Here is a 72,089-nt window from a genome sequence, read left to right on the forward strand (position 1 = left end):
AAACTCACAAAAAACCAACTTAAACACACTTCTGTCTACAAAAGTGTGTTTAAGTTGGTTTTTGTGAGTCTTTTGTTCGCTTAAGGGATCATAAAATTTTGCTTGTCTGACCTGTAACCTTTGTAAAAAAATATATTTACACCTTTATGGTAAAAAGGGTATTTGAGATAAAATCACAACAGATCATTACAAGCCCCATGTGATTAAAAAGAAAAGACACACACAATTTGCATAAAAATATGTTTATATTAAAAAAACAAATAATGTGAACATTTTTACAGTGCATTTTTAACAAAACCAGGAAAACATCTACCCAAGATACATTATCACAATATGCGAGCATATTTAGCATAATAAATTAAAATAAATAACATTCTCCTCTTAGGGCTACCATAGGTAAAATGGGAGGAAGGGTATGAACCATGATATATACAGTTTCAGTTAGTGAGGGGTGATAAAATTAATAATAATTGTTTTTAACTGTATTGGTGGTACCGGATTTATAAAATGACGCCATTAAGGAATCCTTCATCCTATATTTTCCTGGAATAGCCCTTTACACATATTTACACCTATGAACAAAGGAACATATTGCTCAGCACTTCACAGTTTATAATTCTCCCCGCAGTACATGACACAAAGCCTCCTCAAGGCCAATCTCATGATCTCTTCCACTGTTGATATGGGCAGGGCAAACTTTTTGGAGATGACATCTGAAATGTATATGAACAATCAATGCAGGATTTTACTGTACATTACATTATTCAAAAAACATGTAGAAGTTTATTCCACCCAAATCAAGTCTGATCTGAATGACTTGATTTTGGTGGAATAAACTTTTACATCAATATCATCAGTTCAGATATCTCATTTTAACATCATCTACATTAGAAGGATTTCAAAAGAGGTTTTTGAAACAAGAAGGCAATTTACTGTTGCTTTAATTTTTTATATCGTTCAAAATGAGAGCTTGATCGTTAACTTTATACTGAGGTTATTTTTGTCTGCCTATGTGTTAAATTCTCAAAACTTTTTTATACACAAACACAATTTTTAGTAACTCTTATATTTGAGCAGTAGTATTAAATTAACGCGAGACAGATTATGTGCTGGAGTCAAATTTGAATTAATTGCATTATGTTTGTTTCAAAATGAATATGGAGGCAGTAGAACACCTATATATTTAAATCCCCTTTTTCCCTTAAAAAAAGAATCATACCAACCATGGCGTAGTGTTCAGCAATCAGGAGACCCTCTCGAATCTCCCCCTTAGGGTAGGTTGAACAACACTTCATAGAGCAGTCACCAGCTGATCAGGTCTGAAAACTATACTGTCATGGCCTTTGCGAGGTGCGTCTTGTGCATGATCTCATTTGAGATCAGGTCCTGAAAGATATTTTATAATGTAAGTGATAAATATTGCTGTTATGGTATATCTTGTTACTATAAATATTATTAATTTAAATCAAAACAAGTTTGTTTGCTTGTTGTTTTTGTTTGTTTATTTTTGCAATTTAAATCGTGTGATCACATGTGACTTAACGCTTGTCATAAATATTTAAAAGAAATTACGTGTGGTAGAAAATACTGTTTGAAAATGTACCAAGATATGTGATCTCATTTGGCTGTGTGGACTGGTCGGAAGTGTGACGCCTTTCAAATGCTAAAACCTGTTTAGTTTTACCTCTCAACAAATCCAACTTTTCTTGATCAAGGACAGGGCTCGGTTTTCTCACTCCTGATCTCCTCAAGTTGGCCTGCTCGTGCAGGGTAAAATCTGGTGTCAAAATCCATACATCAGTTAGTCCCCCTTCTGCTGTCTTTTGGCAGGAATATTCTATCCAAAGAATCTTCCACTTCCAATCAATGTAAATTTCACCTTGGGAGTTTAACCTTCAAATTTAAAATATGAAAATTTTCATTGAATATGTGGGAAAGAAATCTGTTCATTCATGACCAGAAATAGGTATAAATAATATTTAAGATGACAATAATCATAAAATACAGCCATAATTATTCAAATGGTGTTGTTTTTCCTTATAATTGCATTACATTTATACTTATCCATTTACATTTCCCAGTGACAATACATAAATATGATAATGATAATAATTAATTCAATATAAAACTAAATAAAAAAGTGATGTAAAAATGAAAATACAAACCTAAAACAACTGTTCTTCAGTATTCCAAGATAACAGGCAGTTGATGAATTATGAGACCATATCACTTTAACCATCCACTTTGAATCTCCTTTGCAACAAACTTATTGTTGATTTACACATTGTAGTAAATACACATTGTTTTCACCACACAATACTTCATGCTAAAAGTTATTCATGACATTTTAAACTAGAATTATAAGTCTTAATGTTACTCAATTATAACTAAAAGCTCAAAGTCAGTTGATGAAAACCCCCTTTGTTTTCAAAACATAACTTCCTGTCTCCAGCCAATCAAAGTCGCTTGTTTTCAAATAGATGGTGGCTCAGCCAATCAAAAGTCTATCAACACCCCTTTGTTAGGCCTATAGATGGAGCACTGATACAGTGATAAGGATGAATGTTTATGATTTAATGGGGGGGGGGGGGGGAGGGCTAATCTCTTATGTGTGTCAGCCAATTACTAAATCTGAGAAATATCTACTGATTTCAACACCAACATATATGTATTTATTGAATAATACACAGCACCCTTAGCATATTATATTCAATTGTGAATATTTCAATATAACATGCTGAATGGTGTTAGCAAATAATAATTTATAAATATTATTTATTTTTATTGCCTTTTAAATTGTATGTTAAAGGTCAATGTGGTAGACATTAATTGTATTGGGGTTAAATATCAGTATAAGAAAGTTAAAATAGTTATTGTTTTTGTGTTGAGGAGATATAATTGATGCTGGCAAGCCCACATAAGTTTCCATATATTAATCAACACTTTCACACTGAAACTAGTTTTATTTATTATAGAAACAGTGTCACCCTCCCCCTCAAAAAAATGAATAAAAAAACACACTGTAAGTCTATTGAATTCTCCAAAGAACATGAATTAAATGGAAGTATTCACATTTTTATAGATGTGTGATTGTTCTCATAATATATTTAATATTTATGTATTGATTCAAAGTGAAAGACAAACAATTTCATATCCAGGTATAAAACTAAGTTTGAACATTTTAACATTTTTATAGTATCTGTGAACCTGTGATGTTCTGAAAGAGCAATTTTTATCCAATATTTCCTTAAAATTATGGGGAACCCACAAATGTACAACAGGTGCAATGGCAAACAAGCTGTAAAAAAGCCCCTTTACAATTCACCTTGATAATATATGGCTATAAACATGAAACAAAGACCTAGTTGAAGAATTATTGTTTTATTGTTGAGTTATGTTAATAAACAAAAGACCAACTTATTGAAAAGTGTGTTAAAGTGAGTCTTTTAGCCTTGTTGCAGCTTTCAAATTATTTATAAAAAGACCAACTTAAACTCGCTTAAACCCACTTCTGTTTATAAAAAGACCCACTTCTGTTGAAAAAGACTCGCTTATGAAACAAAAAGACACACTTAAACACACATAAACCAACTCATAAATAAAAAGACTCACTTTTGTCACATAAAAAACCAACTTCTTACAGCAAAAAAACTCGCTTTAACACACATCTACTTTAAAAAACCAACTTTAAACTCAGTTAAGCACAGTTTAGCTCACATAAAACTCGCTTTTATTAGCAAAAACCAACTTCCGCTCAGAAAAACTTAGAAAAAACACAGTTTTATGTTGGTTTAAGTGTGTTTTGGTATGAAAGTGGGTTAACTTTTTGCAAGGGAAATACATAGAGCCAATTGAGCACATTTTATCAACAGAGCCTGAGGTGTGATAAATTTACTTGCATTCCTTGCAGAACAAATCCTGCAGTATGAAAACATTATGTAAAGTTGATAGAACATCATATTTCGGCTAAATAATAACTCATTTTTGAAAAATACATTAAAGATGTATTTCTGATTTACAAAACTGATCAAATATTTAAAAAATGAATTCCATTCGCTTTTTCATGACATTTTGAAAGTCAAAACTTTGGTTTCGTCTGTAGAAATTCAATTAAATGAACTGATTTAAACTGACCTAACTTGGTAAAGGTACCGGCAAAATGGTTAAAATGTTGATATAAAAATAGTTATACAGTTTAATATATGGAAAAAATGTTTTGTTTAAAGTTAATGAAGAATAATAAGCATGTTTATTTGCTTAGAAAAATAATTAAAACTTTCTTGTGACTTTGACGGACATACGGACATCTGGACCCAATCTAATTTTCTTCAGAAGCTGTGTTGAATACTTTTCTTTTAAATAAACAATATATATGGGTGGGTGGAGAATGGGATTATTGATGCAAGTACCTGCAGTTCAGTCCTCATGTTCATTATAAAGAAACGTGAAGTAGTACTTCTTGGACATTTTCGGGATGTTGATTTTTATCTAAAAAGAAATGTTTTATAAAAACATTACAGGATCTACATTTTAATAAATACGCACATTTATTAAACCTTCCCAAATCATTTAAACACACCGAAAGTAATCGATGGTGACACCTCTGCAAAAACTCTAATTATTTTTAATTTCGTATCACATAATATGGGCATGATATCAACAATGGTGTTCTGAAGATTAACTTTTCTAATTGAAATTGTTTCTGCTCCGTTTTTAATTCATGTGATTTTACAATATGCTACATTCGTCTCGTTGTTGTTAATGTCCGTCATTTCGGAAATGTAATATGAAAATCATTTGTTAAATACTCACCTATTGGCTAATAGCGTTTGGTATTGGCTGCAATAGCCAATGAAAATCGCTGACGCTTTACAAGTCGACTTGGCACAACGAAACAACCCGTATTATAAACACATTTTGAACAACACTTTCGGCAATCTCCGCAAATTCTAGTTTTGGATAAAATACCAGGTCGGCGGGTGAAATATAAATTTAAAAAAACGAAAGTGACTTTTATTTTTATTTCTATTTGTAGAAAAATAGGGTCGGGCGCTCCCGTAAAACAAATAATTAAAAAAAATGCTAGAAGCACATAGTAGTATATATATATATATGAGGTAGAGCAATAACCAAGACCAGCCTAGCAAAATAAGCAACACAAAGCAAAAGATAAAGCAAAATGATAAGCAAATAATAGTAATAAATAATAACTGAGACATTTGCGCTTATCTAAACCGTAAGCTCACAAATTAATGAAGACAATTAAAGACATAAAATAAGCATGGCAAAGTGGTTATTAAGCACATGGTAGTATACAAATATATGACAGAGCAATAACCAAGACCAGCCTAGCCAAATAAGCAGAACAAAACAAAACAAAAACATTGATCATTATCTTCATACAATGATACACTATTAATTATCAAAATTAATTATTATCTATCTATCCAAATTGCAAACTTACGATATGTTCCCATAATTAGCTATTTCATTTGATTACACATTCAACATAAACATGCACGAAACTTTCAATGTGTTTGTAGATTAACACTTGCTTTTCGTCACCATTTCGGCCTTTGTTTACATTTTAGCGGAGTGATGCTATCTGCGTAAATGGGCATGAAAATTGTTCTCATAATTGTTATTAAATATCTCGATAAATTAACAATATATGCAGTTTTTGAAGGTTATTACTTAAAATATTATGCTTGGTGTCCTAAAAACCTAGATATATATTTCCATGAAAGAGCGTAAAATTACTTTGATGTGTTTCGCCAAGATTTCTGGAATTGAGCCCGCTGCAGAGATGTTGTATGTTGAGGCACGAACGACAACTCTGCTAGGAGAATGTCTTTCTAGATCAAATGTTTTATGCTTCCCAAAAAGAGTTAATTTAATAAGTGAGTGCCTTATTTGTCTGTTTGCTTTAAGATTCTGATATCATTTCAGTCGGTTAATATTAATGCTTTTTACTGATAATGATTTAATCGCGTGAAATTAAATTGCTTGGATTATTTTTAATGAATATTTTCGATGAGTGTCTCCTTATTTTTTGTTATTCATATATATAGTAAAACCATCAATAGAGATACAATTAAAATTAGGAATAATTGTGGTAAAAGTGGAAAATTCTAAAAATGAGCTATATCTCTGTATCCCATAATTTTTAGAAATGTCTGAAAAATTGTGTAATTAGATATATGCTCATTTATAATGAACCAAAAAAGTTTACAACAGTTTCTTTTACAGATACCTGAAGTGTTTCATTTTGACATCAAAGAAATACACATATAAATTCATATGGGCACAGTAACCATAAAAACTATTTTCATATTATTCTTCAAGTCTTTGTTGGTTCATTATATAAACACATGGCCAATTTTTTAGTTTCAATCAATTGGGAAATAAATATGGACTGTTGTGATAAATGTATCAATCTATACTTATATGGCCTGTGATATATGTGATTTGAAAGTATATGTTACTGTCACATGTGAATGTACATAGCATTCAAAGAACAACAATACAATGAAAAGATACAACTCATTCAAAATTAACAAATGTTTTATTTATCAATACAGTACTTGCAATGAAGAGTTGTTTTTTTCATTTTGTTGCATCACAATTCAGATAATTTGTTTATTATGTCATTTAAACTCATCAACTGGTCAACTTTTTTTACGCCCTTCTCAATCTTAACAGTTTTCAGTTTTTCAGAACATAACTCGTAGGCACCAAATTCAATCGATGTCAGAAACAAAGAATTAAAAATAACGAAAGTTGGCAAGCCAGTAAAAAACATGATTTTATCGTCTGAGGCATTAACATATTTGATGGCTATTTCTGATTTTTAGCACCCTTGGCCAAAGGCCAGCGGGGCTTATGTCATGATCCTGTGTCCGTGCATGTGCGTCCATCCGTGCGCTAACTTTTCCTTTAAACATCTTATTCTCCTAAACTACTGGTCCAATTCTGATGAAATTTCTCAGGAATGTTCCTGGGGTAAACCTCTTTCAAATTTTTTCAAATTATGCCCCTGGGGTAAAATTTGACCCTGCCCCGGGGGTCAAAAATTTAAAAAAATCTTATATAAGGCCTATTTTGTAAAAACTTTCAAAAACTTCTCATCCATAACTATCTGGCATAGGGCTATCAAATTCAGTATGTAGAGATATCTAATAGTCCTCTACCAAATTTGTTCAAACTATGCCCCTGGGGACAAATTTGACCCTTCCCCTGGGGTCACAACATTGAACATATGCTTATATAGGGTCTATCTTGTGAAAACTTTACAAATCTTCTCGTCCATAATCATTGGGCCTATAGGGCTACCAAATTTGGTATGTAGTGGCATCTTATAGTACTCTACCAAGTTTGTTCAAATTATGCCCCTGGGGTCAAGTTTGACCCTGCTCCGTGGGTCACAAAATTGAACATATGCTAATATAAGGCCTATTGTGGTATTTTTTTTAAATCTTCTTGTCCATAACCGTATGGCATAGGGCTACCAAATTTGGTATGTAGTGACATATAATAGTTCTCTTCTTAGTTTGTTCAATATGTCCCTGGGGTCAAATATAAAACTGCCCCGGGGGTCACAAAATTGAATATATATGCTTATAAAGGGCTTGTCCAAAACCATTGGGCCTAGGGCTACCAAATTTGGTATGTAGTGACATCTTAAAGTCCTCTACCAAGTTTGTTTATATTATGCCCCTGGGGTCAAATTTCACTCTGGGGGTCACAAAATTGAACATATGCTTATATGGAGCCTATTTTGTGAAAACTTTAAAAATCTTCTTGTCCTTAAACATGGAGCCTAGGGCTATTTAATTTGGTATGTAGTGACATCTTATAGTTGTCTACCAAGTATGTTCAAATTTGATCCCTTGGGTCAAATTTGACCCTGCCCCGGGGTCACAAAGTTGAACATATGCTTATATAAGGTCTATTTTGTGAAAACTTAAAAAATCTTCTTGTCCATAACCATCCGGTCTAGGGCTGTCAAATTTGATATGTATTGACATCTAATAGTCCTCTACAAAATCTGTTCAAATTTTATCCCTGGGGTCAAATTTGATCTTGCCCCGGGTGTCAAATTGAACAAATGCTTATATAATGCCTGTTTTGTGAAAACTTAAAAAAAAAAATTGTCCATTACCATTAGGCCTAGAGCTACACAACTTGGTATGTAGTGACAAAGTCCTTTATTTAGTTTGTTGAAATTATGCCCTAGGGGTCAAATTTGACCCTGCCCTGGGGGCCACAAAATCGATTACATGCTTATATAGTGCCTATTTTGTGAACGCTTTAAAAATTGTCTTGTCCTTTAACCATAAGGCTGTGGCACTTCTACCCTTATGTGAATATATTAGTGTTCAATGGTTCGTTTAAGTCGCGTTGTGTAATTTTTTGTTTTGACTTAAATGTTCCAGGTTTGTTAAATTACTCATCAGTTTGCGAAAGAAAGCAACAAGTCTTTTTATAGCATATATAGTCTTTTATTCTTGTTTAAAATGTTTGTATATGTTGTATTGTAAATGTATGTAATTCTTATTAAGAAATTGAACAAGATCAAAACAAGAAAGAAACAAGATACTCCAACACAAAAATAATCCGTCCAGAAAGTAAATGTCCCTCTCTCCTGCCTTACCGTAAAGCCGTAAAATTATAATGTTTACTGTTCGAGTTGCTATCAATAATGGCTCGATTTGTTTTAAAAATACCCCTCTTTTATACTAATGCTTATATAAAAGCTTATATAAACAGTCATGTTCCAGAAACGTGATCTCAGCAAGTAAACAAAACTTTCCATCACCCTGTCAAATTGAAGTATTTTTTTTCTAACCCCAGTAAACAGGCAGTTTGTGACTCTTTTAACATCGGTCTGACTGCCAAATAACCAAGGCTTAAGAGCATCCCTACATGTATGATAGTTCGAATTGAGTTCAGTCAGCTTACTAGGACAAAAGTGTTACAAGGCATAGGGCTACCAAATTCGGTATGTAGTGACATCTAATCTAACATATGCTTATATAGGGTCTATTTTGTGAAAACTTTACATATCTTCTCGTCCATAACCATTGGGCCTATAGGGCTACCAAATTCAGTATGTAGTGGCATCTTATAGTTCTCTACCAAGTTTGTTCAAATTATGCCCCTTGGGTCAAATTTGACCCTGCGCAGGGGTCACAAAACTGAACATACACTAATGGGGCCTATTTTGTCAAAACTTAAAAAATCTTCTTGTCCATAACCATTGTGCCTAGGGCTACCAACATTGTGCCTAGGGCTACCAAATTTGGTATGTATAGACATCTAATAAACTTCTACCACATTTTTTCAAATAATGCCTCTGGGTCAACTTTGACCCTGCACCTGGGGATCACAAAATTGAATAAACGCTTATAAATCGCCTATTTTGTGAAATCTTTAAAAAAAATCTTCTTGTCAAAAACCATTCGGACTATTGCTACCAAATTTGATATGCAGTAACATCATTCTTATAGTCCTCTTATACCAAGTTTGTTCAAATTATGCCCTTTGGGTCAAATTTGACCCGCGGGTCACAAAATTGAATATTATATACGCTCATATCTTGCTTATTTTGTTAAAACTTTAAAAATATTCTTGTCCTTAACTCTAGGACCTAGGGCTACCACATTTTGTATGTAGTGAGATATAGTAGTTATCTTCAAAGTTTTCTCAAATTATGTCCCTGAGGTTAAATTTGACCCAGCCCAGAGGGTCACAAAAGTGTACATGTGCTTAAATAGGGCCTATATTTAAGTATTTACACATGCCAAGAATATTTGTTTCAGCCTTTCCTTCAGCAGTGGAGTGATACAGGGCTATCATGGCCCTCTTGTTTGTTATTTGTGGAGATTTCATGCTCGTCAGGAGATGCCTGCCCACCGACACTTTCAGAGCTGCCATCACCGACACTGGTGTCATTAGCATGTGACCTGACATAAATGAAATATATAAATCTTATACATATTTATTTATTTATTTATATATTGTATAGTTTAATGATCTTGTTGTGGCATTGTAGATATGGTGCCTGCCGAGCCATTGGAAGGCCACACGTTTGATCCCTACTTGGGGAGGGTTCTCATGATCTTTACAAAAACACTATGTACTGGTTCTTCCCAGAAAACAGACTTGAGAGTATCTCAATAAGCCTGGATGCTAAAATGAATAAGTTTATTATTATACATACATTAATCTTAATGTTTATTTGAATGGTTTTCAATAAAGTTAATATTAATTTCCTAGTCCTACCACATAAAGTATGTTATGTTTTGTTCTCACAAAAACAATTCACGTCCATATTAAAAAAGTGTTTGTTAATCTTAAGAATCTTTTAACTAGTGGCATGTTACTGTTTAGTTAAAATTATATCTACATAAATATATACATAAACAAGCTTTCGCAGCCGAGCGTTGGCACCTGTTATGCTGTGCTCTTGTTTTAAATCCATACAATCACAAATTGGAAAAATTTTATCGACTTAATGAACCGAATTGGGATTTATTTTTTTAATCAACAAATATTGACCCATTAGGCCTTTATCTTGTTATTTTGAAAAAATAATATAAATTATAGTTACATACTTTGTGAGATGATAATAAAATAAAATTCAGATGTAATAGCAAAAAACCTGCTGATGTATTATAAAAAAATTGTTCTATAATTCATATGTGCCCTTTGAATGCTACAGTACATTGTAGCCAAAACAAGATTCAGAAATATTGATTTATAAACATGAGTAATGAAATATTTTGACAGTAACTACATGACATGTCTATAAATAGAAACTGTGTTCCTGGGAGAGAGACACTTTCTGACCTGGTCTTAATTTTGTGGTTGTAAAATGATTGTACATGTACAATATGTTTACCTGTTGATAGAACTGTGCAATTGTTTCAGTATGTGTAATTCAGTTTCCATCTGTGTACTTGTTTTGCTTCAATTCATATCTTACTCAACAGTCGCATTTCAACATGTCAAACGTTAACTAAATAGCTCTGCTACTGAAGTTTATTGTCACGCTTAACTATTAAATTATTGAAATGTATGCATATATTTTAGATGTGTAAAGGCCTCTTTATAGCAACATATGCGTAATACAATATCACTGCAGTATGTTTAATAAGATTATTTAACATTGACAGTAATTCAATATCTTGATGTTACTCTGTTTTGCAGTATGGAAGTGTGCTGTGAGTCCCACAGGAGACAGGCTGTACATCAGCAGCTGGTACAAGCACAAGCTTCTCACCCTGGCCAGGGATGGCACACTCCTGGCTACATACACAGACCCAGCACTACTTAGCCCACATGGTCTACATGTGACCCCTGCAGGCCAGGTGCTGGTCTGTGGATGGCTGTCCAGCACTGTACTACAGGTGGGCTGGGAGGGGCAGAGTAAGCTGGCTACGCTGGCTACTATGGAGGATGGAGTGAGGTGGCCACGGTCAGTCTGCTACAGCAGCACCACATCATCCATCATTGTGGGACAGTGGGAGGACGACACCATCCTGGTGTTCAGAGTGGAATAGTGTGTACATGTATGTATTAGTTGTTGTAATTAGTGATTAGTATTTCAATGACAATGTGTTGTTTAGCATACAAACATAGTAGTGTGTGATGTTACAATACAACATTAAGTGTGTAGTTAAAGATACAAATAATTTATGTACACATATTGTTATCTGCTTATACAATGTGAGGGTTTTTGTTAGAACATTAGATCTAATGCATATTATGTTATGGTGTCTTAACATTTGTGTCATTTTGGTCCTAACATTTAGTTCTTGTAAACTGTGCATGAAAAAACAAAGCATTTTAACTGAAAATTTCATATTTGTACATAGATGCTCATGTACATAGCAATTGAGGCTATTTTTAGACTTTCATTTCTATAAACACCATGCCATGTAAGAAATGTATATGGATGAATATTTTTTAAATAAAATATTGTTAAAGTAATCTTTGGAGGAGCATATATTGATATTTTACGCAATGTTAACAGAAAGGTAACACTTGATGTGAGATTTATTAATTTGCCATATTTTATGCTGTTGAACATCTGTTATTGATTTTCATTACATTTATATAAATTTGTGTGAGTCCTAAATATACATACAAGAAAAACATCAAGCTATTCTACTGCTCCAGTAGCTGCTGAGTCAGGACAAGGATGCTGAGGATATGGTGGACAAGGATGACCTGAATACACAGAAGGTAACAAAGATGTTTTAATTATCAGGCCTTTTCATGGCCAATTTGGGAAAAAATGCTATTTTGGGATTTTTATTTTTTTCGTGCGAAAAGTACATTGATTTCAGAAAAACAAATTTAATATAACTATTTCTAATACTTAAAATTAAAAGAATAAAATCATATTATGCTAGTAATATACTTTTTTTTAGATCTTATTGAAATATAATTGAGACATATTAATCATAAGGCACTTATTATGCCCCCCTTTTGAAGAAGAGGGGGTATATTGTTTTGCACATGTCGGCCTGTCGGTCCTTATGTCCGTCCACCAGATAGTGTCCTGATGATAACTAAAGAACGCTAAGGCCTAGGATCATGAAACTTTATTGGTACATTGATCACGACTGGCAGATAACCCCGATTGATTTTCAGATCACTAGGTCAAAGGTCAAGGTCACAGTGACTCGAAATAGTAAAATGATTTCCGGATGATAACTCAAGAATGCTTACGCCTAAGATCATGAAACTTCATAGGAACAATTATCATGACTGGCAGATGACCCCTATTTATTTTCAGGTCAAAGGTCAAGGTCACAGTGACTCGAAATAGTAAAATGGTTTCCAGATGATCACTCAAGCATGCTTATGCCTAAGATTATGAAACTTCATAGGTACATTGATCATGACTGGCAGATGACTCCTTTAATTTTTCAGGTCACTAGGTGAAAGGTCAAGGTCACAGTGACTCGAAACAGTAAAATGGTTTCCTGATGTTAACTCAAGAATAATTAGGCCTAGGATCATGAAACTTCATAGGTATATTGATCATGACTGGCAGATGACCCCTATTTATTTTTAGGTCACTAGGTCAAAGGTCAAGGTCACGGTGACCCGAAACAGTAAAATGGTTTCCGGATGATAACTCAAGAATGCTTATGCCTAGGATCATGAAACTTCATAGGTACATTGATCATGACTCACAGATGACCCCTATTGACTTTCAGGTCACTAGGTTAAAGGTCAAGGTCACGGTGACTCGGACACAGAAAAAATGGTTTAGGGATGATAACTCAAGACTGCTTACTCCTAGGATCATGAAACTTCATAGGTACATTGATCATGACTCGCAGATGACCCCTACTGATTTTCAGGTCACAAGGTCAAAGGTCACGGTGACTGGACACAGTAAAATTGTTTTGGAATGATGTCTCAAGAATACTCCTAGGCCTAGGATCATCAAACTTCATAGATACCTTGATCATGACTGGCAGATGATCCCTATTGATTTTCAGGTCACTCGGTCAAAGGTCAAGGTCACAGTGACAAAAAACGTATTAACACCATGGCTGCCACTACAACTGACAGCCCATATTTGGGGCATGCATGTTTTACAAACAGCCCTTGTTAAAGAAAGAAAAACGCTTTGCGTATGGGTCAGTTTCACATACCCATAAATACGCCAGGAAAAGACCTGCTTAATGTATTAAGAATGCAAAAAAGATGAGGTGGAAAAGAAAAGTATGAATTTACTTAAGATAAAATATCCTCTTTACTTGTTTGTATAGTGTAAACTCATATATATATTCATCCGAAATTTCGTGGTCAAAAAGACTTACCGACACATTAGTTTATTTTGTGGATTTTTCAGTTCAGAAAAATAAATGATGAATTTGTGTCAGTTATTTTTCTGTGTGTGATAACTTTGTGGATCAGTGAACCCTTAAAATCAACAAAAATAATGTCCCTCAAATAATAATGGTTTACAGTGTAACCTGTGTATTAAGAATGTTAAAGATGAAATTGACAAGAATGATATGATTTAACAAAACATAAAATGGCGTCTTTTATTGTGTATATCATGTTTACAGCAGGACTTGTTTTACTTGAGGATCAATAACTCAAACCCTTCTTCAGCTCGATGCTTTCCAACTTATCAAACAGGAACCTCAGTTACACAACACCCCGAGAATTTCTGTCATCCTCAATAGGCCTTGAGTTTTTATAAAGTTGTGTGATATTTAATTAAGCTTATAAATATGATTCCATGGAATGCATTTGTTCTCAATAAGAAGGACCCCCGCCTCATTCCCAGAACAGTGTAATAAAAGCTTTAGAGTTAGTTTTCATACATGCAATGGCAACAATGTAAGGATGCATGGGAAAACAGGACTTAATGCATGTGTGTAAAGTGTTGTTCCAGATTAGCCAGTGCAGTTTGCATAGACAAATCAGGGACAACACATTTCCCTTTATGGATTTTTTAATTTAAATGAAGTTTCTTCTAAATAAAAAATCCATCAATGCAGAAATTCCATGATAAGCCTGTGTGGCTGCACATGCTAATCTAGGAAGACACTTAGGGCAACATTTATTAAGCCCTGTTTTCTCAGAGCAAGACAGTCTACAATCTTTAAAAGAGTTGTACAAGGTGATATATTGTGAGCATCATTTTGGGAAAATGGGGCTTAATGCATTGTTAGTGCAATCCACTGGTAAGCCTAAGCAGTGTGCACACAGACTAATCAAGTATGATAGTTTACGCTTTTAGGAAATTTTCGTTTAAAGGGATTTCTTCTGAACAAAAATCAAGTCTTGATGGAAAGCGTCGTCCCAGGTAAGCCTGTGAGGACTGCACGGGCTAATTTGGGACAACACTATACACATGCATTAAGCCCAGTTTTGCCAGAACAGGGCTTAAGTTAAGTCTGCTTCAAATCTGTTGTTGAGGGGTATTTATAAATTCTGATGAGAACAAATATGAGACAATGATGTACATGTACATGCAAATTAAAAATAATTGTTGAACGATACTTATCTTAGGAATGTATGAGATTTTTATTACTTGCTGTAAATGGGTAGTCAAGCTTGTAAACATAGTCTTATTAGATTGCGAAATCTTAATTTATTTAAATAAAGAAAGAAGAAAAAATGCAAGAATACAATAAAAACGTATGTAGAGAAGCTATTGATGTATAGTAGAAATAAAATTAAATAAAGCATTGCAAACTCTTTATAAACTGTAAAATCGTTATTATTTGTGGGACATTAATTATTGTTGAATTTGTGGGTTTACTGATGCATGAATTCAATTCAAACACATAACACCAGAATCAGAAAACCTTGAATTATTGTGTCCACAAAAAAGTTTGAAAACTCCAAAATGTTATGTCAACATATATCTGATTGATGGGGACCCAATTTTTTGTGTCAGTCAGCATGTTTTTTAATAGTTTCCTGTCTGGAAGGGACATGATCATTTAGAGCTTTTTTTCTTTCTTACGTAATGGCTGTTTTTCACAAATTTGAGAATTTGGTGACTCAAATGTTCACAATTTAAAAAAAATTGTGACTCAAATTTTCACAATTGTAAAAAGTTTGCGACTCATTTTTTGACAATTTTGAACCATTCATGACTCATTTGCTCATAATTTTGACAAGTTTGCGACTCATTTTTTGACAATTTTGAACAGTTTGTGACTCATTTGTTCACAATTTTGAAAAGTTTGCAACTCATTTTTTCACATACTGAGGGGGCCACAGCCTCTTCACAAGGATGAGACAAAACAAGCCCTGTTATTTGATTTGTGTTTGTGGGAGTTTGGTTATTTTTAAACTGAAACGTTTATTTTTCCTCAACTGAACATATCAAACCAAATTAATGTTTGCAAATTACTTGGAAAAAACGGTGCCATGGGATTAGTTACTGTGAAAATGTGGAGTTTTGGGCATCTTCACAGTACGGGCAAACTAGTTGTGTTAGCTGGTAGTTGTTCATGTTAAGTGGCCTTTTACTTAGAATTTTACTCCCAGGTGTATGTGAACAGTCATGTGTTTTCTTCTTTTTAAAGTACACGTAAAAGGCACCTTTTTATATGCTATTGGACTAATAAAATGAGCACTGAAATTGAACATTTCACTAAAAACACATGTAAAAGAATATGTTGATGGATTTTTGAAATTAAGTTCCATGAAATTAAAAAGACCCATAATTCCCAATTTGAAGATTATTTCACACTGCAAATTGTCCAGTTGTCAGGAATTATCACGCTTATTATTCCCAATTGGTGTGGTTCAGGTACTTTAAACAATTGGGAAAAAATATTGCTGGTGTATTACTAACGTTCTAGTTCAAAAGACTAACTGGGCTTCCATATTCCATATTGGTTTGCTCCATGTTACAGCTACTGCTCAGCAAAGAATACAACTGTCTGGTGAAAGGCTCGACCGTATCAAAGTCCAGTGATGTCGGGGTATGTGACCGTTCCATGTCTGGGGATTGCATTTTAGCTGACACTAACAAGGGAGAGAACTGAAGATCTGCACCTGCAGTGAGTTGTTCCCCTTTAATTGCTGTTTAATTAATTTAACGGACAATAAAAAGGAAGAAAACTGAAGATTTGCACCAGCAGTGAGTTGTTTCCTTAAGTTGCTTTTTATTTATTTAGCCTACAATAACAAAGGAAGTAACTGAAGATTTGCATCAGCAGTGAGTTGTTTCTCTTTAGTTGCGGTCTAATTTTGTCTTCAACTTTCGTTACATATTAATTTACTTTTGAATGTTTTTCTTTTGTGAATTTAATCAGATTTTAACAATCAAGGATCTGGCATGGTAAAATTTTGTTTGTGTTTTTTTAACTTTGAGAAGACATTAATGCTAACTTTTTGCCTCCAATTTATTGAAACATAAATGTACAGTAAAACATCAGTGAGGGCATTATAAAAGAAAAGTTCTTAATAGAACGAGTACCTTTTAAACATATTAGAGTTTTAACAAGTTGATGATCCCTGATATTTTTATTGTTATGCAGGAAAGAAGTGGCTAAAAAGCTAAATAAGCCGCGCTCTGAGAAAATAGGGCTAAACACATGTGCTTAAATTGTTGTCCCAGATTAGCCTGTGCAGTCCGCTCAGGATAATCAGGGACAAAACTTTCCTCTTTAAAGTTATCTTTCTTTGAAAGGAAGTCTCCTCTTTATGAAAATCCAGTCTAGTCGGACATTGTCCTCCCTGATCATGTGGACTTGCTAATCTGGGAAAACACCTTATAATATTAATGAGATGCATATTGGTTTTTAAAATTACATCTGCAATCTGCAAGTTAAAAATATAAATTATGAATTGACAGGTTAATATAGTATTGACCAACAATTTAGATGTTTGAGTACCAAATGGTTTGACTGAATCAAATGTCATGCTATTTCGGACAAGGAACCAGTGAAATTCCAGATTCAAAACTCATGAGACTGAAGTTTTGCCGCTGAAATCCTTCACATCCTATCAAGAGGCATATTTTGTTATAGATTGTGATATAAAACTGTTTTACTAGTTCATATTACCCATGTTTTCAGAAGAGCACCAGCCTTGATATAGAGTTGGTACGGCAACGACACAAGTAGGGCCCGCTGGAGCCCCAGTCCAGCACGACCCCTCCCCTGACCCTTAGCTCCTCCCATTTGACCTCCGGCATCAAAGAGTCAGCATTGTTTAACAATTCCATCCCATAGCAATTTCTGAGCACATAGAGTGTTTGCACACTTTTCTCAACAAGCGCAATGTCCGTGTTGAGTCTGCACTTGGGCCCTGATTGATTTGATAGACTCAAGTGTCGGAGCTGGTAGAAGTGTTACAGACATAAGAAGTTATTGCAGCTGTTATGGTAACACTAACAGTCAGCTCTCGCTGTTGGACATTACAATGAATATTACGAAAAAATACAAAGCTGGATAACTCATTCCATTCTTTTTGGGACAAACAGACCTGCAGCAAGGAACAGGAGAAAATCACGGGAATGTTTGAAGAGTTTAAGTCAGAAGCGTAAGCTTTCCACCGGGAATACTCCTGGATGGTCTAAACTTAAGGGACAGTCCAGGTTTGTCCTCTCAGGTGTCCAAACTGTCCAAAGAGTATGCATTTATTTTTGACGCAGTTGCTAACAAAGAAAGGCAGTACCAACTTCGTTGTGAAGAGTCAAGCATGGTACATCCCTGGGGCATGCCTCAGGTGGGAATTCCATCTGCAACAAGGTGCTAAAGGTAAACCCATCAGAGTGTGTTACTAACCACTTCAAGACCAAACAGCCTCACATTGATTCGACGATAAAGAAGGCGTTGAAAAATGACAGCAGTTTTGATGTGTCATCCAGTTTGCTCTTCGACTCTCAACCCAACGTTAGTTAGAACGCAAACTCAGCATTTAGCGTTATCAGCGAGGCTCGAAGGTCATCTCTGCTTCTTAAGCTTCAGGTGAGACCTTACAGTGTTATTTACTTTGTAAAAGTTGGGGCAAAAATTCAGCACCATTCCTAATATCAAAAAGTCTATTCCATATTTTTCCCATAATTACTGTCTTAAGTTCCCAATTAAAGATTTGCTTGAAAAAAATTATTTATATTTAATAGGTTCCAACACGTTTAAGTTTAACATTGTCATAAGTGAAATTAATATTTATAGCACTAATTATAAATTTTTTAAGTATTTGTTAAGAAACAGTTGTTTTGTGTCACAGTGACATTTAAAGTGGTATAGTCTCACATTTAAATTTCTGAAGTTATGCCGGTTTCAAAAAATATATATATATAATTATGACACCTTGCTACATACTGTACTTTTCCATGTATTCCTTGCTGTTTTAAGCCCCAAACATTTCAATTTAATAAGTGTGTGCATGTTATTCATTATTACAATGCTATTGTGAGTGCTAATTTGCGGAAAAAACACATTGTAGATGTTAAGAAAGGTGTAGCAGTATTCATATTCAAGGCTTATTCATTTGTCACTAAAAACACTTTTTATGGTTAACGTTCCATTTCCTTTTCAGATAAAATTATAAGCCAACAAGACGAACATCGTTGAATAATTTCTCACATATACTAAAACTCGCTTAAGAAATTCAGCACGTCACTTATGAACATCTTCTCGCAAGGCGGCTACATCAGCACTTCCAATAGCTGAGCCTTGGTGAGTTCCACTCCTGTCCCGATGAGTCGCTCGAGGTGAAACAATCTGATCCACAGATAGAGCAGACGCTGAGTGACTCGTCTGTTAACGTGACTGACCTCCATATGTTGCTCTCTAATATTGTGCCTGAGGAGCAGTGTTGGCCTACATTCCCTGTTCAGGGCGGTGACTTTGGCGTCAAGACTCACACAATCTCTGTCTATGGCCCTATCGCAGCAGCAGCAGCAAAAAAAACAGGAAGTATTTCAGCTGCACTCTGGGAAAACAGGGCTTAATGCATGTGTTTAAAGTGTTGTCCCAGATAAAGGTGTTAAGTCTGCCCGCTCTTATCAGTGACCACACTTTCCGAATAAGCCTTTAAATGAAAAATTCCATAAAAGCGGAAAGTGTCGTGGCTGATGATTTTCAAGACTCACACAACCTCTGTCTATGGCCCTGTCGCAGCAGCAGCAGCAACAAAAACAGGAAGTATTTCAGCTGCACTCTGGGAAAACAGGGCTTAATGCATGTGCCTAAAGTGTTTTACCCACAAAAGCGTGTTAAGTCTGCCCAAGCTAATTTGTGACCACACTTTCCGAATGTACCTTAAAACAAAGAATTCCATAAAAGCTGAAAGTGTCGTGGCTGATTAGCTTGTGCAGACTGTACATGCAAATCTGGAACAACTCTACACTTATGCATTTAGCCCAGTTTTTAAAGAGTTTAGAGTTGCACATTTAGTTCACATTACATCAGCTTTACTGACCTTTTTGGAGAAAAGTTCTTATTACCAATCAGGAATTTTGCGGTTTTTGACTGTTCAAACTGAGTTAATAAAATGCATATTAGAGTTGATTTGATATCAGTTTTAACCATAGGGGGTAAGGGCATATTTTCATACCTTTTTGTTTGTTTTCACTTGTATATAAACCCCTTGCATAAATTATACAAAATACTGATGTTTTATTTAAATAAAACAATTATTGAAATGCAGTCAACATTTTAAAAAAATTATCTGCATTTCATTTATTATTAGGTAACAAAATTTAATATATTTTTACATAAATTGAAATTAATCACCTGTCCAGGTTTTCAGTTTACAAATATGCCCCTGGAGTGAGAATATGAAGTGAAGATATTAATTAATTATTGCCCCCGGCTAATTGGGGTATATGGGAATCACCTTGGACAGACGTCTGTCTCTCTTTTCTTATGTCTGTGGGCGTTCACTTACAATTCAACGTTAAGCTTTCAAACTTTCAGGTATTGTTTAATCTCAAACGTGGTTGTGCATGTACATTTTGTATCATAATACTCTAAAAATTACAAAACTTAGACATTATATAACCTCATGCTTCATAGACTTGTGGCATTGGGGGATATTCTATGTAACAATGGTTACAAATAATTGTTTGACTAGATGTTGTTTTCTTCTAAGTATTTTGAAAAAAAAGAGCCATATTTTGCTTTCGGATTGAGTCAGCCTCATAACTTGTTAATTTAATAATTTAATGGTCATGAAATAATTTCTATGGCCATTCTCTCTCTGATTCTAGTACGGCAATTGTCTGTTACTGGCATAAGTATATGTACTCAGTAAGGCCAGGAAAAGGTTAACTTAATGACCACACTACTACGACTAAAATGCATTTTTGTGTGTGTAGGATCAATTAAAAAAAAAGATAAAATTCCAGTACTTTTTAGCTGTTTCCTACAGGACCCCGTACAATTACAGATTGGTGCACAGCTGAACAACAGGCTCTCTCTCCTAAGCCAGGCCTGAACACATGGGGTCACTTCCTGTGTATGGGTGGTATGTATGGATATGTGTCCATGACACACAGGCTAATCAGGGATGAAACTTTCTGCATAGACTGGATTTTTGCTAAGAAAAACCTTCCTTTAAACTTAAAATACAAAAAATGCAGAATATGTCGTCCTTGATTAGCATGTGTTGACTGCACAGGCTAATCTGGGATGACACTTTATGCAGATGCATTAAGCCCATTTTTCCCAGAATGAGCCTTATATTTTGCCAACAAACATTATCTTTTGTGATGACCTTATATAAATGTTTTTGTGGAAACCACAGGCTAATCTTGGATGACACTTTAAGCACATGCATTAAGCCCAGTTTTCCCATAACGAGGCTCATATCATGACAAGTTTTATAGTCACCAGCCGGATTGTCTGTAGCAGCTCACAAATACGGTTCTGGAATGAAGGTAAAATTGGCAAATCAACCGTGTCTGCCTTTGCACTTAAATGTAACACAGCCTTTAAACAGTTGAAGTTTGTCGGCATTCTTGTCCTTCGTTTCATTGGTGTATAAACTGTCTGAAAAGTTGGGTCTTTTCTATGCTTAAAAGCAATCAGAATTTCTGCAAGTAGGCGTAATTTTCTCGACTGTGCATATGCATTTGAGTGTACTGCTCACGTGGATAAACTTTGTAGTGCTTTGTTGTGTTTTGTTCCTTTGTTTAATTGTATGTCATTGGTGACTATTTCATTGGACAACATGTCAATGAACAAGGCACCCTTCCTTGAAAACCTCACCAAACTAATAAACAGTTTGACTGCGTTAAACATGACCGTTTGGGATTTCAGGCCAAATGTCAAACTAGTACCAATCTGTGCCCAAAAAGCAGCCGTAGCCGTGGGGGGCAGGTTCATGATGCAACCGTGGTCTCATTGCTCTCTGAACATCTCTTTCCCAACAGCAACAGTACAGCAACATGACCTGTAAGGCATATTCACTTGTCACTAATATAACTCTAGTTTTAGTTTACTTTCCATTGCCGTTTTAGTAAACATTATTAGCCAACAAGACAAACATCGTCTAAGTGAATGTTAATGACAATCCCAACTTTCTCAAACAAATACTCGCTTATTGGGTATTATTGATTCATGGTCTTGGAAAATGGTGTTTAATGCATGTTCGTTAAGTTTCTTCCCAGATATGCTTAAATTTCTTTTTTGTTGAGAAGAAACATCACTTATGCAAAAAAAATCCATAAAAGAGGGAAGTGTTTTCAGTGATTAACCTCTGCGGGCTGCATAAACGTCAGTTTTTCAATAATTCTTCTGACCTTTTGGGGAAAGGCATCCATTGGGAATTGTTTGTTTGAAATTGGTCAAACTGGGTAAATACCATAGGTAACAGTTGACATAAATCATTATTAAGTTGTGTCTGGTTTTTTGGCTGAAAATAAGCCTTTAAGCCAAACGTTTGTTTTGTTTTTCCCTTATATATGACAAAAATATCCCTTGAATAGAAGGAACAAACAGCCACATTTTTTTATTCAATGTCATTTTTATAAAACTTATTTGACGGCTGGACATAGGTTCAGGTTGTGACACTCAATAGTGCTCCACCACTACATCTACCATCTACAGTGTGACTACGTTAACTGGCCATTAACGTTCATACTTTGTTGTTTATTTCTTTTCATAGTCATATCATACTGTAAATAGTTTATTTTAATGTTGTAAATAAATTGATTTATTGTTCACGTTTATTTGTATCTGGTTCTGGAGGGGTTATTGCGCTGGGTTATCACAGCTTCTGTAACCCTGACCGTTACAATTGCTCATGACTGACAGATGACCCCTATTGATTTTCAGGTCACTAGGTCAAAGGTTAAGGTCACAGTGACTCGAAATAGTAAAATGGTTTCCGGATGATAACTCAAGACTTCTTACGCCTAGGATCATGAAACTTCATAGGTACATTGATCATGACTGGCAGATGACCCCTTTAAATTTTCAGGTCACTAGGTCAAAGGTCAAGGTCACAGTGACTCAAAACAGTAAAATGGTTTCCTGATGATAACTTAAGAATTATTAGGCCTAGGATCATGAAACTTCATAGGTACATTGATCATGGCTGGCAAATGACCCCTATTGATTTTCAGGTCACTAGGTCAAAGGTCAAGATCACAGTGACAAAAAACGTATTCACACAATGGCTGCCACTACAACTGACATCCCATATGGGGGCATGCATGTTTTACAAACAGCCCTTGTTGTAATTTTATATAAGTTGACTGACAGAAAACATACATTATTCTATCAAAGCTGGAGAATACATGTAGTGAAGCTTTTGCTGTCTTTGAGACGGCTCTTGTTAAGGTGATATATACTGGTATCATGTTTTGGAATACATGTTTTGAAATAGATGTCTTGTTTTGTTTCCAGGGGTCTTACCGTTGCCAGTTCAAGCTTAGAGGACCATGTTCCCCAAATCCAATGTGGCCCTATATCTCAACAGGTGAGTCTTTTCTAATGCATAATTGGTGGCATTTATGTATTTAATGTGGTGTATACTAAGCAATTAGGTTCTGGATACGATCACCCCCCTGGGAGTATTTAAATTGATACTGTACAGCCATTATTGATTCTTGATCTGTAATATTTGTGGATATTTGTAGATCTGCTCAAAAATGAAATAAAATTATCAACAAACATTATGTCTAAAACCTTTATTAATTATTATTTAATCCAGTAATTTAGGATGTACCAAATATTTCTGATTCAACAAATCCACAAAATTTCATGTCATAAACATGTACTTTGTTTTTTGATATTTAACATTGTTGCATTTTTAATGAATATATAATTAAACAGTTTTTTTTAAATACTTGTAAAGCAATGAATTTGACTAACAAAAATACTAAACTTTTGCTTCAATGTTTAAAGGTCTAGTTGTCTTGCTTACAACAAGAGTGCCCAAAATTTGATCATGATCAAGGAAGAAAGAAAGCCACAGGATAAGACCCAATAAGAACAAATAGCTGCTTCAGCATCAATAGCCTATCTCTGTACAAGGCTTTCAAATGTAATATTGTAGTGACATAGTAGACATGTTGTCTTCCTAGCGACTGGGAGGTCAGGCTTGGATCCTCACTCTTGGAGCATTCTTATAAGGAGTCCTCCAAAGACATAAAGTAATCCTTCTAGCCAGAAAACAGGCTCAAAAGTGTCTCCATAAACCTTAGGTTGTTTTAGAATCGTGCTTAATAAATTGGATTAAATGAAATGTGTAGTAATTGTTAATACTTATGTTGATACACACACCTTTGGTGAATTATTTGTTTATTGACTGGTTAATTACAACTTTTCACATGCTTTATAATGATGTTATACCATATATACTTGATAAACGGACGGGAAAATCTACCTCTAATTTTAATTTAAATGTTGTGTACCACCCTCAAATTAAACTTTACCTATTTCAAATATGTGCAAGTATTTAATTTGTAATGCAAAGATACAACTATTTATGAACATTAACATTTTTGCAAATTTCAGTTTTTTCAATATGGTAAGTTGGGTAAAGTATTTAAAGCACTCTTCCTATGAGGTTGGTCTTGAATCTCACCTCTATGCTCAAATGTATTCCTTTGTAGCTCTTCAATTATTTGACAACGCGGCAATCAACATGGTTCCATTCCAGGAATACCTCGCAGAGCTAATGAACAGAGCCAGTGCGTAGAACATGATTTTTAGGAGGAATAGGAACCTAGGCCCAATATCAACCTGGTTCCAATCTCGCGAAGATGTCCACCGGCCGCCCCCTAGCACAAGCCTCGTTAGCCCCAAGGTGTTGTCATGATGCCCCTGGACAACAGCTCTTGTTGGGCTCTTCCCAATAGCAGTAGATCAACATGGCATATCAGGTGGGAACGTCAATTTACAATTATTAACCCCTCACAATCCAAGATTGTCATTAGCGTTTGAAACAAGCGATTATCATATAAAACTTAGCAATTTGGTTAGGGTCTAGCAGGCTTGTATGTGAAACAACCCATTGCTGTTCATAGTAATACTAGTAATAGTGATTGGTATGAGAGATAAAGAAAGTAAGGTCAGGTTCCATAATGATTTGAAACAAAGAATTCGATTTGCAACCAATTACTAATGACAACCCTTGGTATATTGGAGTCACTCTTGTTAGTTGGTTAGTAGGTCAGGGGATTTTTTTAAAATTTATAATAGTTTGTCTCATCACCATAAAGTGTAGATGGTTTTCTCACAGATAAAAGTTTTGATTGGCCAAGCTATGCTTTGTGCCCAATATAAAGTAACATACCCTGTATCATATCGAAGAGTGGCAGTTTGAAACTGCATAACTAATATTCTGAAACCAATATACTCCTCAAAGTAAGTTTGCGTGGGTTGGTTTGCATGGATATATTTGAATCAATCTGTCGGTCGGTCGGTATGTATGCCTGCCACATTGTACATGTGTACTTTGTGTCGCGTAGTTTTCCACCTTTTAACATGAATATTTATTTATACGTTGTTTATACCATGTAAAAGTTCAAGGCATTGTTTTCATATGTTGTAATATTCTATTAGTTTTGTGCCCTTAAATTTAGACAAACCTTGGTTCAGAAACATCTTTGTAAATTTATGTGTACTCGTGTCCTGAACTGATCATTTAGTTTTTTGCATATCAACATGAAACTTTCTATGTATGTTGTTCATACTACCTGGAAGTGCAAGACTTACATTTTGTCTATGTCACACTACTTGTTGCAAGGTAATGTGCCCTTGAACTAAAGCACATGATTCAAATAATTAATATGATGCTTTTTGTCTTTGCATGTGATTATTGTAAAGTACCGGTAGCTAATGACAACATTTTTAGCTCATCTATTTTTTGAAAAAAAATTATGAGCTATTGTCATCACCTTGGCGTCGGCGTCGGCGTCGGCGTCTGCGTCGGCGTCGGCGTCGGCGTCCGGTTAAGTTTTGCGTTTAGGTCCACTTTTCTCAGAAAGTATCAATGCTATTGCATTCAAACTTGGTACACTTACTTACTATCATGAGGGGACTGGGCAGGCAAAGTTAGATAACTCTGGCGTGCATTTTGACTGAATTATGTGCCCTTTTTATACTTAGAAAATTGAAAATTTTGGTTAAGTTTTGCGTTTAGGTCCACTTTTTTCAGAAAGTATCAATGCTATTGCATTCAAACTTGGTACACTTACTTACTATCATGAGGGGACTGGGCACGCAAAGTAAGATAACTCTGGCGTGCATTTTGACAGAATTATGTGCCCTTTTTATACTTAGAAAATTGAAAATTTTGGTTAAGTTTTGTGTTAAGGTCCATTTTATTCCTTAAGTATCAAAGCTATTGCTTTCATACTTGCAACACTTACTAACTACCGTAAGGGGACTGTGCAGGCAAAGTTATGTAACTCTGACTGGCATTTGGACGGAATTATGGGCCCTTTATACTTAGAAAATTGAAAGTTTGGTTAAGTTTTGTGTTTTGGTCCACTTTACCCCTAAAGTATCATAGATATTGCTATCATACTTGGAACACTCGCAAACTATCATAAGGGTACAGTAAAAGGACAAGTTGCATAACTCTGGATGTCATTTTTACGGAATTATGGCCCTTTTTTGACTTAGTAACTTTGAATATATGGTTAAATTTTGTGTTTCGATCCACTTTACTTCTTAAGTATCAAGGCTATTGCTTTCAAACTTCAAATACTTTCATGCTATCATGAGGTTACTGTACCTGGCAAGTTGAATTTTACCTTGACCTTTGAATGACCTTGACTCTCAAGGTCAAATTATTAAATTTCTCTAAAATTGCCATAACTTCTCAATTTATGATTAAATTTGATTGATACTTTGACAAAACTACTCTTACCTGACATACCACAATAGACTCCACCCAAACCATCGCCAGTGCCCCCCCCCCCCCCCCCCTATTTTTTTTTTTTTTTTTTTTTTTTTTTTTTTTTTTTTTTTTTAAGATCATCTCACAAATGACCACCACACCCTCACACTATACCCCCCCCCCCACCCCACACCCTCCCCAATTTTTTTTTTAAACGGTAAAAAAACAAAACTATTTTTTTTTATTATTTTATGTTTGAAATACCGTCCAACCATCGCACCCAAGAATCCCCACCCCCCCTCCCCCACCCGAATCCCCCCCCCCCCCCCCTATTTTTTTTTTTTTTTTTTTTTTTAAGATCATCTCACAAATTACCACCACACCCTCACACTATACCCCCCCACCTCACCCCCCCCCCCATTTTTTTTTTATGAAACGGTTAAAAAACACAAATATTTATTTTTATTATTTTATGTTTGAAATACCGTCCAACCATCGCACCAAAGAATCCCCCCCCCCACCCCCCTCACTCCCCCCCCCCCCCCCCCCCCCCCGATTTTTTTTTCCTTTTTTTCGCATTTTTGGAAGAAAATGTAATAAATGTCCACACCCCCACACAATGCACCGCTCTTCACTCCACCCCTCCCTCCTTTGTGATTGAAAATGAGAGTCCCTTCACCTTTAAAAAGAAAATAGATGAGCGGTCTGCACCCGCAAGGCGGTGCTCTTGTTTAAATTAATAGTACTAATACTCAAGTTTTACATCTTCTAGAGTTGTTAAATGGCGTCATAAGGTCGCCGTGGTGTAATAGATATGGTGTCCGCCTAGCAACTGGGAGGTCACGGGTTCGATCCCCACTGTGGAAGTGTTCTTTAGATCTCCCCAAAAGACACCAAGTACTGGTTCTAGGCCCAGGAAACGGACTCGAGAGCGTTTATATAAGCCTAAGGCTTTCGATGCAATCGAGCATAAGTAAATAGGTTTAAACTAAATGGCGTCATGGAAATAAACATGATGACGTCATGCAGTGTAGCTAATTTTGCCTTGCTATAAGTTTGATACTGTTAAATGAAACATGTACTGGGTAACATAAATTTGTTTCAGGGCTTTATACTGAATCTGAACGATGTGATACAGAGTAGTGAATACTAGTATATATTTGGTTTACGCTACACTCTTTGACCGTACGTGATACATAAGAAGCCATGTAAACGTAGATTATTTTCTTTCACAGCATGATGCCCCAAACCAGCGCTTCATATTTAGCTACCAGCAGTATCCATGCAACCAAACCTTGATCACTCAGCAACAGATAAATCAGCAGCAGGGATGGAGTTAGCCGTTTCAACGTCTGCTCAGTATGGTTTGTTTTAATATTGTGTAGTGGAGTTTAGAACGTTACTTGTAATTATGTCCCCCACTATAGTAGTGGGGGACATATTGTTTTTGCCCTGTCTGTTGGTTGGTTGGTCTGTTGGTTGGTTGGTCCGTTTGCGCCAACTTTAACATTTTGCAATAACTTTTGCTATATTGAATATAGCAACTTGATATTTGGCATGCATGTGTATCTCATGGAGCTGCACATTTTGAGAGGTGAAAGGTCAAGGTCATCCTTCAAGGTCAGAGGTCAAATATATTTGGCCAAAATCACTCATTTTATGAATACTTTTGCAATATTGAAGATAGCAACTTGATATTTTGCATGCATGTGTATCTCATGGAGCTGCACATTTTGAGTGGTGAAAGGTCAAGGTCATCCTTCAAGGTCAAATATATGTGGCCCAAATCGCTTATTTTATGAATACTTTTGCAATATTGAAGATAGCAACTTGATATTTGGTAGTGCTGCAACAATACGCCAAAAAGCGTATTGCGATATATTGTCAGCTCAAAAACCCGTATTGCAATATATCGCAATATATTGCTTACTTGTACCAAAATTATGACTCGCCAATTACCCGATAATCCCGTATATTCCAGTTTTAAAGCAAATTCTGGTAAATGTTTACTATAAAAATGCTCAAGAATAACACAAAACACAAACATTCACCAATTTTCTTACATATCAAATACATTTTGGCATTTGTTACTATTTAAAGATGTGATGAAATAACTTCCAATCGGGCGTTTTTTTTTTCCCACTGAACACGCGTAAATCGCCTGACGTGATGTTCCCGTTTTATACAACACAAATACACCCACACTTTGCACATTGTTCTACATGTCTGTATAATTTTTGCGCGCTTTCGCTTTTTATTGAGAAAAAGAATAAAGCACTTTTTTTATTGTCGCGTTAGCATTACATTTCGGAAGCATGTTTCCGAAATTCGGATTACAAATTTAATAATGCTCATTTCAGAATCGAAAGAAACATTTAGTTGTGCGTAATTAATTCAACGATAATTCGTTTAAAAGCATAGAATGAATGCTCCCATGTAACAACGCTACTCTGTATAATAGACTTTTTAGAATGCCATTTGTACGTAACAATTTATTTTTACAAAATACCCCTTTGTTTTGTTTACCTTGATATCATTATTTTGGATGGCTTTTCTGAACGAAATGTAGATGCATGTTTGTAAAATTTTCGTACCGGTATGACGAAAATCGTATCGCAATACAATATGCAGATTGCGTATTGTGATATATACCGATATACCGGTATATTGTTGCAGCAATAATATTTGGCATGCATGTGTATCTCATGGAGCTGCACATTTTGAGTGGTGAAATGTCAAGGTCAAGGTCATCCTTCAAGGTCAAACGTCATATAGGGGGACATTGTGTTTCGCAAACTCATCTTGTTTTGAATGTTGTATCTGCCTAATGTAATCCCTCTCTTCATTCATTTAAGAAACAACGATATATTGATAAAGTTACTAAGAAAACAATATATACAAAACATATAATTGCAAATTTTATAAAGCAGTATATATCATATATATATTGTATTGCATAATGCATCGAAAACACTAATGCATATGCTTGAAAACTAATAAATTAGTAGTGCAACAACAAAAATATGAATTCTTTAAAACTTTAATTTAATCAGAAAAAAATCATTAAAGGGACCTTTTCACAGATTTTGGCATGTATTGAAGTTTGTCAATAAAGGCTTTAAATTAATACATGTACACATTGGAACTAAAAAGCTCCCACTCTTCTGTCTAGGTTGCCTCTCAGAGCCAGTCGGCTTGCTGTGTTGCTTAGCCAATCCACTACTTATGTCGCAGCACAATATCTCATCTGGATCCATTCCACTGCTGGCGCAACAGCAGGTCTGTTCTCTGTACAGAGCCGTTTCTATGACGATGAAGTCCTACAACTCGCCCAGTACTTGCTTTTGCGTCAGGGTCAGGTTCAAGGCCTCATGGGCTTTGGTGGTCTGGGCAAGATGGGAATGTTAGACAGGTAAGATGGCACATGGTCCGTTTAAATTAAGATCTTGGTGCAAACTTTTTGTCTTCAATATTTAAATAACACAATGATTATTAAATTAACTGTTTGCCTTGGTCCATTAAACACGATGTTGACCTGTATAACTTGTTGTTACATGACATTGTTAAAATATCACAATACAAATAGTAGATAAACTTTTTTTATACTAAACTTTTTTTATACATTTGATTTAATTTATATTTATTTCTCTAGACACAAACAAAAACGCCCATAAAACAAATCTTGCAAAAATGTAAGCCATTGCAGCTGAATATCAAATTAAAAAATGGTTCTGGCATATAATGTCTCGACTCCAAGCAGCAAGGGCCACCTGCGAACATGGCAAGCCCAAACTAACTGCAAATAACTAACTGCACAAATAAATTAATTGTATATGAGTGCTGACTCCAGGTGACGGCCATCAGCACTCCCAACAAAATCATATATATTTTCCCCAAAAAATGTGCCAGGTAAAAAGCGTCCATCCGGCACTGATTGCCAAGGAACTGTTAACTTCAAGCGACTGTCGACGAACCCGAGGTGTCCGAACTGCCCCATCGGAAGTGGAGTCGTGACCGACCTGTATCCGACGTTTGGTACTCTGCGTCTACACGGCAAACTGAAAAACGCAACTCAAACCAGCAGAATATGTAATGTACTAAAACCAAATCTAGTACAGAAAACAATCAGTTTCCCCTTATGTTATTAAAATTAATGTGGACAGGCAAATAAAACTTAAAATAAATCTATATTTACCCTAAGCCTGACCAAATTTTTAAATATATAACGGACGCAGTAAAGTGTGACAGAACAACACTGTGTAAAAACAAACTACATGGGTTGGGTGGGAGGGGAGAAAATTTACAACCTTTTGTTTGTGTAGATAACAATGAGAAAGAAATTTTAAATCTGTAAAATTCGCTACTTCGGTTAAAAAACACCAACAATAAGAAAACTGAAAAACCAGCCCAGCAGTGGCCCAACAATAAACAGGTCTATTATTTAGTAATAGACCATATTATTGTAGAGGCCAAGAACTAAACCCAAACTGCCACCTAGCATTACATGGGCAAGCCTATATGAAAACTCCGATGAATAACCCTTTTCACACAGTAAATATAAACTCAACTAAATTTTTACTTTTTATTAAAGGACCTTATAACATAAAAACAAAAAAAATGGTTCTGGCATATAATGTCTCGACTCCAAGCAGCAAGGGCCACCTGCGAACATGGCAAGCCCAAACTAACTGCAAATAACTAACTGCACAAATAAATTGTATATGAGTGCTGACTCCGGGTGACGGCCATCAGCACTCCCAACAAAATCATATATATTTTCCCCAAAAAATGTGCCAGGTAAAAAGCGTCCATCCGGCACTGATTGCCATATGGCCCAAATGCCCCAACCTCGAAACCAGCTGGGCCAGAGATGACGGGTGGCCACTGCCAAAGAACTTTGGCTGCAGGGCGGATGGACGCATGCTTGGAGTCGGAAGCAGTAAACTGTAAACACAAGGCAAAGATATGAATAAAAACTAGCAGCAAAAATGCATAAAACCCAGCAGAAAAAAATGCATAAAAACTAGCAGCAAAAAATTGCATAAAAATTAGCAGCAAAAAACTTTCTTTTTTCTTTTTTCATACATATGAGTAAGAAAAATATGCATACAAACTAACTGCAAATATCTATTTTTGGACTCAATAGCAACACCAACATACATAATGTTTGGGATTTAAAATTGTAAGAACCCCCAAATTTGTGCATCTAGAACTTCAGTAATGGATTGGTGTATTATGCTTTATAAATTTTTCAAGCCCTGCAGACATATTAGAAAGAAAAATATCTGTACCCAGAGTTGACAAGTGGACTCCGTCCTTCTCAAACAAATGTTCCTCAAATTTTCCAAAGTCAGAGTTGGCCAAGTAATGCCCTCCACATGCCAAAGCCCTAGATGAACCATGACTATTAAGGCGCTTTCTTGCTTTGTCCATAGCAACTTTATTATCAGAATATCTCCAATTTGACCTTGGAACCACTGCAGACCATACAATCTTAACACTTGGAAATATAGACAGTATAGTCCTGAATAGCTCGACAATCAATTTTCGAAGGTCCACCAGTGACCGACGACCAAGATCATTACCACCTAAATGTAACACAATATAGTCTGGAGAATTACCCACATTGGCAAGCGAAAGAATTTTTTTCTTTGATTCTGCAAGTGTTAACCCACTGTACCCTTGCCACCAGATGATGTTGGGTTCAAGGCAGAGGTTGGCCCCTTCAGGTCGTAATCTTGCTGCTATGAAGGCTTGCTTGATTATTGATGAACCCAGTATCCAGATGGTTTTCCCTAAATACAACTTGGTTTTTGTTAGTCACATGAATCTAACTATATGAACCATACCTTTTTAATGGGGGTTATTTATTAGGCTGGGCATGACAACAGGAACAGGACGAACATATGTTTGGTAGGCATTGGAAGCCCATCTGCCTGCCTGTTTAATGATCTCCACTGAATAGCCTAGTTGGGAAGCTGCAGTTGCTGCTCCAATTCTGAAGGAGTGGGATTTGTAAGACCCATAATTTAGACCCAAAAGAGAAACCGTTTTCTTAAGAATAGCAGAAAATTGGTAACGAGTAATTGGTTGTTTGTTAAAGTGCAAAAACAAGGGACCAGGCCCTTGAGGACGAACATGAAGATACTGGTTAAGACACACAACTGGGCAAAATTCACTGTTTGACCTAGTAATTTTGAGCGCTACCCCTTTGCCCAACTGATCAGTTTTTGAATGCCGGATTGAAATGAGTACCCCATTGTGATCAAATTGTAAATCTTCTATTGCCAACACAGCTGCCTGTAAAATACTATCACCTTTTTTAGGAACAGCTATTTCGCCCACTCTTAGAAAACCGAAAAACGCTAGCATAAAAGCTGCAGTGAACAGTTTTGCTTCGTAGACACTGGAACACACAATATTAAGTTTGCTTACTATCCCTTGCAGTAACGAGAGGGTAATTGGAAGCCTATTATCGTGTGTTTTCTTATCTTTTTGCATTCCTTCCACCATTTTTGAAACAATGAACTTTTTGGTAGGGTCAACAACATCAAGCAGCTTGCAATGAAAAGCTATAGAGCTTAAGTATGATTTTGCTGTTTTGTGGGATAGTTTCTGTAGGGATAGCCATGCTACAAATCGAACCACCTGTTCAACTGTAGGCGGCCAGGCATCTGACAAGCCGTATTGCCTTTTAAACTCAGAGAATCTCTCTAACCCAACGATGTATGCCTTTTTTGTATTAGCAGCAAGGGAATTGTCTAGCAATCTATTAGCCTCTTGTTGCAGATCATCAGTAAAAACTCCGGCGGGACTGATTCTGGACTCGCTTGTGCCTCTGGTGCTAACTGTTGTAACCTGTGAAACTGTTTACGAGAAATTGCATCAGCAATGTAATTGGACTTTGATGAAATATGTACTGCTTTAAACACCACCGAGTATTTCATAACTAACAACACAAATGTTCTAACCAGAAACATCAAACGTTTCGACTTGGAAGACTGTTTGTTGATCACTTCTACCAAACCTAAATTATCAATATGAAACTTAATCTTCCTGTCCCTCAAAAAGACCCCCCAGAGCCATATTGCCAACAAAACAGGGACCATCTCTAAAAATGTTATATCTGATAAAATAGGTTGGCCTTGCCATTGAACAGGCCATGGGCAATAGGCCCAATTACCTCCAAAATAACAACCACAGCCAAGAGTAGCACCACCTGCACTATCAGTGTAAAGATGAATGACAGAGTTATCTAACCATACTTTATTTGGAATATGTACAACGCCATTAAAATCTTCAATAAATTGAATCCACATCAGGATGTCTTCTCTCATTTCACCATTAACTCTTATCTTATAATAGGACTTTTTTAAGCCACACATAGCATCATAAAATCGGCGCAAGAATGCCCTACTTGCTCTTACTGCTTGACTACAAAAACTCAACTTCCCAGTCAAAGACTGCAATTCTTTTAACGTAAATCTCTTTTTTACTAGACAATTTTGCAAAAGCTTCAAAAGTTCTTCCACTTTTTTAGCAGGTACTCTAACAGTCATTTGCACAGTATCTAATTCCAGGCCTAAAAATGTCAGTACTGTTGTTGGGCCGACCGACTTTTCCACCGCAACTGGGACTCCCATTTCGGAGCATACTTCCTCGAAAGTAGAAACTAGCATGTTACAATTATTTGACCCAGCTGCACTTCCAAAAATAAAGTCGTCCAAATAATGATCTAAAGTTTGAATCCCAGTTTTGAAACTTACTAGCCAATGTATAAAAGTGGAGAATGATTCGAATAAAGCCGGAGCAATAGATAAACCCATTGGTAAGCATTTGTCAACATAATACTGGTTGTTGAACTGAAGCCCCATCAAGTGAAAGTCCCCTGGGTAAATAGGCATTAAACGAAAAGCCGATTTAATATCTCTTTTTGCCATCATTGCTGACGTACCTAAACTAAATAACATGTCAGCCACTTTGTCAAATGATGTATATTTAACAGAAATGTCTTCCACACTAAAACCATCATTGACACTTGACCCATTGGGATACGACAGGTGTGTAATTAACCGCCAACCCCCGTCTGGCTTCTCTAAAATGCCTAATGGACTTACTTTTAAATTGGAAATTGGTGGGACTTTGAAAGGACCTGAAATTCTACCTAAGGAAATCTCTTTGTCAAGTTTCTTTTGGACTTCTGAAAAATGCACTTTTGTTGAAACCAAATTATTCGCTGAAGAACCTAGATGTGAACCCTTATAACCCAGCTTAAAACCTTGCTTAAAGCCATTACTGAGCACAGAAGCTACTTCTTTATTTGGATATAACTGAAGATATTTAGAAATCGTAACAACATTGATTGGCGACTTGCCAAGAGACCAAACTGAGGTATTAGTATCTGCTAAACGGGCCCCGGAGCCCCTGAATTGGGCCTCTAGGTCGGAACGTGTAAGCTCTAGGCCTGTACGAGGTCTGGGTGACAGCCCCCCTGACAGACCCTCCTCCCAAGGAACTGGTGTTGCGAGGCTTGAGATGACATACCCTGGAAGGATGGTCGGAACCACAAATCATACAAGCATGTTTGTAATTGCAAACTGACCGTAAGCATCTGGTATAATTGAAATCATAACATTTTCTTACAAAATTCCCTGTATCATGAACTGGCTGCCTTGGAGGCCCCATACACAACAGCCAAAGCTCCATATCAATCATTGCTCACGAATTCGCTGGGTTATTACCCATTCTCAACCTAAACTGTTGATCATAAGATCTCCAACCCTGGCTGCCCCCAGCCTTATAGTGTGCATATACTTTAAGAGATCTTGCATTTTAACCGGATGAGCACTTAAATAAATGCTTGAGAAAATGAGGAATGCGTCAGTCCATTTAGCTATATCCACAATGCTTTGTTTCATGTTGGGCTTTACCACTAATTCACCCGAATTATTCAAAACCAAATGTTTTCCTAAATCTTCAGGAACTACCGGGGCCTCCAACAAACATGCCAGATCTACATATTGGCCTGATATTATTTTGTCTTTAATTGACTGAGGAACATGATCACCTAAAACAGACTGAAAACTAGGAATCATGCCTGGTAAAAAAATATCCTCACTAAAACCATTACCCGATTGAACAGCCGGATCTGGCTGGCTTGCTGCAGGCTGCATCTGGTCGCCCAGTTGATGACTGAGAGGCAGCTGGCCGGGTTGATGGCCGGACTGTTGGTTTGAAGACCATTGGCCGAGTCGATGGCTGGGGTTGAGAGGCAGCTGGACAGGCTGTTGGTTGGGAGGCAGCTGGACAGGCTGTTGGTTGGGAGGCAGCTGATCGGGCATTTGGGTGGAAGGCAGCTGACGGGGTTGTTGGCTGGTGCCAGGTAGGTTTTGGCTGGGATGCTGGTGTAGTTTGACCGACGGACGGCGCCTTTTCCGGTTTCGCGTTTCCATGTGTGCAATAAAATAAACAATAAAGATAATAAGTAAATACCGAAAAAAGCCATATTTGGCTTATAGCTAACCCACTATAATAATTAACAAACCTTTTAGAGATTTATTGCATATGAACTAAAACGTGACTCAACAAACTGTGTTGGTAATTATAAATAAATGCGCCATAAGACCACCTCTTAACTGCAGTAAGTACCGACTATTGCCGCATTGCCACAATTAATTTCCTTTTACTATTGCTACATAAAAACCAACAGTCATTTAACCCTTTGCATGCTGGGAAATTTGTCTTCTGCTAAAATGTCGTCTGCTGAATTTCTAAAATAAGCATTTTCTTCATTTTTTTTCAAAGAATACTATCAGAATAGCAAACAGTTTGGATCCAGATGAGACGCCACGTTCTGTGGCATCTCATCTGGATCCAAACTGTTTGCAAAGGCCTTCACAACTCGGTTCCCGCACTGTAAGGGTTAAAGTGTTTATGATAAACCTGAACATAGTGCCCGCCCTAATTGAATCTGAAGCAACCCACTCTCCAGAAATTGAATAATAACGCTAAATATATTTTGACATTTTTGTGCTGACCAAAAGTAATATGTTTGTTTAACACGCCACGGGAATTCCTTTATTTCGATTGAAATTTACCCTCTTACTGCCAGTGAGATATTAGCCTATTTTCAGAAAATAAGTATAACATGGTTATTTCACTGAATACACGAATGCATATCAACTACGTTTTCTCATAAAGCTTGAAATTGTTTTTGCTCTTACTGCAATTGCTTAGATCAGACGCCATGTGACCGATCCACTTTTTCCCCACCACTGTACAGAAATCCGTAAACTACAGACCGTAAACTCAGCATCCATCATAAATATCACAAGAATTGCTAAGAAACACCTTTTAACTACCGGCTTCTAACTTTATTTTACATATTTAATAAACGTTTACTAGAATAGATTAGAAATAATTAAAGGAGAAAATTTACAACCTTTTGTTTGTGTAGATAACAATGAGAAAGAAATTTTAAATCTGTAAAATTCGCTACTTCGGTTAAAAAACACCAACAATAAGAAAACTGAAAAACCAGCCCAGCAGTGGCCCAACAATAAACAGGTCTATTATTTAGTAATAGACCATATTAACATTATTATAATCCATTGCAGTAACAGAGATATAGATCTAAATAGATATTGATCTCAGATATAAATTCACTTGCACAAGTTTTGGCCTCCACAGCTAATTATCAACCTAAAATTTCATATTTTCATATTTCACTTACGTAAATATATTGGAAAAAAGGCATTATATCAGATAATTTTAATGGCAATTCATATTTTACTCCCTGATTTAAATTTCTGTTCTTAAAAAAAAATCATCAATTCATGTTTTTACAATTGCACATTTTACACCAATGTTTGAAGGTCTTAGTCATTAACATGTTGTAGTGTCCAAGTACCTGATTACTTACTCATCAAGACACATAGGGAAAAAATGGAGTCACTAAGGCACTTTCTGTTTTGAATTTAATCCCTTATTGAAAACGTGAATATTGTTTTATACGTTATCAAGAACAAACCTTTGTCCTCTGTAGAATATCGTTTATGGTTTTGGGAATTCGTTATTGCAATACTTTATTTTTATTAGAAATTATTACAATATAATGAGAAACATATTATTAAAGTACACTTTTGTATGATTAAACAATTATTTGATAGTCACAAAGGTCTGTTTCCCTCATTCGAAATTATTTGACAGTTTTTCTAAACATTGGTTTAGTAAAGGTCAAAATGATGTAGATCACAAGTTCATCGAAATATTATATTCTTTAAAAAGCCATTGACTGGCCACTTCAAAACCTGACATGTTGGACAAGTGTTGGATGACGACTATCAAATATTGATGTATTTTACATGTACTTTTTGTAAAGTGACAAAATTATCAAAGTTGGATTACTTTTTGTGCGTATTTTTATTCAAGAATTTTGAAATCAAAATGTTTAATGGTGTTTTTGTTAAATCAAATGCGTATTTATGCTTGTTATACTTATGTTATGCTGAGCTTTAGTTATATTGTGTTGCTTTATGCTTTTATCCTCACTTATGGCAAATCATATTGTATCACAAAATGCATAAATGTAGCACAACTTTTATGATTGCATTATGCAATGATGGACATAACCGGGCTAGCTAATTCAGTTTGTAAAGTGCGGGACTAAACAACTGAAAATGACATGTTTGACCTTTAGCCAAGCCATATAACATAGGCTGTGATTAGTCATGAAATTATTGCCACGGTCATTCATCTCATACCTCTGATTTGCGAAAGTCAGTTATCAGTTATTAAGGTCAACCAGAATATAACCAGAATACCCCCCCCCCCCAAAAAAAAAGTGGGTGAGTATGTTAACTGATGGCATTTATATGACTGAAATACTGTTTAAAACAGCGACAAATGCAAATAAAGAATTATATAACTCAATATTATACCAATATATTGTAGTACATATATATTGTATGGTATTGCAATATGCATATAATGTAATGAAAAACAAAATTAGTTATTCCATTGTATTTTGTGTCCCCATAATTCAACAAACAACAAATCCGAGTTGTTTGTATGTTAATGGTGAAAACATTCAATCATAAAAGCTCTGTGAAAACGTATAGGAACAATGTGTATAATATCATGTACACCTGGATATAAAATGGAAGGCGCATTATGTTATGCATTTGTTTAACCACTAATTTTGTTGTTGTGAGACATAGAGATAAAGTTATTTATTTTTTTAAATGCTGTTTTTGCAAGATTGCGCATTGCAGCAACAACAACAGTTAAGAAAATAGCAACAGCATAATAGACAGACACAGCAGCAATGGCCACAGCACCAACAATAGCAGTAACAGATGATGGCTTAGCTTCATCAGCAACAGCAGAAGCAACAAGATCTTACGTCCATGGACCATTTAGATGTCACTTTAGAAATTCAGAAGATCTTTATGAAAGAAGTAAGTTGTTGTAAAGTCAATATTTAGTGTAGTTTAACCCCATTTATTGTCTCCTACCGGTTTCACCGGAGGGGACTTATGGATAGCGCTCTGTGTGTCCGTCAGTCCGTGAGTCTGTCACACTTTTCTGGATCCTGCGATAACGTTTAAAGTTCTTAATATTTTTTTTATGAAACTTGAAACATGGATAGATGGCAATATGGACACTATGTACGTCATTTTGTTCCTACATCAAAAATTCTGGTTGCTATGGCAACAACACAAAACAAATATTCTGACGATGGTGGAGCCGGTAGGGGACATATATTGCTTGGCAGTTGTCTTGTTAAGCATGTTTTCAATGAAGTTGAAAAATCCTGGTTACTAGATTGGGATATTACAGGCAGGACTTAGCAGTCGTGCATGGAGACCTAGCGTGATATTGTATTTGGGGCTAGTCGGGTCAATTTCAAGGTCACTGTTACTGAAACTAGAAACATTTTGCGCTAAGCTTCCTCAGTTTGGAAGGAGATGTTGCGCTTAAATTTTGTGTTGGTAGTTTGTATGCAAATCTAGCTTAGGTTGCCCAATGATTGAAAGTAAATTTATAAATAAAATGTTGAAAGCATGGGATCAAACTAGGGACACCTTGCTTGCAAGGCAGGCACCATGTCCATTCTACCTTACCACCAAACACATGTTTATTTTAGATTACCTTACTTGCATTTGCAGTTATATGCTAGCCTCCATAGGAGAAAGAAATGTTATGACAATAAAGAAAAGGCCAAACTTTAACAATTGTTAAATTAACGTTTAACGTTAACAATGTGTTAATTACTGTACAGGTTTGAATAGCCGATATGTTAATGCATGGGATTGTTTATCTCTAAGATCCCAGTTTTGAAAAGCTTTGAAGGCAAGTTTTGTGATTTTCTTTTTTGTTCTTTTTTAGCTCGGCTGTTTTCGGAGAAAACCCGAGGTATTGTCATAGCCAGCTTATTGTCTTCTGTTCGCCGGCATCGTGCTAAAACCTTGACATTTTGCTCTAAAATCAAAGTGCTTCCACCTACAACTTTGAAACTTCATATGTAGATGCTCTTTGATGAGTTCTACAGGCTTTATTTTGAGGTCACCAGGTCAAAGTTAATGTGGCCTCTAAAAAAAACAAATTCTGACAAGCTTTCATTTATTCAAAACTGCACCCACAGCCAAGCGTTGGCACCTGTTATGCAGTGCTCTTGTTTAATACTTTTCTATGCCCCCGAAGGAGTGCATATAGTGATCACACTGTCCATCCGTCTGTCTGTCCGTCACAATTTTCGTTTAGGTTTCGAAAAATGCTCATAACTTCTATATTGCTTGTGATGTAACATTCATATTTGGTATGCATGTGTATATGAACAAGGCCTTTCCATAGGCACACACATGTTTACCCCTTTGACGTTGACCTTGTACTTAGGATCCATATTTAGGTTTTAAAAAATGCGTTTAGGTTTCGAAAAAATGCTCATAACTTCTATCAAAGCGTTTATCTGGGCATATGTCATCCTATGGAGACAGCTCTTGTTTTTATTATTCCATACACTGAATGTTTTGCGTTTCAATAACATATTCAAAGAATTGATTTAAACAATTATGAACAAGTTCCTTTTTAATTACAGTTTCATCTTTTGAAGCTTACAAAATGACTGCACAACATCACATCAGGAAAAATTTTTACATGTCCTTTTAAATATTGTTTATATGTTTACTGTAACTGAATTGCCTATGGAACACGAAAATATTAATGAACATATACCTTAAAATATTATTCTGTCATTAATAGTAAACGAGGTAACATCTGAACATTGCATCTATGACTACAATGAGGAAGTGAAAAGGGAGGAGACAAAGAAATACAAAGAAATTTTTAACAGCTTTACTTAAAATTGGTATATATGTGTTTTTAGTTCAAACCTTATTAACAAAATTTTCAGTTGAATGAAGAATGTTTTTGTTGAGAGAAACCTCAATATCTGTGAAAGATATGAGACTTTGCATGTTTAATGCAGTAAAAATATATTAATAAAAGCAATGGTTTTCGTTCAACATCGTCAGCCAAACAGTGTCAGTTACTTTCCTTGACAAATGAAAATGTGTGTAGAATATCTACACATGCGCCATCATAAAATATCAACAAAACTCAATTAGTGATGAAGATGCACAAATTATGAAGCTGGATGACGCTTTATTCCAATCATACTTATGGAGAAAAAAAATGTTTGACATTTGAACACACACTTTAATGATGTCACAATACACATGTATAAGAAGTTTAAGCTTTGCTTGCGTATTCAAATAAAAAGAAAGTTTGTTGCTTTTGATGATTGATTAAATACTTGTTGTCAATCATAGTTTTAGAAACTCGTGAACTTGTTTTTTTCTATCACCAAAATCATCAAATATTGTTTATTTAAGCTTGGTTGCATGGAATGACTACACAATTTCTAGTAATTTTCCAACTCCAAATTTAATTGCTAGAAGATTGGTTTTGATGATATCTGTTTATTTAAGCTCGCTTACATGTATGTGAAAGCCTATGAATCTCTGAGACACTCGAGTCTGTTTACTGGGTGGAACCATAACATCGGCCCTGTACATTTGTCCAAAAAATGATTGTATTTTCTCTTAAACTATTTGTTCCTTTTCTCAACTGACTTTTTTCCAGTAAACATGGATTGCATGGCATTGAGTTTGGTTTGGAAGCAGTTACTATCGCAGAACTCGAGCCAGCAAAGGTCATTCTCACAGGAATCCAGTATCACCATGGTGCAGGACCCACAGTCTATGAACGTTGTGGAGCTTGAACCTTGGGTGAGTTTGCAAGACAAACGCAGGCTATTGTTATGGCCCAACATACAGAGGAGGGTGGAGTCATATAGATTTCCCTTTGTTTCGCCATATGTCATTCTTGTTGTCTTAATTTTTGTCTCGAGCTTAACTTAAAAAAGGATACTAATTCTGCAGTTGATAAAACTCTCCAAACATATAAACCAGCTGTTGAACTTGCGCTCTTTGATCTTTGTGTTTTGTTTCTTTTGAGGTTAATGGAGTTTCAAGACAAAAGTGGAATGTTGGGTCATTCGTGACCATGGTTTAAAACCTTGTTCCTACTTCATTTAGGACGTAAGAGTTTTCTCAGAAATTCTTTTGATAATATGTAATATTGTTTCTTACAGCAAAAATTATCTTTTTCCGATATTCCATCCAAAATTGCCAAATTGATGGTTTGACTTTAAGGTATTTAGAATAAAGAGGTAAACAAAGACACAAACATTTAAATATCTATAATTTAATCTTATTTTTCTCCTAAACTATGTATTATTAGCTCGGCTGTTTTCGGAGAATCCGAGGTATTGTCATAGCCAGCTTGTTGTGTCCGCCGTCGTGTCGTCTGCCGTTCGGGTCGTGCTAAAACCTTGACATTTTGTCAATCTTTGAACATTGGCTCTAAAATCAAAGTCTTCAATCTACAACTTTGAAACTTCATATGTAGATGCACCTTGATGAGTTCTACATGCCACACCCATTTTTGGGTCACTACGTCAAAGGTCAAGGTCACTGTGACCTAAAAAAAATAATCTGACAAGCTTTCATTTATTCAAAACTGCACCCGCAGCCGAGCGTGGCACCCTTTATGCGGTGCTCTTGTGATTTATTACCAGTTATAGCCTTATAACAAGGGATACCACGCTATGGCAGAACTTTTCATAATCTCCTGCTTTTATTGGTAACAAAACAAAAAGATAAACTGAAATTTGCAATAACGTGTCTTCCTTTCTTTCAGACGCCAATTGAAAAATATCCAAACCGTCCAATCAGAAAGACAGTCTGTTGCAGCAGTTATTCAAACCTAGGATGCTTAGTGATAAACATAAATAAACACATGCTAGTCCCTAAGTGCCTGCATTGGCTGTTTTAAAGCCTTGCTGTCCATTCTGAACACTTAAATGGAAGCTCTCACCTTAGAATTTTGGGATAGGTCGAAACCCAGTGGCATGGTGCAGACTAACATCGCAGAATGACAAAGAAGTACAAGCCTGTGACCAGCAATAAACTAATGTGGCCAGCTATGTTGTGTCATGTGACCAGCCAAGCTGTGTGTAAAGAGAAAACTATAGTTCATGTCTTGTGGGATTTATGACGCTTTAAGTGATTTGCTGTTATATGTTTTTGTGATATATATAGTTAATTATAATCAAGTGAAGATTACTTGTTTAAAGTGATTATGTAAAGTATTATTTTAAGTTCAAAAGAGTGCAAGCCTGTGTTGCTACTTTGTCTGTATTCGAAAGTTTGATCCAGATGTTGGTAAAACATAGAACATAAACATATTTTTTATTACATTGATTTAAAACTTAAGCAAAGTTGTTTAACTAATATTGTTAACTTGAATAAATTTTCAAACATTTATCGGCTTTTTTCATGAAATAAGACAAACTACAGTATTGTTTTTTTCCAGTAATATAGTAAGACGTGCCAGTTGAAAGAAATGGTTAAGAAAGATTCATGGACGCTTCTATTTTGATTTGCCTGTCTTTGTGTCTGTATACAATACAATCAGTTTGCGCATTATAGTCACTTTTTAAACAAGAATCTTGAGTAGTGTCAGAAAATTATAAAAGAAAAATATTAATAAATTAAGGACAAAATTATTTTATCTTCCGTAAATTGTCAATTTTTGTATTGAAAACCGGTACTTTATTAATTAGTTACAATTTTTAATAATTGTATAAAAGCTGTATGCATTTTCAAAAAGCTGATAATAGACGCAAAACATAAATTATCATCATTTGATGGAAGATTATTTGAATTAAATGAAATTTGGAAGATTATCTTAATTTGAATTGTAATGGTTTGTTTAATGATTAGAAAATATCTATAATTAAGTGGAATGCTTTTAATTTTTTTAAACTTAAGATTTTAATTTTTCTTTTAGTAAGCATGCATCATGATGACATAACTTGTTAGTGTTTAATGTTCATTGTTAGTTTTGATCTTTGTATTGGGACACAATACTTCATGATGCTTTGTATAAACTGTGCATACTCGTATAAAAAATTAAATTTTCAAGTGAGTAAATGAGTGAATAATTTGACCAAGTCAATATATATTTACATTGTGCCATTGTGGATATTAAGCAAAACAAATCATTTGCTGGTGTCAATTGTAAAAAAAATCAATTTGATCAATTAACTGTTATATGTTATAATTTTGATGTACATCTTTTAGATGCAAGGCAATAGAAAGAACCTAAATGACAAATAAAAACACTTGTATACCATACTTTTTATCTGTCCAATAATAATTTAAGCAAATGCTTGAAAAAATATTTAATTAAAAATATTAATACTGGAAAATTTGAAATCAATTACATACAAGGGAGAGCAATGTGATGTGGTTTAAATTTTCAATTACTGCAATTGTTAATGAATGTTTTATTATTACTTTAGATACAATAGGATTCTCATTGCACCACAAACACTTGTTTATGTGTTGTAACAGAATTTATATGTAATCAAATTTATTTTAAAAAAATATTAAATTTAATGACAATACAGTGTTGATTTTTTTGTAATTCTTACTTTTATTATCACATGTTCTGAAAAAAATGTCACTTTGAGATATATTTTATACTATAACTATGATATAATACTTGCTAATTATTCTATGCTTGATATATGGCTGATATTTAATTGTGATAGTTTACCAGTTGAGTTACAGTATTCTTCACGTTGACCTCTCCACATTAACCAAGAGTGCAATCACAAAAGCAAGTTTCAATAAATCTCTCGATTTAAAACTGCAACAAATGTCAGACTTTCCAAAAAATGTGCTTTTTTTTATTCAAGTTGTTTGAATGGCTGTTTTTGTTCTGTTGTTAATTAATTCAAATAGGTTTTAATATTTAAACTACATGTCATATTTTAATCATATCATATTGATTGTAACATAGAAAACAAAATAAACCTTTTTGATTAATTTGTGTGTATGTTAAGTAAAAGTAAATGCCATTTTAAAATCATGTCTTCATTTGTTCGTCTTACTCAAAAGTGACCTTTTGCAGTGGAAAGGCTCTATTGCATAAAATGAACTTTATCGAAAAAGCCCCAAGGCATTTTTTGATTGCTTGTGTACCACATACTTATCAGGGATTTCTTAATTGACTACATGATTTTTTACACACCAGTTTGACCTTCGTTGATATTTTCTAAATTGTGACCTTATTGTTAAGAGTATTTTACTAGTACATGTTGAAGTATTTCTGTTAAGTGTAACCGAATATTTGATAAAATTATTTAAACATGTTTAACTGTCTTTGTAATTAAATTGAATATTTTCTATAGTAGTTCATTCAATTACCATAGTGTTTTGTTGAGCCAAATCACATTATATGAATCATGTTTTAGGGTCAACCACTACTATAATCAGTGGTTTATTTGTAGAGGGATATAATCATGTGTTTGTATATTTGTGTACTTGATAAACCAAGTTTGTTGTTCCAATGTTGCTAAGGTATATATCTATCCCTGAAGTTGTCATATTATTGTACCTTGACTCTGTGTTGCTATCACAATTAAAAAAAAATCAAATTCGTTTTTCGACTTCTATATAACTTCATTATTTTAAACAAGAAATATCTTTTTCAAAGATATACGGCGTTGATGTTAATTGTTTTTGTTGGTTTTAAAGGATCGTCATGAAAATAAGATCAAGTTATGACTCATGTCGGGGATGTTTTTTTCTGAACAATTCTCAGTCGGATGATATGCATATAAGTTTAAATGAGGACGAACATACATATAATAATATCAGAGACCCTACTCCGATACTGTAAAATGTCCAACGAAGGCTAGAATTTGTGAAAACAAGCTTGGAGATAAAGATGTGGTGTGTCACTCTACTTATAAATCGCCTGGTCAACCACACGACATGAGCGCTCCAGATATAAAGTACAAGGAATATCTATAAAAAGACGTTAATTGCAAACATACGATTTCAAAACAGACAATTTTATATAATTAGACGTAGTTAAATTAAAAACTAAATAATGCTCAACGTGCACCACATGTTTATCTTGTATCCGTCGTAAATCTATTATTTAGTTAACTGTATTTTTTTATTGCATACACTGTTTATAAAGTTTATACGATTTATTATGGTATATATCGCGATGTGTTCACATATATATTGGATTATATAATTTAAGAGTAGTGTCACTGTGTCTATTTACTGAATAAATAAAATATTTATCAAGCACTCGTTTAATCAGATATGAACAGCTCACACGTGTGGTTAGATAATTACACAATTTTCCTTATCTCATGATACTATTCTATTTCGGTATATTTGTTCTCACAGTGCAATTTAACGATAGGTTGTCAATTATTTCTTTCCATAGAAGTCATGTTATTTTATATCTTGAACGCCTAAAAATGCACACTCAACTGGGATACAAACGAATTCTGTTCGTATATCAGTCCGCGGTCACACTTTTATTCCGTTTAAAATCATGAGAATCATTTATTACAGAGCTTTCATATTGCATATGGTGGGCGGTATCTATGTGTTGATTTGTGTTTAGTAGGTCAATAGTGACGGCTTTGCCATATCAATATATGTGTCAGAGATTGATTTATCGAAGAACAAAACGCTTGCAACTCTTTATTGCATATGAACAACGGAAGATATGCGTTATCAATCAACAAATAGCTCGTTACCAAGCATTATGACGTCTATATACGCCCCGCCCCTTTTAGGGGGCATTTGGTAGACATGATATGTCACCCTTGAGAGGATTTTGATAAATATGCTGGTCTATCGTATTGATACCCTTAGAACATTATTTTCTTACCACCTCCAGGATCTATTCAGTCCACCCGACCCCCCCCCCCAGATAACTAAAAGCGGCTTTGTTATATTGTAGGGTCTTATTTTTTCGCTACTTTTCTGCTTTCTAAACGAGGAGGCACTTAACTATCTCTAGGTACAAACTACTTTTTACTGTTATATGCACTTGTGTCTCATGAATATTCACAAGTCGACAAGTTTCATGACGATATACATTGTATAACCCCGTGGATTTCGATCTTTTTTTAGACCGAATGCAAATTAGCGAGAGAAAAAATATTTCACTAAGTAGCGAATACTTACTATTCTAAAACTGCATTTTTCTTTAAGCATTAATGCTTGTGCGTAAAGCGTCGTCCCATATAAGCCTGTTCAGGCTAACCTGTGACGACACTTTACACAAATGCATTAAACCCCGTTTTCCCAGAACGAGGTTCATAACTGCTCCGCTCCTACAATAATTCACTCAATGTTTATCGTTATATTTTTCTTTAAAATTAAAATCCAAAATAACAAGTTAAAGGTTTGAATATCTTCGTACTTTAACAGAATTCGCATCTGTATTCAGTTTATTTTTCAATTGACAGGTTAACAGATGTTCGTTTTTATTTACAAAACAAAACAACAAAATTTCACTTTATTTAGAAACAATGCTATATTTTTTGGAATTCCGTCATATAACTACAATGTATTGCAGTATATAAATATTCCTTTCACCTGATTTCGGACCCGCGTCGTGTGGATGAACAAATCGTCATGGTTACCACTGGATAATGTTCCGGTGTCGTTATACATGTAATAAATGCCTTTTCCCAAGCTGTCAGCAAAACTACAAACGATTCAAAGATTTATCTTGATTGATTGATTATCATAAAAAGTGCTATTTTTGTTTGTTTAAGAGCTTAATCTGTTTGTTTAAATATAATGTCTGCTTTCTCAATTAAATCTACATTGTTTTTTTTTTGCCGTCTGAACGATCTGTGATTAAAGCCAATTAAGAGGAAAACCAAGTATTAAGTCTTATATTTAGTACTTGTAAAACTGTTGGTACATGTACATGCGTTGTCAGTCAAGACCATTACTTTTAGAAGGTGATTGTGTATGACAAATGCACACGGAAGTGCGGTGCTTCTGTTACCGGTGGCGCTTTTGGGGTACCCGGACGAGCTAGATGGTTCCGTCGTCCTTTCGTATGCACTCCGAACGGATATCGCGTCCTGTCTCGCATCTGACGGTACTATCTCCCGGATATGACAAACGGTCCTGAACTCACAGACCGCATGTGATCTCATTTAACCAATGAAAACGTGTATTCTGTTTTCACAATACGATAAAAATGCCAACGAAAATAAAATAAACATTAATTCATATCTGTGGGTATATTATTTACATTCATGGTGTACATAAGCTGTTCGTACGAGATATAAAGCTCATAGCAGTTACTAAGCCCTTTACATAAACCTTCGTATGGCACTTTTTGTTGTGGGGAGTTTTTATTTAGCATAATCTATTGGGAAGTGTTTAATGATCTTAAATATTTCCGTCTTCGAAAATAAAACCAATATGGCTTACGCAGTTTTCAAAGAACACAGACGATAAGGGAAAATGTTACGCCACTTCAATATACGTCTTATGAGCGAGCAATCTTTCTTGCGTAACTCCTATTCGTTCAGAATTATGAGTTGTGTGCTGACCAACATAAGCAATAAGTTCAATGATCTTGCAAACCATTACCTTAATATTGAATATTAAAAATTAACATTTGAAGATAGGTGTTCCTGAAAAAAAAACTTTAAAAACATCATGAACACTATATTAAGGTTTAATAAAGTAATCTTAGATGCCGGTATATGAAAAAAGTATTTGAATAACATACACGTATACCAAGGAGCCGCGTTCTTGAAAAATGTCCGCCCAAAATGGGTTTTCGTTAAAGATACATGTACTTCATTTAAACAAACTATTCCATAAAAGCGGAAACACTGTCGTCCCTGATTAGCCTCTGCGGACTGCACACTCTAATCCAAGACGACACTTAACGCACATGGCCTAAGCTCAGTTGTCCCAGAACCAGGTTCATAAGTGGGATTGGGGCTTTCAGATAGAAGAGAGTTGAATACTATGTTACGAACAACACGCCGCAATTGTTGAATCTTAAAACTAAAAGACACTAACGAGAAGAATGCACGATTACATTGAAACTAATGCAGTAAACAACAAGTGAAAATGATTGCAATTACTTCTTTCAAAACAGCATTTTGAAACAAGTATGCATTCTTTCATTATTCGACGGTTTATATAGAGGGGTGTTCTCTTTTTCTATACCTTTCTTATTCTGCACATATATACTGTTATAGTCAATGCAAGTCATGTATCAGGTTTTGTCAGATGAATTGTAAGTACAACGACTTTTTACTTAGCTCAATATACATTTAAGGCTGCGCATACATCGTGCGAGGCAAGTAATCAGCCGTAACATTAATTGATGTTATAGAGTACCATGTTTTCCCAACCATCGACGTAATATTATGACAAACGTTAGCTATACCCTATTTTATTACGTAATTGTGTTTACTTCCGTTGCGTCATTTAACGTTTCTGATTGAATATCAAAAGCAACATGAATTAACATGGACAATTATCCTAATTTTCAGTATACTCGTTGTTTTCGTTGGCAAAGCTAGGTCACATGTACATGTTTTTATCTATATTAGGCAAGTTGCTTTTTATATGCAGTCAGTATCATTAAATGACCTCCTGGAAGTAATGAAAACGTCAAAATGACGTCATTAGATTTATTATAATCTGCTCTGTCTTTACGGTTTGCTTGAAAATGAATGGTGCTCGGTAAGATAAATTTGCTATACGTCTTCTTACTGGCCCGCACGATGTGATACAGGACAGCACACGTATATTAATCACTAACCAATATTAAAGCTCAATTGGTCGTTATCGACTAAGCTACTCCTTAAAAGTAGTTTACTAAATGAACCCTGGGTACGGAAATACGCTTAAAGCCATTTGACTATACCCCAGGGTATTTTAGTATACATCTCCCGTACCCCGTACTTTGTAGTATACTAAAGATTATACCCGGGGTACTTTTAAGTAATACCTCATCCTACAATGACCAATCGATTTATATCAAAACATACGGAGTAAATAAGAAACCGTGTGACAAATTATACACGGTCAGCATGTGACTTCATTTAAATAAAGATAAACGTGTATTCTCTTCGAGCTAAGATAAACATGCACTGAGATCAAAAACATACATTAATTCATCTCTGTGGGTATATTAGGATTAACATTCAGGGTATACATTTGCTTTTCATACGAGATCTAAAACCCTTCGATTGCGGAGTGCTTATTATTCATAACATAGGAATACTAATCCCTTTTCCTTATGAGTACGGTTAGTGTCGATGTTATTAATGAACAAGTTAACTGACTGTAATAATTTATTTATTTATATACCGGTACATTAAATGCATATTCTACCACAGTCGAACACGCATGCATATAAGAATGAGAAGGGAGCTTACCGTGGGCTATTACCTCGATATACCAACGATTGTTAGTATGACGTCACTTTGATTATCCGCGCACTGTTTATGAATGAAGACGACGTCATTTGATTTCATCGTTGTGGTGACGTCACGTTTTCGCGGAAAAGTGGAGGAAGTTCGGTTAATATAATTCGCATTTATAACCTTTAAATCGCGGATAACTTATTAATGAAATTGTGTTAGAATCCAAATTATCGACGTGTAAGCGTTGGTTATTGCGGTAATAACCAACGGTTCGTCGTTCCGATGCTTGTTTCCAAACAACTCGGGCTACGCCCTCTTGGTTTAATTACTACGCATCGGAACTCCAAACCGTTGGTAATAACCACAATAACCAACGCTTACACGTCGATTATTTCTTAAAAAATATACCCGTGAATTAATTACCGGTAGTTAATACTCATGTTGCAACAATTCTGTTTGTATTATGTCTCAATCTACACACCTCAAATAAGCCTTTTTCTTTGACAACTAGGTTTAATGCATGTGCATAAAGTGCCGTCTCATATATGCCTGTTCAGTGTGCACATGCTATTTAGGAAAGACACTTTCCGCTTTAATAGTAATTTTCGTTGAAAGGAATTCTCTACTTAAAGTTTATGCTTAAAGAGTTGTATCTGATTTGCCTGTGCACACGAACAAGCATTTAGCTCAGTTGTCACAGACCGATGTTTAAATAAATACGTACTAAGCATGTCCATATAGTTCTTAGCAATCTTCTTTCATCGTTTCACGTGTTTAATAGCGCAGACTTCTCTAAACATATTACTGTTTGTTTTCTCCGGAAACCACCTTAGTCAATTTTGAAGCGAATTGTATTTTTATTTTTATTTGAACGGCGGCTTCATGATACACATTTTGCAAGAATATGACCAGAATATATTAGATAATATCTTATCATAAGGTATAGCTATGGTATGTGAGAAAATCCCTGCACGACAATTGGAACACGATGTAACATCCAAAACTGCGTATGATTTAGTTAACACTTGGTCAAAGTCAAGAACCTCGTGAAAACATTACGCTACGCTCTTGGAAGAATGGATTTAATGCATGCGTAAAGTGTCGTTGTAGGTTAGCCTGTGTAGTCTTCACAGGCTTTTCAGAGACGCCGCTTTTATGAAGTTTTGCGTTTACAGAAAGTGGATTCTAAAAGACAATCCTGTGAAGGCGGAAAGTGTCGTCCCTGACTAGAATATGCGGACTGCACAGTCTTTACCCACATGCATGAAGCCCAGGTTTTCCAGAACGAGGCTCCATTCTGTATTTTACACGGAACAGATCACCAAAGTATCAATAACATGCACGTGGGCAATTGATAATGGCATATATTTAAAAAAATAAAATCGCGTGTATAATGATAAGCGGTAGATCAGCCTCAATTTCCCTGTTTCACTCTCCGAAAATATACCCAATATGGGTAATGTAGTTTCCAAAGAACACAGACGATAAGGGAAACGGTTACGCCTCATCGATATCCGTCTTATGAGCAGTCTTTAAACGACATCTTAGTATTGCGTAAGTCATAATAGTTCAGAAACACGAGAAGTGTGCTGACCAATTAAGCAATAAGGTCCGTGATCTTCCAAAGCAATACCTCAATCATGAATATTTAAAAATAAGACATTCATGGAATGAGTGTTCGTGAAAAAAAAGAAACTTGAAAACATTATTCAAAAAATATTTTATATTAAATACAATAATCTTAGATGCCGGTACATAAAAAAGTTAAATCATTTGAATAACATACACGTGTACAAATGAGAGGCGTTCTGGGAAAACTGGGCGTAATGCGTAAAGTGTCATTATTGATACGCCTTGCAGTCGGCACCGGCTTATCAGGGACGACACTTACCACTTTTAATGATTTTTTTCGTTTAAGGAGGTGTCGTCCAAATTTAAAATCCAGTTTAGACGGTAAATGTCGTCCCTGATTAGACTTAAACACTTTCGCACATGTATTTAGCCCAGTTATCCCGTAGAGCGGCTCAAACTATAACGGGGCATATTCTCAATCCTGAAAACAAGGACCAATGCACTTCCATAGAGGAATTTTAATGTAAAATTCCTTTCTAATAAGGAAACGTAAGTTATAGTACATTTACAAATAACAAACATCGATATGCTGTAATAAGAAATCTTTATTTCGAATATCAGAAGAATTGTTTTAATGGCATCTTATACTTGTTTTAATAAATTGTCTTACAATTTTTAATAACCATTATTTTCTTTAATGTTATGGAAAAATATGTGAGTGTTTTAATGAAAATATGCTTTCGTCCCTGTACCAAACTGTAGCTGTGTACGCGGCCCGCTAGGCTCACTCGGTAACTCAACTTGTTTGTATAGCGAGAGATTTAGGGTACATTTTGCACATTCCGGTGACAATTACGATGTCTTAGCGGTTCTTTATACGGATTTTTGTTCATCACATACAAACGTTACAGGTTAGCGGTAACTTACATTTTATATGTGTGCTTTTGAATCTGATCCACGTTAAATTACATAAAGCAGGAGTGCATCATGCTGTTTTCATATGGCCGGGCATCTGATATTGTTTAATATACATGCATTTAAGAACATGTTCAAATATTCAGTGCAATTATTTGTCAAACCATATTTAAAAACAACTTTTAAAATAAAAAAACAACAACAACATATAATTGCGCTTATTGAACGTTGGCATAAACAATTTAAAATACCCGTTTACAGTATATTGTTAACGCCGCATATGCATATGCATAAAAAGGACGTCCAAACCAATGGGCTTTTATGAAAATTGATATGTTTTACTATTGTTGGATCATAAACGAACGCATTGCCTTCTTGAAATGGATACAAACCTGACCGAAGCATAAAGCCTTACGAATAAACCCCTTGATTAATCTTGTATACAAAGAGTATACATATGTCAGTTGTTGTATTTGGTGAGAGTTATTATAATCTGCTTTTTCACACCGAGTACAATAATATACTTAAAAATAATAATATATATATATATTTATTTCACATCAATTTGGTGACTGAGAGAGCTTGGGCCGTTAACCACTGCGGCCTCAAAACAAATTGTTATTAATTGCCGAGCATATTACGCTACACGATTTTTAATGACAATATAGCGCCGTTGAAACGTGTCCAGAAATCATAAAGACGCCATGGGAACACCGAGCGTGTATGTGCATATCGAAGTTTATGAGGTCCTACCGCGCCGGAGGCTGCATTATGTGTGTACCCGGAGTATGTCCAAGCACTAATAAATAATTTACTGACTAGAAACACAAAGTCTTAATTAACTTTTAACTACAGTTGCAGTTTCCAGCTACTCAGTATTTAAGTGTTTGCTAAAATACATTCAATGGTTACCACCAGACGAAATTGACCTTGAGCGGGGATCGAACCCGGGTCGCCAACGTGAGAAGCTCGTTACGAACCAGCGTTAAACGGACATCTTGCTTGGTGGAACAGCAATAGCGCCCCATGTCGCGGGAAATACCTCTAAGTAAAACCCGAAGTTCATCTTACTGGTGGCGTCTTTGCAACAGCAACTCGGTAGAACGCAACGATACACCGATGAGACGCAGACGCTGGGTTTCCGCGGAACGACGCAGAAATGGTTCCTGGATCGCTTGAGACTCTACGACAATCTCACTGCATTCCGTCCATCGGGGTCCAGTAATAAACTGTCCCGCCTACGGCGTGCTTATGCCTTATCTATTTTCGTTGAAAGTTTTTAATATGATTACAGAAATCTATAAATTTCGATAAAACGTGTAAATGCATCATTTAGGTATCATTAATGTTCAGAAAATGATTTGTCGAGTTGATGAAATTCTTTTTGAATTGACATTTTTATCGAACAAAAATTTCCCAAGCTTGGTTTTCCAAACAGATTTCAAAGAAAATTAATTTATGGTCCCGCCCGTAGTACGAGGGAGGTAACAGCGCTGTTTACTGGCTTTCTTGATTATCATTAATAACGTTTGATGCAAGTATTAAAAGTACAAATTACTACGCCTACAAGCTTTCATAAGTAATATATACTGCTACAACAGTAGGTGTTTAAAAACAGATCAGTGTAACGGTTTTTGCGGCATGTATAACGGCTCGCACGTCTTGTTGGTCGCATTGTACACATTATTTCAGAATTTAACATGATTTAACTTTTTTATTTTCCGTCGCTTACAAATAATAGTACTTGATTAACGATCTGTTAATATGTTTCACGTTCTATTAATATGGTTCGCGAGTGTACAGACTACCCGCTTTCCGTTGTGGTTTGCGTTTCCGTCTTATCAGTGCAACATTATACAAAAATTACGAAATCTCTTGATTGCATATAATACAAATGTAGGCTTTTGTAGACCTACATCTATATATGGCTATACATATACTAAGCTATGTGTAAAATATATATTTACACTGATTATCGATACTGGTTAGATAAAGCTGTGTACGATATGACACGTGGCCCTTATTTACTCAACGAAAAAGGACATCATTCGTTCATTTTACGAAACTGTTTGGCCCTTTTCACGGTGTTTGGCACTTTTAGTATCTAACTATCGTTGGACCTGAAAATAATTCGCGAATCATGAATATTTCATGACAATGGGGGAAATTTTCAGTGCGAACGTATTTAAAAGAGATATGTATAACAATATTGTTTATACGTTTGTAAAGGTTAAAAATAAAGTACATATTGTCATTTCCGTTCACTTAAAACCCTTTCCGCGGATATGGGCCCTCTGGCACTGCGGTCTTCAATCATATCCCTCGCGACGAATGGAGCAAAAGTGCCTCTTGTTGTGAAATTCATGTGATTATGAAGCAACTGATTATTTGGCAATTTTTTTTCAAGGAAATTGTATACTTTTGCTGAATCATAATTCGGCATAACAACGACGCTATCACCGAGTTGGGATAAGGAATTTATTTAAATTTTTGGTACGAAATTCGGAGGAACGAATTGATCTAAAAGAAGCTTTTTTCACGACCACATAAAATATTGACGCAGTATACAACGCGGGAATATCTCGTATATTTCCAATAAACGACCAAAAAGCTCCATTCTGCAACAACAACGATGAATATGTGGTAGGCCTTTCTCATAATACATTCATAATGTTTATTTGCCATATATTTAAGTATAAATAATGAAATTGAACCACAAGAAGACACTGATATAATTCGCCCCACGACAAGTTCGATCCCGTTTGCACGGCCGTTAATACTAATAGGTTTAAAGTTCACGTGCCGCGATTTAAAAATCCCGTAAAACACCTTTATTTATCGAATTTAGTGCATATCTAAACTATTTCGAACCTCACTTCATTTCAAATACGGTGTTATAAGCGAGACCGAATAGAACAAAGTCGCGATTTTTCACACATTCCGATGCTCTCGACATTTTCATTCAAACCGGGAGTGACGTCACATGCACTCAATAACGAACCGGCACTATAAAGCTTCGGACGAATTATCTCTCGAACGGATGTATTATCTCTCGAAACTTTAGTTAGAAAAATTGATGGAAAATGGAAAATAGAGATTATGATGAGTTTTCCGTTCAACCTAGCATGCATGAGTCAGAATTAAGCGACAGTTTGTCAGATTTTTTATGATTCTGACTCGGACAGCGATGTTTATTTTGTCAATGCTCAAGATAACCATCGTGTTTGGAACACGGATTAGAAATACATATAACTGTGTTTCATGCTAGTGTCGGGGGAAAAATAATTTTTTGATTGTTATTTTACAGTACAAGCTTGTTGAATATGACTTGGTTACACAAAGCACTGGTTAATAATAAACAAATAGAGCGGATACTTGCACCGGTTCTGAATGGGAAGGAATGTTAGTATTTCTAATGACATGAATTTTAATTTAAAACATTGTTTCCAGTTATAATAAAAGAGTTTAAGTGTGAAGAATTATATTAATTCATTGATAATTAAATACAACTTCCGTTAGAATCACATGATAATCAAAATAATAGCATGGTGTAGGCCCAAGTGGGCAGAGTGGGACTTTTATATGACAAGGAGCTGCACCCCTTGGTTAGCTAACCACTCGTCTGATAGTAATACATTTTATGATTGTTTGTTGATATAATTGGGGTTATGCTAATCACTTATCTAAAATCATGCGGTGTCTGCAATAATCAGCTGTGATATATCCACAGATAAGTCACATGTCATCAGCCAAATAGCCATAAACTCCATGACACTCTGTATGGACTAATACACAACAATGGTAACTGGGGTCAATTTGACTGGTAGCCATGGGAATTCTTGAAACATAAGAAACTTAGAAATCAATCATTGTCTATGTATATATTGTTGTCTGAGGCTATTAAAAACTGGACATTCGAGTAAAAAATGAAAGTGATCTTCTAGATCGTTACATTGTTTACATTGTTTACATAAACCGTTTGAGAAGTTGGAGAAGCTGAAAAATTGCTCAACTTGTATTTATGATAATACGCACAAAGTAAATTTAATTTTCGGCTAATTATAGGTGTTAACCGAACAGAACAAAGAACAGAACAGGCTAATTATAGGTGTTAACCTTTGATCGGCGTATACTATGTTTTAATGTTTTGCATCTAATTGTATGAAACAATGGCCGTGGTGTCAAATTATATAAGAGCGAACGTCCGCCCTGTCAAACTTAGCGTTAGATCGATTGTCTGTGGGAGCGATTGTTCGGGATCCAGACATAAGCCCCCCAGGACAAAACCCCCCCAATGAAAAAATGAACATTTGGACAATTGCCCCCCAGAAGAAATGACAGGTAGGATATAAGCCCCCCCAGTGCTTATTTTGCATCCGGACATTTGCCCCCCAGTGCTTATTTTAGAAGTGGACATTTGCCCCCCAGTGCCTAATTTTAAACGAAATTACTCGATTGAGCAGATAATCATGTCCAATTATCACCACCTTTTAATCCTTTTGATTTATTAAATACAGAAGCCTTTAATTTTCATTAACAAGTATATGATCAAAGCCACATGTAACACCTTTAACAAGCTGATAATCCTTTTGATTGATTAATTAAAAAACAATTCAAATTCTTTAAGATGTTTGTTTTACCTAAGATTAGGCAATTAAAGTGAGTTTCTGGACCTTTTTTATTTCGAATTATAATGATCCAAGTTTCTATGATTATATATTTATGAGATATGAAATAATACTGAATCCAAATACAGAGATATACTAGTCTAATGGAAACAACATATGATATTAGCACTGGGGGGCAAATGTCCACTCCTAAAATAAGCACTGGGGGGCAAATATCCAGATGCAAAATAAGCACTGGGGGGCTTATATCCTACCTGTTATTACTTCTGGGGGGCAATTGTCCAAATGTTCATTTTTTCATTGGGGGGGTTTTGTCCTGGGGGGCTTATGTCCTACAATCGATTGTTCGGATACCCATTACAGAGAATGTCAAATTGTACTAATAATTACAATTTACACAAACCCTCCCAGGGTTTTTTTTCCACTTTTTGGGAAGATAGCCCATGGCTTTGGAATTGGGAATTTTATCGGCATTTTCATGAAATTGGGAAAATAAATTCATTAGCCTTTTTTTCCACACGAAAAGTCCACTGATTAGGGAAATACTAAATTTGATTTAACTCTTTATAATCATTCAATTTAAAAGAAAAAATCATATAATACTTTGTTAGATGTAATTGAATTAAAATTGAGATAAAATACACATAAGACTTCTTTCTAAAAAAAAAAAAAAAAAAAAAAAAAAAAATTTTTTTTTTTTTTTTTTTTTTTTTTGCAATTGGGAATTTTTTGCCACATTTTGGGAAAAAAGTATACTTTTTGGGATTGGGAACATAGCCGAATTTCGGCTATAAAATCGGGCCAAAAAAAACCCTGCCTCCTCAATTTACATTTTTATCTGAATATTTCAATAAAACATAATGGATGATGTTAGTAAATAATATTTCTATTTTAAGTAATACCATTCCAATTCCATTTTAAAATGGCTTTTTATAATATGTGTAATAGACAGTAATTCAGTTGAGTTCAATATCAGAACAAGAATGTTATGTTTGATACTTTGTTGTTATTTAGCTGTAGCTTTGTTTGTTTATTTATCAAATAAAATGTATTTGTCATTTTGTATTTCGCTGTTCCACTTATAAACCTATTTGTTCTTAATAATAAGAGCAGGGTTGTAATTTATTTTTGTAACTAAGCCGTTAATACATACATGCGTATAATATATTATTAATCCATTTCTTACGAGTAACATCATCCTTGTCAAAACCGAATAGACCCTTGTTTCCCTTTCCGCACGATTTTTGCACCCGAAAAAAAACAACACTAACAGTAGAATAACGATTGTCGTGCAAAACACACACACAGAAAAAGCACACGTTTTTTATAAAACTTGTATAAATGGAACTGTATTAACATAGCACGATATTGAGTGTCAATGTTGACATTAAGCGCGAGGTGTTCACGCTTCGATCCGTAATAACAATGGACAAGTTTCCGTGTCATGAGCGTTGAGTGCAAGTGACGTCACAGCCAAAATAGGTGGCGGAAATACCCGGGCGGTTTACGGAAAACAAGATCATCGTTTTTAGTATTTTAATATTTTTGCTATTTCTCTTGATGATACCACTCGTTTTAGAATATACATATTTATAAAATAGCATTTTTCGATATAAAATCGGCACTGGACCTTTAAAGTTAGTTGATACCGTGCTCTGAATTGCCAATACAACATGTAATGCAGGTCTAGTTTGATTACTCTTTCTAAATCAGTGATTGCTTTTGCTCAAAATAGCAGCCTCGTACAACCTGTCAATGGCAAAAAGTAAAACATTTTCTGTTGGTCTCATTTATAGGACGCGCAAATTATTAAGATATACTTTTTGTATGGGCTAAATTCTTTGGAACATCTCATCGGGAAAAAGTCTCAAATGTGTTGGACACCAGAACGTCTAAATTTTCATAAATTTGCGTATAATTGCAAAATAACATTGACCAACTCATTCAGTTTTAGTTCTGAAGTCCATTTTTACCTCAAATATTGTCGGATTGAAGTTAGAAAGGCATAAATTCTTCAGTTTAACTTCTGCTTAAATCTCAAAACAATCACTGACCTGTAGCCATGCCATGAAACTGATTTAAATATGAACCAATCAGAAGAAGGCATTACGGTGTAACGTGTACGCGTAATTTTATTTAACATGAGCTTTTAACACCGACTTTTACAAACTAGATCTTGTATGCTAATCTTGGTCGATTTAATGAGCATATGTTCAAAACAGATATGGTGCAGTTTCTTTTCACTATTCTAAGTTTCAGCAAGTTATTTTGCATGTCTTTTTCGCACCTGTCCTCTGTCTGTGTTGTTTTATGTTCTTACATTCTACTTTACATAGGACGGTATACTGTACGATCTGTATCAATATTATTTATGTACCGTATAAAATTAAAAGATGTAATTTATTTCAGAACTTTTTAATTGTCATTTTAGGAAATAAACCATGCTAAATTAATCCAGAAAAGTATAATAACATCGGTTTACTATGTAACACTCTGCACCACAACAGACGAACGCAAACTGTATTTTTTTGTCGTTTATTCTTCCACATTTAAACCAGATGCTTTACATCGAGGTCATGTTATCAATGTATATCTACACAGCGAGCTAATCAAGAGAAATTGAAAAATTGAATAGCGGTTGGATTTAAATTGCTCAGGCGTACAAAAATCAAAGTGCCATTCCATAATTTTTATGGAACATTATCGAGAAATGAATTATCTACACAGGTATGTAAATATTATTGCAATCCGTTGATATTAAGTGTCTTATATCGGGGCTTGAATGTTGCGCACAAAATCTTTGCGCAACAATATAGACAAAGAAGGCAAAAATTCCACCATAAATCGAATGGTTCAGCCGTTCACCGCTCCAAATATTACCAATATAAAAAGTAGCTTAATATTTGAGAGCCTCAACAAGTTGGACTAAATTTCTTGAAGTCTGACCAAATTTCCCTTCCCCCCCCCCCCCCCCCCCCCCCCCCCCCCTAAATGCCAAACTTTTGGACCAATAAACTCATTAAGAAGGTTATAGAAGGATAATTTCTTAGCATGTCAAACAGAGCATGTCAAGTTGCTTCTGAACAACAACAGGCTAATTATTGGTTCGCTAATGTTGCAGGGCATATAAGAGTGTACGTTGCTATGCTCATCTGTTGCATTAGTTCTGGCTACCATAACTTTAAATGTCGCTTTTTATGATTTTTGACTGGTGCGACTTTAAAGTTATGGACCAACCCCATTAGGTAAGTCAACCAAAAATTTCCGAAAAGTTGACAGTTAACAAAGACCGGTCCAAAACAGCTTTTAAATGAAGTTATTGGCCCAAATCAACCACATGATCGGAAAGATTGACATTTTTCACATGTAACTGATATATTTTTCACAAAATGCTATCTTAAACATTTGACATTTATCTTTTCTGCTCTAACATATTGAGAAAAACAGCGATGCGAGATTTTATGGTCATATGACGTTATTTCTATTTTTAGTAACATACCATGTGCTCAAGTGTTTTCAAATTCAGAATTGCATTTCCCAGTATTTTAAATTATTTTTGCTTGTTTTGTAAACAAATTGTAGTGTAAATACAAACTCAAAGAAAACAATATTTTAAATTACCTGATTCATTTGAAATCAGTCTTTTAATCCCAGGGTTCGCACAGGGCTTGAAAAGTGCTTGAAAACGAGTCCAAGGCTTGAAAAGCCCTTGAACAAAGGTTGGCCTTGAAAAAGTGCTTGAAAAGTGCTTATTTCATGTAAAAAAGCCTTGAAAATGTTTATTTATGCTCAAAATTACTTTTATCATCGCTTTAATTATTTTACTTAAATCGTTCTTAAGGGAAATATTATGAAAATTTATCATAAATTCCTTCGCGCAAAAAAAGTTGAATACGAAATATAAGTTTCGTACACTATTTAGTACGAAACGTTATGTGTACACGTCACAGATTATGTGTACTACGTCAGAGGTTCTCCATTGTGATCAATTTTTGCGAGTGAAAACGCAGGGATGGGGAAGTGTCGTTTCAAACCAGGGTGGTTAACTGAATAAGAGGAGAGAGCTGGAAGAACTGGAAAAGGAAATCAATTCTGTTAAAGACAAAATGTTATAGTAACTGACTGCTGTTCAAATGTAATGAACTAGTCTGTTTGATGTGAGCATAGAAAGAGACAATGTGTTTGTTTGTAATAACTTTTAAATGTAAATACAGTACAGCCAATTCACGATTTCGACATTGTTAAATCACGCGTAACGAGACTGCCGAGATAACGCGAGATCAAGGGTTCGGGGGGGGGGGGGGTTCTGACAGTATTCGCTCTACAGTAGACACCTTACTTATCCGATATTTTGACTTTATAAATAGAATAAAAGCGATAAATTGCCGATTTATTACTAATGAAAACAATCATTATTTTTATTATAACGTTCAACGACCATCTGCTCATTAATAGTTCAGTATCATGGTAATTAACGGCTCCGTAATTAATTACCGGTACTGACAAAAATAACAAGATCATACCTTACTAATGTTACTGTACTGTGCGCTGAAATGTCAGAAATTAAAACAACCCCAGACTATTATAATTTTTGAGTGCAAGTTAATTTAAACCCACCCACTAATTAAAAATAAACATTTTTATTATATTAGCTCATTTTTCTAAATTTTCAGAAATAAAAACCAATTGGTATTTGCACATTTCAGTAAACACAAGACTACTTTATTGTTAAATTTGTAAATTGTATAATAATCTATATGTTTTTATTACTTCTGGTGCAAGCACAACTTGTTGTGCATTTAAAATACATAAAAATCTATTGTTGACAACTATAATATTATTTAAGATCATAATTAAGCAAAAGTAAGTCCCCAATTCCAAGCTTGCCCCGGCCAGTTAAACCGGTAGAGTGCTGATCTCTGACTCACTCATGGGTTGGTAAGTTTAAGCCTCAACTCGGGTTCATCTCTTAGAAATAATTACACTTTAGGCTACCCTGTCTGTAACCAAAATTGCAGTTGAGGGTCACCGGCATACATGTATCAAATACATTGTAACTATGTGCTTATGTTAACATTTCCTGAAGATTCAACCACTGATCAGGATAACTAAGTTAAACCCATTTTATTAATGAAAAACTTAAAATATACTATCAGATGTATTCAAGAAGACAAACCAACTGGTACCTACTAGTACTATCATAAGGAACATCATCCATTAACCATTTAACCATCTATACTTCCAGGTCTTTTGGCTCTGCTACACCAACAGGAATAAGCGTTCGGTTAATGTTTTCTGTGTTTATCATAGGGATTACAATTTATAATATTTCATCCCAACAACAAAATCTTTACAATGATAGTATTCATTTTACAGTCCGGTTTAACTTCTATTAGGTTAAAAACTAAATAGTGAATCAGTTTTTGAGATGAGCTTGTACCAAACACACACACAAGCTCCTGCACATACACACACTTTAATGAGCAAATATTTGAACTGTCACAGTTATTACTTGTTGGAATGTCTCAGACTAACCAGCATATACAAGCAGTCTTCACTTTAGCATTTTTGAACAACTAACTGCAGCCTGAATCTTTATGCTTTAATAGAACAGATTAAAATACCCACTAGCCTGACTATATGAATCTGGAAACTTTAATAGCCCAAATTTAATACATATCACTAGCCCCGGGCTGTCAGGCTAGGGGTTAGCGTCAAGACTGTAAAAGCAATAACAATTCTTCAAACATCGATACTTGTCTTCTTTTGAACAAATCTGCCATGACTGGTAGTTAATTGGGATAGCTTAACACGCAACCAATTAAGGATGACTGTGATGCAGGTGAACGTTTCACCCATATAGATATTAAGCCAATGGACATTTGACCAGGGACACTTATTTTAATTCAAAGTAAATGTTTTCTTAGCAGTGTTAATAGTCATGTCAACACATCACATGTTATGTTAAATGATTGCATGACAACATTGGATGTGTAGCAACTTAAACCACCATCCATTTTATTATATTTCTGAATGTGTAGGATATTTTTTAATGTAAGGGTATGAAGTAGACACACATCTGAAGTATCTTTATTTTATTTTTTCAAAGAACATAGTTATGTAACTGTGGTGATGTATAATATTTATTGCAAGAGTTAATAAAATTCCAGGTGAAGAAATCTTGATCTTCATGCAGCATTAGATACTCAGTACAGTATCCCAGTTTCTGTTGACACTGTGAAGTGTGATATTCCTGAAAAAAAGTTTCTAGAAGTTATAACAATAAACCATTCAATAACATTTAAATACAGCAAAGTTATCTGTTTTAAAATAATTGTTCTTTTTAAAGAAAAGAATTTTACCAAATGCCATCAAACTTCTAATTTGCCCAAACTTAACAAATAAGATATTTTTCCATACCCCACCCGCTTTAGCATGTTTCGTTTTTACCTATTTTAAACACAATAAAATCGAAATAAAGCATAAACATGAACGACAATTATATCAAAGATACTTAGCTAATAAAAAAAAATACAAAAAAATATCATACCATATAAGTTATATCTGCAAATTATTGGGAAATTATAATTGCTTCAACATAGAACTGTATGCAGACGCACTGCAGTAGATTATCGAGTACCCCCCCGACCTCACTAAATCCACTCAGAGTTGTCTCCCTTAAAATAATGTCGAAAAGGTCAATGCGGAACAAACGTATTTCGCGATCCGCGGCGGCAAGGCGAAACGAGTCGATGCCGCTTCAGTCGTTGAAGCCGCGTCAGTATGCGGCGGCGAAACTTCGCATCTGTCCGCCGAGGCATGCCGCGATCCGCGACATGATGCCGAGTCGATGCGCATCATGAAATAAAAAATCTTCAATTTTTTTAGTTACATGTAGTTTACAAATTTTGAAAGAACAATTATAATAATAATTAAAATCATAATAAATGTATTGTGCGCGGATTGTCTTAGCATATACATGTAAGCATAGTTAATGTGTCTGGCCAATTAAGTTTGTTTCCCGCCCGTAGTGTATGTATTTCACACATAAACACTGTCACGTAATTATGTTTTCGCACATACAAGTGGTCAAGGCTCCAGCATATGGTTGATTTATGAATTAATTGCATGTTGATTTTGCTATTATATTTAAGCTAAGAAAATTAGCAGCTTGAAGCCACATCAATAATCAAGACGGTGACGACGTATTTGTTGTTTTGTTAATTATCAGCTTATTATAACTATTGTTTGAATATGTGTATGTAAACACGTTTTATTTTGTTCATATTATACAGTTAATATCGCTACTAATTACCCGATAATTCTGTATATTCCAGTTTTAAAGCAAATGCTGGTAAATATTTACGATACACAAACATTCTCGATATTTCCTTAAGTATCAAATACATTTTGGCATGTGTTACTATTTATAGAGATGATGAAATAACGTCTAATCGGTGCTTTTTTTCAACTGAACACGTGATTTACGCTTGACGTGATGTTCATGTATTTATACAACACAAAATACACCCAAACTTTCCAAACGACGTTCTACATGTCTGCATAATTTTCGCGCGCTTTTTATGAAACAAAGGATATTTTAGCACTGTTTATTTGACGCTAGAATTTGCCAAAGGTCGCGTTAGCATTAAAATTCGGAAGTGTGTTTCGGATTACAAATTTAATAATGATAATCGAACGAAACATTAACAGTTGCGCGTAATTAATTCTACGCTTCACATACATGTATGTACATGTAGGTGGATATCTTTTCACTCGATCTGCCGCGTACGTATGCGGCGGATTTACTCCGCGAAATTACGCGAGGCTAATACAGACTCTGCGTCGTTGCGCGGATCGATGCCGATTGCCACGGCGATACGCCGCGTGAACACACGATTCGGCGGCCGCGTACTAATAATCTGGCCGTGGCGTAGCCGCGGATTATGTTTGAGCCGCGTTGGCTGTACTGTACATATGTGACACTCATTGTGTTAAGGATGGATAACCTGTATTTCTATGTAATAACTAGAAATAACATGTATGAGTTATTGTGGAATAAGTGTAATGTGTTTGAGCAAATAAAAAAAATGATATTTACTATGTAAATCTGGTTTGAAAATGCAGTTTTTAAAGGAAACTAACGTACGGTGCTCGGCCTTGAAAATGAAAATTTGGCCTTGAAAAGTCCTTGAAAAGTGCTTGAATTTAGGTTTGAGATTTCTGTTTGAACCATGAATCCACCAGACGTAAGTTGTTAATCATAAATAATAGATGTCAGAAAATAAAAGTAATGTTTACAATTTCAGCAAAAAATGTCAAGGGCTATCCGAAAGTATCCAAATGAAAACTCGTCACGTGACAAAGCGACAATGGCGACAAAATTGTGAATTTCAGGCTGATAAGAGTTATTTTCATCTATTGTAAAAATGCATTTGAAACAATTTGAACCTTAAAATATGCCCCGATGCAGTATTTTATATTCATTCACCAGTATATGTAGAATTATTATACCTCACTTTTATTGACAATGCTAAACTCCCATAGGCCATCATGACATAGAAATACTGTCAGACCCAGCGGGAATAAATTTACTGTCCAAAATATACTGTATCCCGCTGCCATAGCAATCACGTGCCACCAGCGGGAAAAAATTACTGTACAAAAAATACTGTATCCCGCTGCCTTAGCAACCACGTGCGGACTGTTCGAAAATTATACTGTCCCATTCGTGCATGCGCAGTACGCAGTTTTGCCTTTCCGCTTTAAACATACGACAAAATGGCAAGTAAACGTTTTTCAACGATAAGCGTGGACGTTTTATAGGCATTGGATTGTGACAAGGACTCTAAAAACACTAAACGTGTAGTTAAACATGGTATGAACTTGTACGACGAATATCTTCGTTCAAATTACATGGATCTTAGTGATCTCGCGGAAAATCCAGTGGAACTTAACAACCAGTTATTGGGTTACGCTTTTTCTGTGCATCTGTACGTCAAAAAAACAGCGAGGAACTAAAGAATAAAACTTTGGACAGTCTGAAGTAGGGAATATCCAAGCATCTCTTAAGCACGTGTATCATTAATTTGAAAGACCAGCAATTTTCATCAAGTAATGAAGCCTACAAGTCAAAAGTTAAGCAGCTTAAGCAAAGTGGACATGGGAGTGTCGAACACAAACCTGTAATATCTGACAGCGATCTGGAAAAATTAAGTGGCAACAGTGTGCCGTTTAATATTAACATATTAACACTCAATGTGGTTTTCAAAACAGGGTGTGGTTTAACTTAATGCACTTCCTTCTGAGGAGAGGTCAAGAGAATTTAGGGTCGTTGACGATTCAACCGGGAGAAAGTTTATACACCAGGTCATCGCAGAATCAACAAAAAATCACGGGTAGGTTCAATTAAAAAATATATATTATGCCAACCTTTCAAATGGTAGTAATTTTACTAAAAGCTGGCTGTTACTGCAAAGAATTATAACTATAAAAGATGGCTATTAATTTGTTTGACAGAGGGAAAAAACCCATGAATTACATAGAATTTTAGTGGTGAAACCACCTGGGTGAAACCGCTTAATCTTTAAGCAAAAATATCTATTTTCGGTTTCAGGCAATTTTAAATGTCAGACCAGTGTTTTCAATTAAATGAATGCATCCTTTTAGGATTGACGATACGCCTGATGATACCACAGGAGAAGGAAAGATCTATGAGCACCCTGGCAGTATGTTTTGTCCAGTCCGATACTTTGAGAAGTACCTATCTAAACTGAACCCTAAACTTGAAGCATTATGGCAAAGACTGTTAGAATCATTTCAAGAGACCAGTGACATTTGGTATTGTGCTGCATCATTAGGAAAGAATACTTTGACTTTGTTAGCCAGTGGACTTTTATTTTTGTTATCAAAATATAAATAGTTATTCATTGCTGAAATTTTCTACAATTATTGAATCTTAAAATTGTTCATGGTTCTTATAAATTGTTCATGTTTGAAAAGTTTGTTTGTTATAATAAAATAAATATTACATGTCTAACAGGGTAACCCCTGTCAGACATGTAATATTAATTTTATTATACCGAACAAGTGATAAGAAATTGACTGTGTTAACCTTCAAATCCTCCTCGCTTATGGTTGAAAAACGTTTGCTGGCAATATTGCTTGCCATTTTGTCGTCTGTTTACAACGTCATAAATTGCATACTCAAGTGATAAGAAATTGACTGTGTTAACCAGTGTACTTTTATTTTTGTTATTAAAATATAAATGGTTATTCATTGCTGTATTTAAATACAATTATTGAATATTAAAATTGTTCATGGTTCTTATAAATTGTTCATGTTTGAAAAGTTTGTTCGGTATAATAAAATAAATATTACATGTCTGACAGGGTGACAGTAAATTTGTCAACTTTCGGAAAAATACTGTCAACCTCGGCTTCGCCTTGGTTGACAGTATTTCCTCAAGTTGACAAATTTACTGTCCCCCTGTCAGCCATGTAATATTTATATAATGTATCCAAGAAAATGAACTGTCTTTGATTTATAGCGTGACATAAATATTTTACGACTCTGGTTGACTTTCGATATGGGGTTTGCTTCAGCGTACAGGTCTGTCAATACTATATAAACTGTACGCTGAAGTTTCTTTAGCTACTGTTTCTTATGTCATTATAATCTCACCTCCTACAAAAATGACCTAATCCGATTGGCTTAGAGGGGTCATGTGCCAGGGTTTTTTATCTTATTTTGGGGAAAAAGCCTGGCATTTTTTAGAGGAAAAATAATCGCGCGAAATGCTGGATTTTGGGGAAAAAAATCACGCAAAACACTGGATTTTGGGAAAAAAAAGGAAAGTCCTAAATAATCAATTTAACATATTTTGCTGTTTTTAAGACAAATTGAAGGCAACAGATAATGTAATTATGCATTATGTTATATTTTCTACACTGGATCAGGTTAACTTATGTATTTGTAGTTAAAAAAAAAAAAAATGGGGGGGGGGGAGAGGGTCTGGGGGAAAATTTACCTGCTGAGGGGAAAAATATCCTAGGGAAAAGGGCAGTTTTTCGGGGGGTCCCAAAGAAGGAAATAAAGCCCTGCGTGCCCATTGTGTATTTTCCATATACCCCTAGTAATTTCCATAGACCCTGAGTAATCAAGTAGTAGGTTGAGATATAATCGTTTCACAGTTAGTGACTGATGGTGTATGGGATAAACCAAACACAAATAAAAAATTGAACAAAACAACAAGCAAATCAACCAATTTAACTAAACTAAAATGTAGGTCCACGGGTAAAACAAAGCATAGACTTTACTATTTAAGTCAGAAAAGTGATAGTGGTGTTCAAATGATTTAATCCGGATAATATTGATTGAAATCATGTCCAGTACTCGGTCAAAGCAAGACTGCCACTGATTGTTTTGCAAAATGTTTTTAAAGGGATAAATGATCAGGCTTACGAAAAAGAGAGTATGGCATGAATGGGATACATGCATGTCATGGTGTATTTTTATGTCCACCACTATAGTAGTGGGGGACATATTGTTTTTGCCCTGACTGTTGGTCCGTTGGTCTGTTGGTCTGTTTGCGCCAACTTTAACATTTTGCAATAACTTTTGCTATATTGAAGATAGCAACTTCATATTTGGCATGCATGTGTATCTCATGAAGCTGCACATTTTAAGTGGTGAAAGGTCCAGGTCAAGGTCATCCTTCAAGGTCAGAGGTCAATTATATGTGGCCAAAATCACTAATTTTATGAATACTTTTGCAATATTGAAGATAGCAACTTGATATTTGGCATGCATGTGTATCTCATGGAGCTGCACATTTTGAGTGGTCAAAGGTCAAGGTCAAGGTCATCCTTCAAGGTCAGAGGTCAAATATATGTGGCCCAAATCGCTTATTTTATAAATACTTTTGCAATATTGAAGACAGCAACTTGATATTTGGCATGCATGTGCATCTCATGGAGCTGCACATTTTGAGTGGTGAAAGGTCAAGGTCAAGGTCATCCTTCAAGGTCAGAGGTCAAATATATGTGGCCCAAATCGCTTATTTTATGAATACTTTTGCAATATTGAAGATAGCAACTTGATATTTGGCATGCATGTGTATCTCATAGAGCTGCACATTTTGAGTGCTGAAAGGTCAAGATCAAGGTCATCCTTCACAAGGTCAAGGTCATTCTTCAAGGTCAAACATCATATAGGGGGACATTGTGTTTCACAAACACATCTTGTTAAATCTTGTCCTCCATCTGTAATTTAAATATATGAAGATCATCGTAAGGTAATACGGAAATGTAACACTTATTTTTCCAATCAGATCCCCTTCCTATCCTTTACATTCCCATCCATTTTTACCAAAATATTCACATCTCTCATCTTTTCTAGCACTGCAACTCTCGAAAACTTATTAAACATTGTTTTCCTTTCATGCTTGCAGATGAATTTCTGCGACTCTGACACTCCAGTCTATGTGCTTTTATAATTTAAATTACACGTATTTCAATCTGATAGGTTCCCATTATAATACTGCCAACTTTCAAAACATAATATCTGGCTTTTCCTTTTCCTTTTCCAAGCCTGGCATAATTTTGATGTCATCTTCCAATAATTTCAATAATATTTCAGACACCAGTACAAACATCGTTTTGGCAGCTATATTTCAATAAAGCATTTTTCGTCAAAAGCCCCATACAACAGAAAACACACACTTAAAATTAATATTTTAAGTTAGAATGCAATTGATGTCATCAAAATACTCAAAAAGCATATACCAGTAGGATATTAGAAATAGCCACATAATACAAGTCTCAGATTGTTAAATGGCTTTTATGTATGAAGAGAAAAAGAACTCTTTAGAAATTAGTCACCACGGAGGGATACTTGACCTATACATAACACCAGCAGACACGATTGAATACATTCAAATATTTTAGTGGCTGATTTGAGAGAAATCCCATTGAACTTGAGCCACATCACTGTGTATGTGCACAGGGTAAAGCATGTAACACTGTTCAGTGTAAGGAATTCCGGACTACTCTCTCAATGTTCAAATGACACATAGACACGAATTGTGGCTCAGTTACAATTGCACGTTAAAATCCATCTTGCAGAATTTCAGGGTCTGTACGCAGTCACTAAATCGTCAAGGGAAGAGTTAATTGACTTAATCGATAAACACAGTTTTGCTTTCAAGGTGAGAAAACAAACACTACTGAAATAGTAGTGTCTCAATGAGATGGAAATCGTTTAATGATCTAACCACAAATGTTTTCTGTACTTGGTCAGCACCTCTGGAAATGGTTCCTGAACGCCTGAATAGGCTACCCTAATTTGCCAGTTTGCTATATTTGCTATTTTGAATTCAATTTTATATCGTAAAGCATTGTGCTAAAATGTGCCATTTACAAATAGCAATGAGGTTTTTAAAGACTTGTGTCATGCAAAAATGGGTCTTATGCCATATGCGCTCATTATAGCTATATCCCACCCAGATTACGCATCTTGCAGTCTAGCAAGGCCCTTGCTAGACTTTGGAGGATTGGAGCCGGGGCCCTTAGCGGGGGGAATTTCGCATTGTTTTGGGCGAAAAGGGGAATTTTACAAGATCTTTTCACCAACCATTCAACACTTAAAATTGTTATATTTTAATGTAATTTACATAAATGTACATTTAATCAAAAGTTAATAGCACGATATCAGCTGGCAACATAGGTATACAAGTAAAAAAAAAAAAAAATTTTTTAAGGGGGGAATTTTTAGCTGAAATAGGGGAAAAAAGTATACACTGTAACTCCAATATAACCCGCTCCGTTATAACGCTGAATCCAATATAACGCGGAGGATGCTTGGATCCCATTTTTTCTCCAACCTTCCATTTTATTTCTGATTCAAATCCGTATTATGCAACTTCATGTATTTTCAGACAATTCAAAGATGGCGGCAATCACATGTTGATTGCTTTATTCAACCGTCCGTTGAACCGATTATAATCGCCTCGAGGTTAAACAACACCGACAGCTAATTGGTGTTAATCTGTTGTGTAATGTCAATAAAGGTTTGAAAAACTCGCGTGTCAGTGTTTATTACATGTATTCCTCATCCGAGCGGTTCAGTGCGATAATTTCCATAAGTTAAGTGCAAGCGGGATAGTTATACAATTAAAGTAATTCAAAATGATTGAAACATTCTTACTTTGATATGGTTGCAGTTTGACTATATTAAATGAGCGGCTGTGAAATATACTGCCTACTGTATAAAACAACTTTTTCTGTCATTTCATTATCATTCTAGTATT

The 72,089-nt window shown here is 35.2% G+C and overlaps 2 protein-coding genes across 14 annotated transcripts; one reads left to right on the plus strand and one right to left on the minus strand.

Annotated features, from left to right (window-relative positions):
- The first annotated feature begins 12,180 nt into the window (after positions 1-12,180).
- LOC127864155 (uncharacterized) lies at positions 12,181-46,538 on the plus strand. Of its 13 annotated transcripts, none has more exons than XR_008041529.1 (13): positions 12,181-12,249; positions 16,410-16,556; positions 17,577-18,470; positions 19,045-20,976; positions 21,771-21,905; positions 23,361-23,433; positions 23,862-24,000; positions 24,572-24,841; positions 28,041-28,164; positions 29,978-30,217; positions 39,078-39,263; positions 41,950-42,095; positions 43,069-46,538. XR_008041529.1 is itself a non-coding variant. In XM_052403838.1 (3 exons), the coding sequence occupies exons 1-3, from the start codon at positions 21,652-21,654 to the stop codon at positions 23,865-23,867; spliced, it is 333 nt and encodes a 110-aa protein (XP_052259798.1). In that variant the 5' UTR covers positions 20,988-21,651; the 3' UTR covers positions 23,868-24,033. The 13 variants fall into 13 exon arrangements, 1 of the variants encoding a protein (XP_052259798.1); XR_008041532.1 differs by lacking the exon at positions 23,862-24,000 and adding an exon at positions 24,041-24,109 and having other exon boundaries at positions 24,619-24,841; XR_008041533.1 differs by lacking the exon at positions 23,862-24,000 and adding an exon at positions 41,068-41,173 and having other exon boundaries at positions 24,619-24,841.
- Positions 30,626-36,499, minus strand: LOC127864154 (cell division protein ZipA-like). Its single transcript, XM_052403837.1, has 2 exons — positions 35,936-36,499; positions 30,626-30,863 (listed from the first exon to the last, which is right to left on the minus strand). The coding sequence occupies exons 1-2, from the start codon at positions 36,255-36,257 to the stop codon at positions 30,760-30,762; spliced, it is 426 nt and encodes a 141-aa protein (XP_052259797.1). The 5' UTR covers positions 36,258-36,499; the 3' UTR covers positions 30,626-30,759.
- Positions 46,539-72,089: the final 25,551 nt, after the last annotated feature.

The sequence above is a fragment of the Dreissena polymorpha genome, chromosome 1 (assembly GCF_020536995.1).
Source record: "Dreissena polymorpha isolate Duluth1 chromosome 1, UMN_Dpol_1.0, whole genome shotgun sequence".
In the NCBI taxonomy this organism is placed as follows: Eukaryota; Metazoa; Mollusca; class Bivalvia; order Myida; family Dreissenidae; genus Dreissena; species Dreissena polymorpha.

Bases quoted from the DNA above. Each gene is read 5' to 3' on its own strand.
- LOC127864155 (XM_052403838.1), top strand. From the start codon at position 21,652: ATGTCATTGGTGACTATTTCATTGGACAACATGTCAATGAACAAGGCA. The intron at 21,906-23,360 runs GTAAGGCATATT...TTTTGTTTCCAG, and splicing joins ACAGTACAGCAACATGACCT to GGGTCTTACCGTTGCCAGTT.
- LOC127864154 (XM_052403837.1), bottom strand. From the start codon at position 36,257: ATGGAAACGCGAAACCGGAAAAGGCGCCGTCCGTCGGTCAAACTACAC. The intron at 30,864-35,935 runs GTAATGGTTTTA...TGCGTTTTTCAG, and splicing joins AGATCCGGCTGTTCAATCGG to TTTGCCGTGTAGACGCAGAG.